This window comes from Callospermophilus lateralis, chromosome 7 (assembly GCF_048772815.1).
Source record: "Callospermophilus lateralis isolate mCalLat2 chromosome 7, mCalLat2.hap1, whole genome shotgun sequence".
NCBI classification, from domain to species: Eukaryota; Metazoa; Chordata; class Mammalia; order Rodentia; family Sciuridae; genus Callospermophilus; species Callospermophilus lateralis.
The window spans coordinates 11,908,960-11,969,907 of NC_135311.1; the positions used below are offsets into that span (position 1 = coordinate 11,908,960).

Below are 60,948 nucleotides of genomic sequence, written 5' to 3' on the forward strand. Positions count from 1 at the left end.
GCTGTTCCTGCCTCCTGTGCTGAGGGCCATCCCCTCTCCTGAACTTGGTGAGGACAGCCCATTGACCCTGAGATGTCAGACAAAGCCGCATCCCCAGAAGTCCACCTGGCAGCTCTTCTTCTCCTTCCATAAGAATGGCCACATCTTGCAGGAAAGGAGTCTCCACCCAGAGCTCTCCATCCCAGAAGTCAAGGAGAGAGACTCTGGGCTTTACTGGTGTAAGGTGGCCCTTGAGGGTCACAGGGTCCAGAAACAGAGTCCTCCGCTGGAGATCAAGGTGCAGGGTAAATGGGTGAGGGAAGGGGCCACAGTCCCCAGGGTTCCAGGCATCAGGCAACAGGACCCCTTGGGAGTAGGGGAGGGTCCCACGGGTGGAGGGGGCCCTGGAATCTGACAGTCAGGCTGACTTTTCTACCCCATGTGCTGTCCCAGCTCCTGTGTCTCGTCCTCTGCTCACTCTGCAACCCAGGGCTGCTGGCCTTGCTGTGGGGGACGTGGTGGAGCTCCTCTGTAAGGCTGAAAGGGGCTCCCCTCCCATCCTGTACTCGTTCTACCTCAATGGGGAGATCCTGGGGAACTACTCAGCTCTCCAGGGGGAAGCCGCCCCCCTTCGCTTCCTATTGAAGTCAGAGCAGGACGCTGGGAACCACACCTGTGAGGCTGAGAACATGATCTCCAGAGCCAGCAGTGGGCCTGTAAAGCTCTCTGTGAATGGTACGTTTTGTCCCCGAACCAGGCTCTGAGCCCCAGAAACCTGGCAAGAGTCTGATCACACTCCTCGGTGCACTTCCGATCACACCCAACACACTGATGGGCTCAGGGCAGGCTCTGCATGACTGAGACGGGCCCCAACAGAAGGAACTGTCCACTGAACCTGGCAGGGAGTGGGGGACCTTGTTTGGCGGGGGGTGGGGGAGGTTATATGGTCACCCATGACACTACCTGATTATACAGGTATCCTCTGAGCCATCCTTCATTCCCCTTTCAAGGCTCCCCGGGGCCATATGTTTCCCCTAAAGTCAATCATTCCGCCTCTTTCTGGGCCAGTCTGGGTTGCATCTCTGAAATTCATCCTCAGTGCTCATGGTCACCTCTCCTCCCTCCTCCCCCAGGTTCTCAAGACATGTCCACCTTTATCAGCAGCAACCAGCTGGTTGCCTGGCTCCTTGCATGTGTGCTTGGCCTGATGGTCATTGCTGCCATACTTCTAGCTTATTTCAGACCTTGGAGGAAAGCTGGTTAGTAACTCTTTGGGCTTTCTGCGTGGCTGAATCCCTAGGCCAGGCACTGCCCAGCCTTTGAGAAGCCAGCACTTGTCAAGATCAGACACTCTCTTCTCTTGAGTGTTGGGTGGGAGGAGGGATTTCTCTTCATATATCATACAAAAGAGCACATGGAGGGACACATAGAGCATCCAGAACATACGCACACACAGACAGACACTCTATCTCGCATGCCCACAGGCATACAGAGAGGCACAGTACACACAAGTTGAACATTAGCATGAACAGAAGCACAGATGAAAGATTCTTCCAAGCCAAATGTGATGTACATCCCTGTCCTTCGCATTAAAAAAAAAATTATTTGTGGTCATAAATATGACTGAAAAGAAACCAAGGCCTCCAACTCTCTCATTAAACTCAGCAGAGCTCTGGTGAGCTAATAGAGCAGAATGAAAAAATGAGACCTGCAGTGCATATGTGCTTTCTCTCTCTCTCTCTCTCTCTCTCTCTCTCTCTCTCTCTCTCCCTCCCTCCCTCCCTCTCTCTCTCTCTCTCTCTCACACACACACACACATACACTCACACACACACACACACCTTGAATAGTGTTGTTCATGAATATTGACTCATCTAAAATGAAACACGACAGAGAGGACTGAGCGATGGCCTGGTCCCAACACGGCTGTTTACTAGTTCCGTAGCCTTAGGCCAGTTCATTCTAAGACTCACTAAACCGCCTTCCTCTCAGGGATGTTGTAAAGATGTAAGTTAATGAGACAACGTGCATCTCCTGCCTCACGTGTTTGATTGGCAGGCAGCAGGTGCTTAGCAAGTTCTCGTTCCAGTCCTTGCAGTTGACCCCAGCAGGTTCCACAGGCTGCCCTTTCTCCTGCTGTTCGTTTTCTAGTTCTTCTAATCCAATTCACTAAAAATAAAAGGCTTGGTTAAAATTCTGACATTGAGGACTCTATAGAGAAGGAGTGGAAATAATCAGATGCGTAGAATTCAGAGGTCACCTGTTAATTTTGATATCCCAGATTCCTCTTCTTCCTGTCCTGGGGATGATACTGAAGCCTGGTGACCAGCATTGGCTTTCAGAGCAGTCACTTTGGGTGGCTGCATGTTTATCCCAACGCATCCACGTTCCCTTCAGGTCACATATAAAGGAATAGATATCAATGCCAGAGCTGTTTGGTGCCAGTGTGTTCCTAGGGCTTTACCTCTGCCTACAGGGGTTCGAATCAACCCTACTTTCTCCTCCACTGGGGCAATGTTCCTATTTTCTACTTGTCTAGGGCAAAAGCGAAAGCTCTCATAGACCTCCAAAGCGAGATTTACTTATTCAAGCGTTCAGCTCCCGCTGTTAAGATATGAGTGAGAAGTTGTCCCAGAGCAGAGCCACCCAAGGTGATCAAGGAAGACCACCCAGTCATTAATCCAAAGCTTTCCTTGACCGTCCACCAAGTTATCTGCAAGGTGCTCTCCCCAGCCCCAGCCCCAGTCTCTCGCCTCAGCAGTTAGGGTTTGAGCTATCCTTCAATTTCCTCTCTCCTTTTTAATGTTCTCAACAGTTCTCATCAGTTCACAGTTTTTACCCACCCAACAGCAGGAGAAAGGGCACTCCTTCCCACTAGTCTGAAGTCTGCAGGCTAGATTTGCTTTCAGGTATCTCTATAAGGTAGGAGACGGTGGAGACAGACCCAGAACTGGGCGGGGAGACTGCTGGACCAAGGGACCACAAACCAAAGATCTGTGAGTCCCACCATCCCTGCCTCTGTAATAAAGCCTCCCCAACGGCCCAGCCTGGCCCCAGTAACACAGGCATCTCTGTCCACTTATCTCCGGATCAGAGTACAAAAGGCAGGTAACATATACAGCCACCTCCCTCCCCAGCCCCAGACAAGACAGTGTGGGAGCAGACACGCTCCATTTTACAAAGGGGCCCATCCCTCAGGCAAACAGGACTCCTGGCGGTGCTCCTGATATCTCAGATTCTCGGGAGCACAAAATACACTTTAGAACATTACTCAAAAAGCCACTTTCAGCCCCAATTCCACAGCCACACAAGAAAAAAAAAAGCAGTCATTTTAACAGCTTTATTCTTCATACCCTCCTCTACAAGACTCTCAGCTATTTCCAGATAGCATATCCATTGCTCAACAACAAAAGCCACAAACAAAACATTCAAAGGACTGAATGTCTGAAGGCAGTTTTTCCAAAACATATTGACCAATGATGGTGTCATTGTCACGTACGAGTGCACTTCAAAGCAGCATTCACCCACATGTTCAAGTTTGGGGTGTTTGTTTAAAAGTGTTCATTTTACTGCTTGTCACACCTCCCATAAAACAGAGTTCCATCCAATTCATGGAACTCTTCATTGGAGGGAGACTCAGAATCACAGCCCTGGCAAATGAGCACTAAGGGAAGTTTAATAACCAGGGGCCCGTCTGAGTCGCCATAAATGCCCTCTTGGTTTTTACAGGAGGGACCTTTTCCACAGGTCCTACCTGGTGACTGTGGTGCCTTCTTGATGTTAGCGCTAATGAGCACGTCTCAGGCGCTAGGCATAAACCAGTGTTCTGGAATCCACAGGTGACATAGTTCCTGCCCTAGGAGTTAATTTTCCATTCTGGAAGCACCTACTCTCTAAAGGCAGAATGTTAGGGGAGAAAAAAAGCATACAGACCTAGCTTCTGATTCCCCCAATGACTGTGACCTTGAAGACGTCACCTGGGTCGGCCTCAGTCACCTCATCTATCAAATGGAGATAACAGTATCCACCTTTGCAAGATGATTATAAACAATACCAAGCATCAAAGAGTTAGTAAGGGAGACTTTTGGAAGTCCAACTATGTGCTGGTCACTGGGTGAAGTGCTTTAGTATGAAGGAGACATTTTACATGACATTCTCAGTCCAGGGTCTGGCATATAGTATGTGGTCAACGTTATTAGCTTTTCCTCCTTCCCAAAAGCAGCCTGGCTTGTGGGTCTGGGCCCTTTCTGTACAAGAGTGTGACCCATCCTTCCTGACCCTGCTTCCTCCAGCTGGTGATTCCCATGGAGCCATCCTACCCTCTAGGGTATTTTTCAAAAGAAACATCCCATAAAAATTAATCATGTCCAGACCTGTGAATTAAGCCTCATAAGCAAGCCAGCCGCAGGCCTCGGGCAGCTCCACCACCATCCTTCTCACAGACTTTCTGTCCCCACTCTTCCACCTGCTCTGTGAGGGAGGCTCAGGAAATTGTGCCTGTGTGTCTCCTAGGGACCCTTCGATCCCGGAATCTACCCTCAGCTCCAGGAGGAGAGCAGTGCCCGCTGTATGCAAATGGTAAGGACTTCTAGCAGGACCACCACCTGTCCAGGAAGTGAAGAAGGCCCTCTTGTTGACGTAGGAGGTCTCCCTGAGCCCAGAGTTTTCTAGAATCGGAGTCATCTGGGAAAGGAAGATGACAGCTTCAAGGGAGAGTTTGAGGAACGAGTGCTGTGGAGCTGGTGATGGGAGAGGGAGGCAGAAAGGGAGCCAGGACTCCAGGGAAGAAGGCAAGGAGGGTTTAGACCAAAGGTCAGCAAACCACGGCCCATGGACCCAACCTGGCCTGCTGCCTGTTTTTGTAAATATAAAGTTTTATTAGAACACAGCCACATTCATTTTTTTTCTTACATATTTTATAGAGCTACTATTACACTATAAAGTTGAATAATTGCAATAGAAAAGATACAACCTAGGCTGGGCTTGTAGCTCAATGGTTGAGCGCTTGCCTGGCATGCATGAGGCGTGGGGTTCGATCCTCAGCACCACATAAAAATAAATAAATAAATAAAAGATGTTTTTTTAAAAAAAAGAAAGAAAAGATACAACCCACAAAGCCTAAAACATTTACTGTTTTTTCATATAAATGTTTGTCAACCTTTGGTTTAAACAGGCTAGGAAAACTGCTAAAGTCTGTTGAGGGGGGCAGGCACCTGACAGGATGAATACCCCCACATTACTAATAGATCTCCACAGCTAGTTATCACCAGGACAAAGCCCCTGACTGGATTCCCTCTGTAAGTGTCTTCAAGACACTCACGGCTGGAGGTGGGAGAGTCAAGTAAATCCCGTTTAAACTTCCTTCCTTCTTCCAGTACATTACCAGAAAGACAAAGGTGAAAATGTTACCTACTCTCTGGCGCATACAAAGAGGAAAGAAGGTGAGTGAACTGTGGCCAAGCTTGGAAGTCCTGGGACTAGGATGCAAGTGTGTAATTATTCCCATTACCACCACCAGTACTACTGTTACCAACACCACCTCACTAACCACCACCATCCCCTTATTCATTACCACCATCACCAGGACCACCAGCACAATCATCATCACCACCAGTTTTGCTACCATCATCAACATTACCATAACCACCACCAGCCTGTCCTTCACTATCCCCATCACTACCACTTTCCATCAGGACTACCATCAATCCCTCCCTCACTACCACCAGCACCACTCTCATCACCATCGTGACCATCTTCACCACCATCACAACCACCACAAACTCCATCACTACAATCATCCCCTACAAACCACCACTCTAATAAGTCATGTAAACTCTCCGAGTCTAATCTATAAAATGAGGACAATGTCTAAAGACTACTAGAAGTTGTTAGGAATAGAACCTGGGTTGTAGAAGTCAATCTTAAAGATTGGCATGTAACAGATGTTCAAAAACAGGGAATTGTTTGTTGTTGTTGTTGTTGTTTTTAATTGCTCACCTGTTCTAATATTTCAATTCCTTGTCTATAAAAATGGTTGGACTCAGCCTCTCCTTCCCATGAAGGAGACTGGGGGAAATGGACAGCCAAGGTGTCTCAATTCAGGGGTAATTCTCCAGAATCTGGCTGGTTACTGCCCAAAGCATGGCCGAGGCATGGGAAGCAAACACAGACCCAGTTCTTTCCTAAGAGTTACAAGGAGCCAGGCATGGTGGTGCATGCCTGTAATCCCAGCAGCTCAGGAGGCTGAGGCAGAAGGATTGCAAGTTCAAAGCCAGCCTCAGCAAGGTGCTAAGAGGCACTTATCAATTCAGCAAGACCCTGTCTCTAAGTAAAATATAAAAATGGGCTGGGGATGTGGCTCAGTGGTCCAGCACCCTGGGTTCAACCCTCAGTACCAAAAAAAAAAAGAGTTACAATAAGGACCTAAACATAAGAAAGAAACAGGAACCCCCCAAATATATGGTTTTCATTGGCAAATTAAGGAAAATCTGACCACTTTTAACCCTAATAGGAAAACAAAGGGTGAAGGCGTGATTTGTGGGCTGAGGTGGGGTTGATGATCGGCTTCCAATTCATGCCTCCCCTAGATAGGCTTCCTTGATGTGTGGGATTTGAAACTTAAAATAAGGAGAGGATATTATATTCCAGGATGATTAGGAAATATGCCACAGGATCTCTTATCAATGAGAGAATCTTTGTAGTTTGTAAAGACTCACTATGGACCTACAGTTCCTAATTCAACCAAAAGTGACAGATTTCTCATCCTAATATGAAAATGAATTCATAATCCCCGCTTTGCAAGATTAACGTGAGATTCCATACGATAAATATAATCTTCATACTTCAAAGGTTGCCAGTTATACAGTAGGAGTCTAATATGGTGGCTATTTTAAAGGCATTTTAAAACTTTCATCTCTTTTGAGTCTCATTATAACCACTGGCCATCGTGAGGAAGTGATTATCAACTCTTGTCGGTGGTGGTGGTGTTGGCCTGGGGGCCACACAATTGGTGAGGGTCAAATTAGTACTAGAACCCACGTCTCCCAATCCCTACCTGGTCCTGGCTGTTTTCATATTGAGTATAAGTTAAAAATGGCATCTCCTGGGCTGGGTTGATGCTCTCTGGAGGAAGAGAGACGGCATGGAGGAGGTGGGGAGGAGATGTGTTGCTGAGCATGGGTGCCCTGACCCGAGTTCCTCTGTCCCCCACAGCCAGGCCTGTGGAAAAGTCCCCCTCACCGAGGTGAGGCAGGTGGATCCCTGCTCTTTCCCTGCCCTCGGTCTTACATCTGCTTCCTCATCCTGATCCAGCACTCCCGCAGGACAATTCTGTCTACACAGAGATGACACACTCTCGGCCCAATGAACGTTCTGCAAAGCATTGAATCCAAGAAGCAAGACACACCAAGATCTCTTCGGTGACTGCAAGGATGTTCTCTACCAGCGATGGCATCCCCTCCCCCCAGCCTGTACCCATACCCAGCCTCCACTGCTCCCCGGGCAGTCAGTGGTCTGTCGTAGGTCCTCCAGTTCCTGAGTCCAGCAGTGAGAGAGTCCCTGGGCCCTCATACTGGTCAGAAACTCCTGAATTGTGGGCTCCCCTCTCAACAGAAGGCCATCAATGGTGTGGGAAGGGACAGCCCCTCCAGTACACACATTTAGGCTGCAGAAGTGACACTGGACACAGCCACAGATGTCTTATTTCCACACAAGTGAAATAGTTTCCTGAAAGAGAGAAATAGTTTATACACACACACACATACACACTCAGAGAGAGAGAGAGAGAAACAGAGAGAGAGAGAGAATGCTCGAGCATGAATTCGTCTTGACCCTGAAAGGAAAAAGCATCAATCTCCACATCCCAGAAGACTGGTCCTAGGGCAGGCAGCTCTGTAATGAATTTTAAGCGGCTGCCAAGAACCATGAGTGACCACAAAGCTAAGGAGCCTCTCCGAGGTTCAGCAAGACCAAGGTCAGCCGGGAAAGTTTCTGGCCCAGATACATCACAGAATTCTTGACAACGGGGCCCAGAGCCCTCCAGGTACCAAGGACTCTGCCTTTACCTGCAGCCCCATTTCTGTTCCTAACCCTTCCAGTTCACCAAAGACAGAACTGAGGCTGGCCCAGAGCCCCTGTGTGAGCCCCTTACTGGTTTAAAAAGATATATGGTTGTAAAATGCATTCTGTTAATAGAAATACATCAATTCATTTTATATTGTTCATCACTATCCGTCGTTTGCAATGCCTGACAGTGTGGTTTGGTTTTATTCAAGGAGTTCGCACTTCTTGATTCCTGAGAGCGGTCAAGGGTTAGTTACACTTGTTCCTGCAAGGCCCTGGCCTGGCTTCATAGGCTCCTGCCGCTGGAATTGCAGAAAGCGAAGTTCATCTTACAGATGGAGACTACACCAGACCCCCACCTTCACTGTCTGTGAAGGAGGCATCAACTTTATCAGAGAGCTCTGGGCTCTTACATCGTGAGCTACTAACTTCGTGTCCCTGGGACAAGCAGCATTGACGTCACCTGGGAGCTAATTAGGAAGGGGACCTCATACATCCAGATCTCCTGAATGGGAATCTGCATTGCAACAAGATCTCCAGGTGATGTGCATGCAGGTTAACAAGATATATTCTGGAAGTACATCCACTCACTCATCTTTGGGTGCTAAATTACCTGTGGTTCTATTCTAAATGAAGACAGAGAGACTTAGAGCTAGTAAGACAACCCATGCTAGCGTTTGTTTTTTTTTTTACTTCTATCTCCTTTCCTCCTTCCCTCCTCCCACTCCATCCTCTCAACATCTTCATCTTCCTCTTCCTCATCCTCCTCCCTATCTCTCTCGTTGCCTGTCCAGAACACACTCCCCTTTTTGAACAATCAGAGATCCTGCTGGGAGGACAGAGGAGCACAAGCCAGATAATCTAGAAGCACAGGGTCTTCGTGGGTCAGCTGGGATGCACCCACAGAACCCCAAGCCCTCGCCACACCCTCTATGGAAGAATCAACCCCTTATAAAAAGCCCAAAAGGAACACAGGTCAGGTCATGAAGGGAGACACCGATGATGGGGAGCAGGAAGGAACCAGCCCTTCCAGTTGACCCATAGACCACAGAGCACCTCCGTTCCAAGTTGTCTTGCCTTTCCCCACCCTGCCCCCAAACAGCAGCACTACACAATATGTGACCCCCAAACTGATGCCAGTCTGTAAATTGCTTTTTTACTAGTCCAGGACAAGATAAGCAGAAAAATTACAGCAAGAATTTAGAAACTTTTATAGCAATCTGACAGAGTAATTTTATGTTTGTTTAACACAATCATAAAAAATTAGGGCTCGTCTTTTGTATGCATGTCTTTTTTTATTTCATTTTTCTAGTAATTTGCTTTTATTGTATTCTACAAAAAGTATAGGTCCACAATGGATTGGAAATATAAAAGAAAAACAGGTTCTTCAGCGCAGACGGGTCAGAAGCCCTATCTACACACCCACTCGCACGTCCTCTTATTCTCTCTCACACACACTCCCCTGACCTGGCTGCTCAGGCACTTGCTCTCTCTCTCTCCCTAGAATCTCTCCCCACCTCCAGCTCTACTTGCACAGCTGACAACATCATTTTCCCTTAGTTTAAAAAAGAATGAAATGGAATTTTTCAAAATGAACCATTACAAAGAAAACTGAAGGGGGGGGGGGGGAGAAAATAGAGTTTTCAGAGACGCACGCTTTTCCGCCCAGACTCTTGCTGGCTTGTGGGTTATCAGCCCACCAGCCCCCCCAAGCCCCATTTCCCAGCCTCAGCTGTGGGAATAGGAACCTGCTTTCTGATCCTGGAGGATGCTGGGGAGCAGGCCAGAAGGGCCCCGGGGAGAATGGGACATCCACAGTTCTCTAGGGACTGGACCCTGCTGATAGTGAGGAAGGGCAAAAAGGAGACCAGAAAGCGCTGCCTGCCACGGGCTCCAGACCACAGTGGTCAGGAAACTGTCCATCCTCCTCCCTGCCTTCTCCAGGCTGTGGCATATTCTTTTTTTCTCACCAAGTCAGAACTAAATGCAAACACTTTTCTGAGTGAGTTGGCTGTGACTTTTCTAGAGATCTGGGATATATGAGGTCACCTTACGTCATGGACAAGAGAAAGGAAAGCAGAACTCAGTAGCAGATTGAGGGTGGAGAGGCACCCTGGACATGCTCCTTATGGGAAAGACAAACGCGCAGCTGGGAACCTCGTATCGCCCTCTAGTGGCCCTCTCTGGTAGTCAGGGACTTACACACTAGGGTCCACCCAGGTCTGACCCACTCCTTGGACAACTTCATTGTTAGACACAAGCTGAAAACGGCCTCCTAAACCAAGAGTGGCACATGCATTTGAATTTCTTCAATTCCCGGTTTGTTAGTTTGGATCTGGCTAGGAACTAAGGTCCACGTTTTTTATTTAAATTAGCATCCACCAAACAGTTCTGAGTCTTTCCTCTTTGTATTAACTTTGGCAATGTTGACTACTGACAGACTACACAGCATGGAAACACCCAGATTTTTCATCCCTTGTGGGAGTATTTTATGTGCTGCCACAGAATATTCCATATTCTGGAATACCTGCAGCTGCCCAGACCCAGAGTCATTGACAAGTCGGCTCCTACAGCAGGCATTGCTCCCCGTGCCTATACTCAGAGGAATTCTTCTCTCAGTCCCTGAAAGAACAACCTTATGTTCTACTTGTTTCTGGGATTCCTTCCCACGCGGGGCGCAGATCAACAGAGATGGCTTCTTTATTCGTTGGTACATGCTCGCTGTCATCATCAGCATGAGTTCCTGACCTCACGGGGCTTACACAAGCTCCATGCTCTATAAATGTTTGATGCATTAGCCTGCACAAGACGGGAATCAAACAAGTGTTTGGTGAAGGAGCGAATGCATGAATGAGCCTCCAGTTTCCCCTCTCTACCTCAATAAAGCATGATGGTGGCTTCATTTCATCTTCATCAGCCTCCCTTCGCATCTCTGAGAAGGTGCATCATTGCCTCAAAAGCAGAGCAGACCGAGAGCTGCAGGGCCCTCATACCTCCATCCTGCAGTATTTCGTTCCACTCACTCTTTCTCCTCTCTCTTAGGTTTCTCCCACTCCAGCTGTGTACCATATGCCCCTAGTTCATTAAAGATCCATTAATTCTGCCTCATTTCAGGAGAGAAAGAATTGGAGTGAAGCAGAAAAGGTATATTTTAGGCAAAAAAAAAAATGAAGGAAGAACAGAGATTCAGGGCCACACCAGCCCTGTCTCTCAGGAGCCAAGGCACATCCATTGCACATCTGCAGAAATTCAGCAACAGTAAGTCTTCCTAAGAAAAGGCAGAGGCACGGCTCCTGCCAGGGTGTTCTTCCCCAAACCCAGCTTTCTCCCCACAGCTGCCTAAACTGGCCATCTGGGAGAGGCTGCAAGGTTCTGGTTGCTTGTTTGAATACAGATCATGCAGGTGGGCTTAGGTGGTATTAAAAGACAATACTTCAAGCTGGGCAAGGTGGGTGCATGCCTGTAATCCCAGATACTTGGGAGGCTGGGGCAGAAGAAATCCAAATTTGAGGACAGCCTGGACAATTTAGTGAGACCCTGTCTCAAAAAAAAAAAAAAAAAAAAAAAAAACAGGGAGGGTTGGAAATGTAGCCACTGGGTTCAATCCCAGGTACCACAAAAATCAAAACAAAATACTTCAACAAAGGAGGTTAAATGATCTAATTGGCTGTGATTAGCAATCCACGAATTGGGGCAGCAATCCATCTAAATGCACTCTGAGGAGTAGGGGAGCTGGGCTTTACAGGCAGAAAGAAAGGGCTGAAGAAAACAGAAACAGGGAACAAGATGGAGAATTGGTCATCTCAAAGTTCCTCTCCTGATAGGGCTAAAACTGAGGCAACTTCCTTAGATGCAAGTAACGGGTCCCCTCCTGATTGGCCGCTGTGAATTTCTTGGTTTTTGAAAAGTCGCCTATTTAAAGTCCAGCGTGATTACACGGCACCTGGCGTGACGGCCTCCATTCTGGTTTGGGTGGTCAGTTGGGCCTGATGCTGGAGTTCAGTCCAAAACACTGACTCCCTTTAGGATCCACCCAGCAGTGGCGTTTTACCTGTTCCCTCAGTCCTCAGCCCACCCATCTCCTCAAAACTGCACCCACTCCCCATAAAGCCCTGTGTCCTTCCCTCTGTGTCCCCAGCACCTGGCACCTAAACAGATGCTCAACCTCCTCCCTGACTCTTAGCTCCCAGGCAAGCCTGCTGGATGTCTCTCCTTCTTCAACAACTGTTCTGACTCCTTTCCAGCCTTCCTCCCCTTTCTCTCAACTCCGTAAGCACCCCTTCTTCTTTTTCCTTCTCTACCTCCCCCACATGGAGAAGCATGGCCCCAGTCTGCCCTCAGAGACAGAGGAGGGAATATGTGCAGCTTGGTGCACTCTCCTCCAAATTCTACAGGCCTGAATCTCTGCACCAAGTGGCTCCAGGTTGATGGTCAAGTTCAGGCACTGCACAGTTGTTTGGTCATGGTTAATACCTGCTCCATCCCACCCCACCCCTTGCCTTTTCCCAGCCAGCAGTGGAGGTGGGCTACTACTGGTGGGGTGCAGGCTCCTCCACAAGGCAGATGGAGCTATTCCTCTGGCCTCTGCAAGTGCAGACTCCACCTGACTCTGGCTTCCCAGAAAGGCCCCAGGGAGGTGGAGTAGCAGCTCTGACTGCCAGCTGCTCTCTTAATTAAGGAATGCGGGGAGTGGCCCCTTTGAACTTACTAGCTAATTTGCTCCAGCGGACTCCCCCCTGTGGCTGGGTAATTAATGTAGTGTGAACTAGTGATTAGCAGTAGTAGGAGAACCAGCCTGCCGCAGACTTAACCCTTCCCTGCATCTGGGCAGCAGCATCGCCTCTCTTGAGCTGTGGCACTGCTGGCTCAGGCTTTCCCTTTGGATGGGATATTTTAAAGACCTCACTCATCCTCCTCCCCCTCTGCTTCTGCAAAACACCTGTTAAGGAAAGGGGCTCTGGGTGAGGGGAGAAGGGAGGGGACAGGTTAGGGGACCACAATGGACAAACAATTCTGCTAAGAGGGACAATGATTGCCTGCTGTCTCCTTGGAAGGAATTCAGGATCTTGCTCCAAGCTTGCCCCACTCTTGCATCCCTCCCAGTCTCTCCAGAATAATTCCATCCAGTTTGACAGATGCTTGGAAGGCATCCCCTCTTGGAAAGCCTGTCCTTGGCAATAGACAGGCTGCAGAAATAAAGTAACTCAGTCCTGCTTTCATGGAGCTCCCAGTCTGGAAGCAGAGACTCAGAGCAGGGTGCTACCCAGCCTCAAACACACCTTTATCCCATCTGGACAGTTTTCACCTCTCCCATCTCTACCCATTTTGTAACAATGATCAATGTTTGAGTGCTCACTGTGTATATGCAAGAAGCATTAGAAACCCTTACAGGTGTCCACTGGCAGCACTAAGAAGTACATGCTATGATCAGCCTCCATTCAGCAGATGAGCACCTGGAAGCCAAGAGGTTACTTTGTGTGTGATTTCAGAGCCAAGATTTGATCCCAAGTCTGAATCTAGAGCTTGCGCTCTTACTCCCACCCTCCCTCATCCATTTGTACCCTTAAGACACCTGGGACACCAGCCCCTCCACTAAGCCTTCCCAAGCCTCCCACCCAGGCGGGGGCAGGCCTGTGCCCTCTGGCTCCCAGAGCATCCCGGGCACACTTCTAGCATTATTCTTGCCACATTGATTGTAATTATTGGGTTACATATTCCGTCTCCTCCTCTAAACTCTGAACTCCTTACGGGCAGGGACTAAGCCTTTCATCTCTGTGTCCCCAGCACCTGGCACCTAAGTAGATGCTCAATAAATGCCAGATGAATGAATGATAGAATTGACAATAGAGTCATAAATGATTCCTCTCCTTCGGCCTCTATCCTACAGGCAGGCAGCTTCCACTTCTGCCGGGACTCTCCCTCTGCCTCAGACCCAGCTTTCTTTCCACTGCAGACATTTCCTTCCTACTTCAGGCCCTTCTCCTTTAGCAGGACCATCATGACAGGCTGTTCCTCAGGCTTCCCTGTCTCTTCTTTCTCTCCCAGCCTGCCCTGTACTCTGGGAAGTTGCCCCAGCCCAAGACAGACAGTCCCCTGCCTCTAATCAGTGCTTCTCAGAGCATCCCCTCAGTCCACTGGCCACACAGTCCCCTAGAGAAGAATGCTTGTCAGAACCATAGGTCCCTGGGCCCATCCCCGCCCACTGAGCCAGTATCCCTGAGAACCCAAGTATTGAACAAAAGGGAGAACCACTACCTCCAGAATAACTTAGCCCACTATTCGAGGCCTCTTTAATCGAATCCCTCCCTTTCCATCCTTCCCACTACTGCTGATCACTAGTTCACACCATCCTAAAGTATTCCTCCTGCTGTCCCTTGGTGTCCTTGGAGCCTACTTGGTACAATCCCACGGCCACGTCTTTGCACGCTCTACTCTCCATGCTCATGGCCGGCGCCCAACCTTTGGCCTTCCCCTTTTCCTCTTTCTATCTAAATGATGCCCGTTTTCAAGGTGTCGTTCGAATTCTGCCTGTTCGGGAAGCCTACCCTGGGCCCTTCCCGCTCCCTTCTGCAGCGCTGGCTTTGTGAATGGCCCATTGGCACAGAGCAGTGCCCCTCTGCCAGCAGGCCTTGGCTTTTCCTGGCATTTCTGTTGCTGCATTTTGATTGTGAGAATCTGAAGGGCAGGAATTCTATCCCACACACTGTATGCCTCGTTTCTGGCTGACTTCAAAGTGTGGTCACAGCCAATGTGAGTGACAGGTCACAGACTAGACAGGACCAGACTACCCAAGGAGCCTCATTCGGGACAATCAGGACCCTTCCCCAGTGGTAGCAGCTTGGAAAGCCTTCCTTGAGCTGGGTGCAGTGGTGCACACCTGTAATGCCAGCAACTCGAGAAGCCAAGGCATGAGGATCACAAGTTCCAGGCTGACCCGGGCAAGTTAGTGAGACCTTGTCTCAAAACAAAAAAAAAAAAAGACTGGAAATGTAGCTCCATGATGAGGCACCCCTGGATTCAATCCCCAGTAGCAAAAACATAAATAAAAATAAAAATTCCCACCTCGACCAGGGTCATCAGAACGCCCTTTGTGAGAATTAAAGGGCTTACATAAAACCAAATGAGGACCTGTGTCTAGAATTCATTTGCCCATTGGTCAGATTATAGCCTCCCCTTTCCAGTGCTAGAGATAGAACCCAGGGTGCTCTACCACTGAGCTGCATCTCCAGTTGTTCTTATTTTTTATTTCAAGACAGGATGTCACTAAGCTGCCCAGGCTTGCTTTGTGCTTGTGATCCTCCTGCCTCAGTCTCCCAAGTACCCTGGACTTACAGGCATGCACCGCAGCATCCAGCTTCATTAGACCTTAAACATCTAGAACGCGCCAGGCACTGAGGGGAGTAAAGAAGTGAATCCAAGATCTTGCTGGCCAAACAGCTCATGAAAACCGGAAAACTGATACAACCCACATGCTAAGGGAAGAGTGGGGTACACATAAGGGCAACGGAGAAGGGGTTCTCCCTGGCCTTGGAGCGTGGCTGGCCTCAGAATCATGCCTGGCCTGCAAGGGTAAGTGGAACAGCAATCTTGGTAGAGGAAAAAACTAAGACACATGGAAGTGTGAAAGGAGTGGTTCTGAAAAGAGGTAGTTCTAGCTGGGGTGGCCAGAGAGCAGAGGGGATGTGGGCGGCCAGACTGGAGAAGACAAACAGCCTCTCCATCTAAGCCAACAATTCAGTCTTTATCCTGAGGGGGGCAGAAGTCTAGGAAAGAGAAGAGAAGCAACTTGGTAGAAATTGCCGTTTTGAGGGCTCTCCGTGGATAGGTTTGGAGGCAGGAAATTCTGGTAACAGCAAGGAACACATGAGCTTGTGCAGGGGTGTTTGCCACCGCGCACTAGCCAACCATGTGCACAGGAAAGAGCCTGGTTTACAAGAATCGGCTCCTGAAGACCCAGCGAGGCCGGCAGCCAACTTCCACTTTACTTGGGATGTTTTCACTTTCAGGGCATCTTGTTCTGAGTCAAGATTCCTCCTTCTGAATGCGGGACTTTCCAGAAGGACCGCAGCTCCTTCCATGCATCCACTTGGCCTGGGATGTTCTGGATTTGGGTTGTCGAAGGAGTTTGCCTGCTTCTCCGGAGAAGGATGGCCACGTGCTTCCTGTGGAATCTGCTTCTCTGGGAAGGTGAGTGGGACAGGTGGATGGCTTGTCCCCAGAGAGCTGAAGGCTCCTGCCCAGCTGTGCTGGCCAGTCCAGGCCCCAAGCCAAATGTGAACCTAGGAACCGGGGAGAGCTAGAGAAGAGCAAGCACAGCAAGTTCTTGAGCGACATCAAATGCTAGGCAGAGACAAAGAGATCTGGGTGGGAAGAGGTGGCAGCACTCGGACCATCAAAATCCTGGAGACGTGAGCTATTTGTGGCCCAGGACAGTTAGAACTGAGCCAGTTGCACTTCTGGTTTGGAGAGAAAGTTGAATGTGGGAATCTTGAGGCTCTGGCAATGTTAACACATGGGAATTATATATACCATCTGGAGAGAGATGAAGGCCGGGCAGAACAGGGCTCCTTACAAACTGAGAAGTGTATTTCCAGCTCCATGTGGGAAAACTGGGGTCCCCGAAGGCCTGGGGAAGGGGAGGTGGATACTGAGTAGGAAGAAAGGCAAGAGTCAGTTAAATGTGGTTCGTGTGAACTTGAGGGCGGCCGGCAGTGGTGTGGTGTTGGACTGGCTGAGATATGGGTCTCGTGGGGGAGCAATCCCTCCATCAGTCTGATGCCCAAGTTCCCCTCCTTGGTCAACAGGTAGCCAACATGACATTGGTCAGATCCTGCAGGACCGGGGATGGGAGTCATGGGGTGTGGAAGAGATCAAGTCTCACTGTTAACATCAGAGACTCAGGGACATTGAGATTGTTTTGTCCAGTATCCCCACCTAAGTTCCTGGCCACAAGGGTTCCAAAGGCCCTGCAGATTCCTTCAACACTTCTAAGTATATGAGGGAAATCATATCTTAACCCTCAGAAGAGCCTAACTCTTCAAGGATTCACAAAATTTTCAAGTCAAATGAACATGTGAGGACATTGTCCTAGACTTTGGACATGTGGATATTTTAAGAATGATTTTTGTTTATTTTTGCACATGTCCAGCAGATGCTCTACCACTGAGCTACATCCCCAGACCTTAAATGAATTTTTAAAGGGCTCTCCGTGACAAAAGAGATCAACCCAAACGATCTGGTTCAGCCCCCTTGTTTTATAGGCAAGACCACTAACACTTAGGAAAGATGATGTTCTCAGGTCACACAGCTGATTTATGGCAGAGCAGGACTGGATAGAACCTAGGTCTTGATTGACATCCAGTGAAATTCTATCTGTAGGTAAAGTCATCTCCAGTAGGGACAGAGGTGATTGGGGCCAGTAGGCCAGTGAGATGGTTGAAGGACAAGATTTATTGTAGCCAGCAAAGTGAACATCCATAATACATCTCCTTAACCCAATTCCCAGCACTTGGGTACATTACACATGTGTCCTGATTCTGCTCTGTACCCCAGGGGCCACAGCTGTGCCACCTACAAGATCAGTCTCCAGCAAATTCAGTACAGTTTAACAAGCTTCTGCTATAACCTGGACCAGGTGGGCATCTCAGGTACAAAGATGAAAAAAAATGATGTTGTCCCAGCCCAGTGGTGCATGCCTCTAAGACCAGCTGGCGATGCTGAAGCACCTGGGTCACAAGTTCAAGCCCAGCTGGGGCAAATTAGCAAGACGCTGTCTCAAAATAAAATAACATAAAAATGGCTAGGTATACGGCTCAATGGTGGGGTACCCCTGGGTTAAATCCCCAGTACTCCAAAAAAGGTGTTGTTGCCCTTGGAGAACGCATGGTCTGGTGGGCGATGTTGTTCAGAAACAGAAAATAATAATAGAAGGACAAGGTCAGTCAGAGTGCTGATCCCTGACCACTGTGCGAAAGGGCAAGTAGCCTGCAGTGAAGTACGGGGAAGGCTGGGAGAGGCCAGGACCTTTCGAGAATGAGCAGAAATAAGCCCGAGGAGACAGGATCGAATCCTACTGCTGTGCCAGGCACGGGTCAGTTTACAGCAAATTCAGTACGACGTACTGAGCTTCTCCACAGCCTGGTCCTAAACAGGGAGGGCATTGCAAGCACAAAGATGAAATAATAATAATAATAATTACTTTAATTTGTCCCGCATCTCTCCATCCCCATGGCTCTATCTCTCAGTTCAAGTTTCCATCACCACCTTGAATGAATGTCAACAGTCTCAGTCTCACCCCACTGCCAGTGTTGGAGTGACTTCCTAACCATGTCACTCTGCTGCTTAGAACCTGAGATCCTTGCCCACCCCCGTTGCTCTACAGATAACACCCCCCCCCCCATTCTAATGCTGCTTTCAGCTTGCTCAGGCTGCCCTGACAACTCTGCTGTGTCATTTCCTGCTCCCCTGCAGAGAGCCACTTTCAGTTCCCCAGGACACTTGCTCTCTGCCTCCAGCCCCAGGAGCACATTCTTCCTATAGCACTTCCCCTTCTTTCCAGACAGCCCTCTTCTTGACCTGGCTGGTTCAGGTTCCTCCTTCAGGTCTCAGTTTACCTATTTCTTCTCTAAGCCCCTCAAGGCTGGGCGAGGGTCCCCGTCACCCTACCAGTGTTTCCCAGGGACACCCATTCTTCCCACCATGGCACTTAGCACAGTTTATTTTAATTACTTGCTTGTCTGTCTTCTCTGTGAGCCCCGGGAACACAGGGCTCAGCTTCTCTTCCTGTTCAGGGATACCCGATCCCTGCAGAGTGCACTCTCAATGGAAGAGAAGGGAATGTGGGTGGGGGATGCTAATTGGCTCCAGAGCAGCCCAGCTGCATGCGGGAGTGGGATGAAGAGGATTTGCCAGCAGACTGACCAGGGTCTCTTGTTTTCCAGCTCTTATGCCCATTGCAATTATTGGTGCTCAAGTGCTGAGCAAGGTGGGGGACTCCGTGCTGCTGGTGGCCGAGCATCCTCCAGGCTTCCAAGTCCGCGAGGCCATCTGGAGATCTCTCTGGCCTTCGGAGGAGCTCCTGGCCACGTTTTTCCGGGGCTCCCTGGAGACTCTGTACCACTCCCGCTTCCTGGGCAGAGCCCAGCTGCACAGCAACCTCAGCCTGGAGCTCGGGCCCCTGCAGTCTAGAGACAGTGGCAATTTCTCCGTGCTGATGGTGGACACAGGAGGTCGGGCCTGGACCCAGACCCTGCAGCTCAAGGTGTATGGTGAGTGTATCTGACACTGACTCCCCAACACCCTTCCTCCCACAAAGCACCAGACAGGCATCCTGAGCTGCAGGAGCTGGGGAGAGCTGGGTTCCAGAAACCCTGTTGCTATCTCAGAGAACCGCTGATCCCCAGCTGTCATATCTAAGAGAACTCTCCAGGACTCCCAGATGAGGTCCTACCTGGAACGGCTGGGCTTTGCCATCCCACCACCCTGGTCTCAGCTCCACCTTTGCTTGGCTCGGCAGGCTTGGACACAACGCTTAGCCTCCCTAACCTGCACCTTCCTTGTTCATAAAGTGAGCATTTTGTGATATCACCATGTATAACGCCCAAAGGGTGAAATGCAACGGCACTTACAAAAGTATCTAGGACACAGCCTGACCTATCAATCTAAGAGGTCATCCTAGATTACAAAATAGGCCATTATTTTATGTACCACTAGGAAGGAAAAGAAAGATGTTCTATACTAAACTATGACACAGCGGGGTTTTTATTTGTAAATTAAATTCAAATTTGACTAAATACAAAGTGTGGAACAATTTTCTTTTCCTTGTTTTTTTGTTTTGAGACAGAGTCTTATCAAGTTTCCCAGACTAACTTCTGCCTCAGTCTCTCAAGTCACTGGAATTAAAAGTGTGCACTCCTGTGCCAAGTCAGCCCTACATTCATTTATATATGTATAAATATAAATATAAATAAATATATATATACATTCCCCCCCTCCCCAGTACTGGGGATTGAGCCCACAGGTGCTTAACCACTGAACCACATTCCCAGAGACCTTATTTTTCTTTTCTCTCTCTCTCTTTTTTTTTTTTTTTTTTTTTTGTAATCTTGAGACAGGGTCTTGCTAACTTGCTGAGGCTGGTCTTGAATTTGTAATCTTCCTTCCTCAGTCTCCCAAATTGCTGGGATTACAGGCATGTGCCACTGCACCCAGCTGCATTTCTTAAAAGAGGTCTTTTAGTCTCAGTCATACATCATTGTAAAACAAATTATTTCAAAATTTAAGGGCTAGCCAGGTACTGGGATACACACCTGTAATCCCAGCCACTCTAGAGGCTGAAGCAGGAGGAGAACCACTCACAAGTTCCAGGCCAGCCTGAGTAACTGAGCAAGACCCCATGTCAAGATTTAAAAAAAAAAAAAAAAAAAAAATTAAAAGATACAGTGACTTGAAAGACTGAGGGAAGAGGATTGCAAGTTCAAGACTAGCCTTGGCAAGTTAGTGAGTCCCTAAGCAACTCAGTAAGACTGTGTCTCAAAATCAAAAATAAAAAATGTGCTGGGGATACGATTCAGTGGTTAAGTGTCCCTGGGTTCAATCCCCAGGACTGGAAATAAAATAAGAAGAAAAGAAATTGGGATGTGGGGAGGGGTTTGAGATTTAAGAATCGAAAATAAGAACAGAAGCTGGGAAGAGGGAAACAGAGAGGGAAAGGCCATAAGCAAATTGGGGAGGTGTCTCAAACTGCAGTGATGGCTGTCCAGTGGTCCTCTGGCGACCCATTCGGGGTACTGATGTGAAACTGGAGTGATTTTCTGGATACGCAAAGTTCTGAACCAGGTTGCACATCTTGGGAAGAAGAATACTGGGTGTATTTCAGCGCCCTGGTGACCCCGTTAGCCCAGTGCCTTCGTGCAGTGAATAACTTAGACAACCACGCAGGCCTCCCTGGGACCTCTCCCCCATTCCGAGTCTCAGCTGCCACACGTGTGAAATGAGGACATTGAATGCCATAATACATGCAGCACCCACACCACTAAGCTCTCAACTGCCTTGTTCTCAGCATCTGAATTACAGATTTTAAGGAAATTGCTGTTTTATTGCTTCCAAATACATAGCGTGATTAGAACTAATTGCAGGAAGCTGCCAAGCCGCCATCCTCGGGAGCTCTGCTTTGACAATAGATAAGAACGATTTGAATTAGCAGATCAGTTACTAGAAATGTCAATGGGTGTTTCTACTGTGCCTGATCGTGTTTGGAAGCAGCTTGTCCTCTTAAGTGGTGTAAATATCCCCCCTGTAATCTTTGTTTATACTATTAGTGTGCCTAGCAAATCATTTCTTTTTTCATATCACAAATCCCACCAGATTGAGTTGGCATTAATGAGGTTTTACTCGGCTTGACTCTGGAATGCTGTCAGAGACTGAGCCCTCCTGTTGTTTCCAGAGTGCTCTCCCACTGGCCCCACTGCCACAGAGATTCAGGATTTACGCGTCGATCTATATAGGAATGGAGAGCCTCCGCTTGGGACATGGGGACACTGATCTGTTCCATGGCCCAGGTATCAAGCATCTATTTGACAGCACTGGAGAGAGGTTATCGAGATAACAAGACGGAGCCCCTGCCTCTGGGCAACTCCTTCACAGCATTTTGCACCCTTGTGATTATTTGCTTAGTTATTCATAATCACTTGTCAGACACTGTCTTCCTCACCAAACTATCTATGATCTAGGCATGGGCTCACTTTCTGGCCTGACTTAAAGGCTTGTCATCTCCTGTTGGCAGACCGACACATTGTAAGACAGCTGCTACAAAAAAAGGGTGGGGGGAGTTATACAACGTGCTTGGAGATGCCTAGCACCGAATCTAAAATATCAGGGGTGGCTTCACAGTCAAGGCATTCAGCAATGCGTCCAAGCTGGGCTTTGAAGGATGTGTAGGAGTTTTCTGGGAGGACAAGAACAAAAAGCATATATATGCACAGATGATCCATGCTTCAGCTTCAAGATATCCATGCTTCAAGATAACGTGGCCTGTTTGGGAGAACTGCAGATTAAATAGTGTGGGCAGAGAGGGGCAGCAGGAGGTACAGCAAAAAGGTTGACATGAATCATTTCATGAAGAGTTTTGGTGACTAAGGAACCAGCTTCTGTTCTGTGGGCAGTGAAATGCCAAACAAGAACGAGAGAGGCCTAGCGAGAGGAGCCACCCAACCCCGCTGGAGCCCAGACCTGGAGCCCCGCCCGGCCTCCCTGTAACCTACTCTTCTGTCCTTGCCCAGATGCGGTACCCAGGCCCACGGTTCAGGTGTTCATTGCTGTAGCAGGGGATGCTCAGCCCCTCAAGACCTGCCAGGCCTTCTTGTCCTGCTGGGCCCCTAACATCAGTGACATCACCTATAGCTGGCGACGGGAGGGGACAGTGGGCTTTGGTGTTGAGCCACAGAACCTCTTCCCAGACGGACAGGTGCTGAGTGTTTCTCTGGGACTCGGAGACAAGGACGTGGCCTATTCCTGCATCGTCTCCAACCCTGTGAGCTGGGACTTGGCCACTGTCACCCCCTGGGAGAGCTGCCATCATGAAGCAGGTAAGCCATGGGCCTGTGGTCAGTGGGGAGGGAATTATAAAGCATAGAGCCCACCTCTGACCCTACCCCTCCGTGTCCAGCACCAGGGAATGCCTTCTACAAGGATATGTTACTGGTGGTGGTGCCCATCTCGCTGCTTCTGTTCCTGGTTGGTCTCTTCTTCGCGTGGCACTGTGGCCTCTGCTCAGGTAGGGGTCCTGCTGGTGCAGGAGATGGGTGGAGGAGGTGGACCCACTAGGGAGGAGGGTGAAGGCTGGACCTCCCTCTACTTAGGCTTCAGATGACCTGTCCCCCCGCCCCTCCTGCCTTATTTCTTGGTCCTCTCTACTTCATACTTTGGTTTCCAACCACACTGAGCTACTCAAAGTGTCTTCTTGATTTTGTTTTTGGTACCAGGGATTGAACCCAGGGGTCCTCAACCGCTGAGCCACCTCCCTAGCCTTTTATTTCCTGTGTTGAGACAGGGTCTGGCTCATTTCCTTAGGGTTTTACTAAGTTGCTGAGGCTGGCATTGAACTTGCAACCCTCTGGCCTCAGCCTCCCCGAACTGCTGGGATTAACAGGCACGTGCCACTCCCCTTGTCCATTTGTCTAATTCCCACTCAGTCTTCAAGGTAAGGATGTCCAGGAGGACTTCCCTGACCACAACCCTTCAGCTCCACCATCAGGTTGGCTAATGTCCTTTCTTTAATCTCCAGCGATTACCCCAATTACATTACTAATTATACTTGTGCCCCCAACACACTGAATTCTGAGCCCTTTAAAGGCCAAGGCTGGGGTCACCGATGAGGCCTGTCCGGTGCTTCCTGGAACACGAGCAGTATTGGTAAATATTTGTCAAGGGAAAGTATGAATGAATCTCAACCCCCTTCTGAAAGAAGACTCTCCCTGACCAGGAGCTGATAAGGCCACCTTCTTCAGAAAAAGAAGGAATAGAAAACTCTGAGATCAGAACAGTTTCTGGGCTCCATATCCAACTTGGCCTCTGCCTCTGGCCCGGTTGCCCTCTCCTTGAAAGAACTAGCAAGACTGACGTGGCTTCCTGGCCATTTCCACGCCACGTGGCCTGAGCTTCCTGGTCACAGGGTGAGCAAAGAAGGAGCCCAGAGACCTCATTATGGTGGGTGTGTTCTGGAGCGCCAGAGCGATGGCCCAAGCACTGAGAGCCGGAGCAGAGCGGGTGTATGTGACTGATTCCTGCTTGTCCTTCCCCTGGGGACAGGGAAGGCAGGGGAGCAGCTGTGGCTGCACTCTGCCTGCAGGCCCTGTCTCCTCGGGGGAGGGTCTAGCCCTGACCCTTTGCCCCCAAGAGGCCTAAGGATTTATGGAAAGATGATTGAAACCAAGAGAAGAGCAACTTCTTCTCACCCCATATTGAGAATTGAACTGGGGAGCACTCTACCACTCTGCTGCACACCCCCGGCCATTGGAAATTCTACTTTGAAATAGGGTCTCACTAAGTTGCTGAGACAGGCCTTGAATTTGCAATCGTCCTGCCTCAGCTTCCTGAGCTGCTGGGATTACAGGATATACCACCACACCTAGCAAGAACAGTTTTCTAAAAACAGCTTTATTGAGATAGGATTCACACAGCGCACAACTCACTGGCTTTTAGTCTATCCACAGAGTTGTACAGTTATCACTACACCAACATTAGAACATTTCCACTACCCCAAAAAGAAACCCATAACCCCAATTCCCCCATTCCTCCCACAGCCCCAAGCAACCACTAATCTGCTTTCTGTTTCTCTGTATTTTTCTATTCTGGACATTTCATATAAATGGAATCTCACTGTGTGGTCCTCTGTGACTGGTTTCTTCACCTAGCCTGATCTTTCAAGGTTCAGAAAAGAGCAACTTTGGCTATTGACAAGGGATAAAGAGGACCCCACCACCTGGGATAGTGGAGAGACTCCACACAGGGAGTTCAGAGGCTGGTCCCAAGTCTGCCATGTGGCCTCTGGTCATTTAACCAGGTCCATCCCTCACAGCCCTAACTTCCCATAGCTTCTACAGCTAAATACATGGCACAGGTGCACATCAAGATTAGACATTAAGAAGAACGTCCTGTACCTTAAGAGCTTCCTTTTCCATGATTATGGTAGCTAAGGAGAGATGTCCCTTTGCCCAAGGTGACCTTGTGACAGAAAACAGAATTCGGAGCCCTGGGGCCAGACCAAGTATGCCAGATTCTAAACACGAGAGGGGTAACTTTCTTTCTGATCTCCTCACCAGGGAAAAAGAAGAGGGACGCCTGTACTGACCGAGTGGCTGCAGAGACAGAGAACCCCCTTGTATAGAAAGTGCCATGAGAGACAATAAAATCTGACCACTGGGTCATGAGGAAACCCCCTGTCTAAGCACATGATGCTCCCGGGACACAGCCGGTACCTGGAAACCTTCAGGGACCTTCTACCTCCTATGACATTTCTGGAACAGCCTGGGCAGCTGTCACACTGGCAGGACAGAAAGTATTGGCATAAACTTCGACACCTCTCCCTTCTTTCTCCTCACTGTTCACGTCCTGGCTGTCACTGCTGGACAAGACGGGGCTAACAGGACGTTCCCTCAAGAACACCAGGAGGCTGGGAATGGTGACACACACCAGTAATCCAACCACCACTCTGGAGGCTCAGGAGGATTGCAATGTGAAGCCAGCCTGGGCAGCTTAGCAAGACCCCGACTCAAAAAGAACGATAATGAAAAAGGCTGAGGATGTGGCTCAGTGGTAGAGCACCCGTGGGTTTAAACCCAATACTCCCAGAAAACAACAACAACGACATGAGACGCTCTCCAAGTCACATGGACACAGATTATTCAAGACACTCACCATTCCCCAAAGAACTGCCTCCAGCTCTGGTCCTGGGCTCTAAAAGACGTTCAATGGGGGCTGGGCTTGTGGCTCAGTGGTAGAGCGCTCGCCTCGCACGTGCAAGGCCCTGGGTTCGATCTTCAGCACCACACACAAATAAATAAATGTATAAAGTATATATATAAATGTTTTTTTTTTTTAAAAAAAGGCATTCAGCACTTGAACAGAGAAAATTAATCACACACTACCAGTTCCAGTCTAGCCTCCAGCCCCCATGGTTTGAGGTTCCAATACTTATTATTATTAAAAGAACAGAGTCTCAAATAAGTGAAGGTGAGAGGTGGGGGACAGGGATTTCTCTTTCTGGCCTGAAGAACTTTTAGGTCATCTGAGTTCACGGCCCCTCAAAAATATTTTGCAGTTGAGGTTGACTAAGAATGGTTGACATGCCATATGATTGGAATGAAAGCCATTTGGCTGGTAACATTAATAGGCATCCTCACCTTCTCCATTGACCTTCATCCCTCTTTCAGGATCTAGGGGAGGAGGGGTAGAGTGTGACATTAAGGTTCTCTCCTCACTCTCTCGCACAGTGAGTGAAAATATGTACTGAAACACTGAAAAGGTATGCTGAATTTGCCTCAACCAATAGGAAGTTCTTGCTCAACTTCCACAAAAGCAGCTCAGCTCAGGATAAGTCTTTCTGCCTGAGACTTGGCTTGAAGATCCAGGAAAAGCTACAGAGAAGGAAAATTATGGAGCGGAGGGGTGCTGAGGCATTTTAGGCTCTACCATTTTCCTTTTCAGATGCAAGTGTAGAAAAGCTACCCAAGTTCAAGGAGAGAGATAAAGATCCCACCATTCAATGGGAGACTGTCAAGGTCACATTGACATAGGGAATAGAAGATGTTATTGTGGCCATCTTTGGAAAATACATTCTGCTACTGAGTGGATCTGTCTGGAAAAGCTCTGGGCTGTTTATTGCCACCAGAGAGTGGAGGGTAAGCTAATAAAATTCACAGTCAGCTCCCACCCAAATGTAACTGGATTTTATTCTGAGGTCTCAAGTCTTGATAATAGAAAGAAAGGAGGTGTTGAAAAAATAGAGGAGGATTTTGAATATTTACCCAGAATGGCTTTGATCTCTCCACTAGGATGTCAGTCCTGTCCTAGGACCTTCTCTCTTCTCCCTGATGCCTGGAAAGCACTTTACTTTGCACAAATGATCAGTAAAACGGACTCCCTCCTCCACTCAGCTGTTACTGGATTTCCTCTTCGTGGATCCTTTTAGAGTCCCCCTGATTTTCACCTGGATTTACCTAATTCCCATCCATTTCCTGCACCTACTTCTCTCCTATTACCTTCCACCTAAGCCCACTGCACAATGCACATGCCCCTCCACCTGGCCGTTGGTGCTGCCCTGGCTTGCCACTCAGAGGCATCGCTCATGCCTGATCACTGAATTGCGCAAAACTGGCCTGCCCCTAAAAATGATGTAAGAAAAAAAAAAAAGCCCAAGATCTAGCAATGAGCCAAGGTAGGTCCGTGGAGAAAAAACACACACCACTCCCCACCTTCCCTCCCTTCATCCCTAGAGTCTCAACTCAGATCAGAGCACTTGTGAATGGGGTGGGGCCCACGGTTCTTCCTCACAAAGTGACTCTTTGCAACCTTGCCTACACAGTGATTTTGTAGTGAGCTGCACCAGGGCCTCTTTGAACAGATCCACGCTGCTCGAATAAACTAGTGTTCCCATCCCCAGTGACTCACTTGTCAACCAGTAGACTTACTAACCTTCTATTGAAAAAAAAAAAAACACACACACACAAAGGGTTTCCATGAGACCAATTTTTGCGCTCATAAGCATTGAGATTGATGCTTTAAAAGTGACAGCATCACAAATAGGAATTGAGGGTTCCACACATGCTGGGTGCACTTTAGCACTGGGGGGAGTCACACTTGGGAACAAAGAAAAGCCTTTGCCTACAAGGAGTTTATTTTCTATACCACATAAATAAATGAGCAAGTCTGTGTTAGAGGTTGGCTTGTTCTGTGAAGAAGAATAAGGCAGAGTAAAAGGCGAGGGAATGATATGCTGGGGACAAAGGTCCCTCTCAGATAAGGTGTCACTTTCTGAAAAGGTGACACCAGAACAGAGAGACCAGGGAAGTGAAGGAGAGGGCAGAAAGTGCTCCAGACACAACAGAAAATGCAAAGGCCCTAAGTAAGAAAGCTCAGAGTGGCTGGGTTCAAACAAAGCAAAGAGAAGGGACGGGCAGAGGGTCCAGAGAGAGTCGGAGGTCACACCCCACGGAACCTTGCGGTCTTCAGAACACCCCTTCCTTCGGGTTTGGGTGGCAGAGAGTCCCACCCCCATCAGTTCAGATGTCAGGCTGCTTCCAGAATGACCTCTTACCTCCTTATTTCCAAGAGCTGTGTTCAGGGGCACAGGCCTGTAATCCCAGCCGCTCAGAAGGAGGCTGAGGCAGGAGGACCACAAATTCAAGGCCAGCCTGGGCCCCTGAGTGAGAAACTGTCTCAAAATAAATAAATAAACAAACAAACCACAAACAAAAAAAAAAACTGGCTGAGGGAATAGCTCAGTGGTAAAGCACTCCTGGGTTTTATCCCCATTACAATATATATATATATATATATATATATATATCTCCATGTTTCAAGTAGGCTCATGATCAGACCAGAGCCCTCTCCAAATCTGCTTTTCCAGTGTGTGTGTGTTGGGGGGGGGGTGTATTACTGAAGATTGGACCTTGGGGCCCTAAGCTATATTCCCAACCTTTTTCACTTTTTATTTTCAAACAGATTCTTGCTAAATTGTTCAGTCTGGCCTCAAACTTGCAATCCTCCTAGCTCAGCCTCGAAAATCTCTAGGATTACAGGCCAGTGAACTGCGCCTGGCTTCTTATTTTTATTTCACTTTATGTTGTCAGCCTTTGCACCTGTTCTTCTGTGCCAAGGACAAACACAAGCGCTGATAGGGCAAAAGGGTCATGTGACTTGATAATGTCGAGGAGGGGGAAGGAGTTGCAGAGAACATTTTTTTTTTTTTTCATTAATGAAGATATGAACACCCAGTGCTTTTTTTAAAAAAAAAGGAGAGTGGGGAGAGAGAAGGACAACAGCTGCAAACATTAATGCCGTCTCTGGTGAATCTTCCTTCCGTGTTTATGAAGAAGTAGAAATACCTGTTCTGTCAACTGGTTCTTGGTTACTTTCTGATCTCTCAGAGAAGCACCACCCACTTCCAGATTTGACTCCATGGCTCCCTGCACCTGCTCTGCATGCAGCCTGAAGGAACAGCCCATAAAACCACCAAATATGACTATCCCTAGATCCAGGAAGCACGACCAACCTGGGTCCTGCTCTGGGGAGCACCCTTTCAGGGAACACTGGAAAACTTAAGTGTGCGTTACAGGGTGATCGTAATGGCGACAAATTCAGAAGTTTTATCATATGAGAAATTATTGAAGAAACTGGTCATGTTTAACCTGGAGCAAAAAATTCAGAGGGGCATGCGCGCTCAAATATTTGAAGAGCTATCACATAAGCCCAGGCTGTGTAACTGAGTCCAATGGAGCGTATCACTAAGAGGCAGATATTGACTCATATAAATAATAGGATATTAAAACTGGAAAGAATCTGTGGTTGTTCAATTCAAGTGGGATTTTTTTGGTTTTTTGTTGTTTTTGGTTTGGGGTCTGGGTTTTTTTTTTTGTTGTTGTTGTTGTTTTTTTTTTAAGTATTTGGCACTGAAGGTGCTACACCACTAAGCCACTTCTCCAGCCCTTTTTATTTTATTTATTTATTTATTTATTTATTTATTTTTGAGACAGGGTCTTGCTAACTTTCCCAATACAATGGTCTTGAACTTGTGATCTTCCTGCCTCAACCTCCCAAATCTCTGGGATTATAGGTATGTGCCACCAAAAAAAAGCTAAGTTGTTTGTTTGTTTGCTTTCATTTCTTAGGTGGAAAACTGAGGCCCAAAGAGATTGCCACATCCCTAAAACTACATAATCAGTCAGTGGGAAAAGTCAGAATTAGCTTTAGTTTATCTAAATCAATCCAGCCTCTCACACTGTACCACACTACCAGAGAAGAACTTTCTAGCAAGTGAAGTCAACCAAATATACAATTTCAATGGATGTTATACAATTTCAATGAATGTACCTAATTCATTCAGCTGTTTCATAAACATGCTTAAGGAAAAAAACATCTCAGAGCAAGATCCTAGACTGGAGACTTTTCAAATTAGGTAGGAAGTTGCATTAGGAATGACAAATACACAGCACATATATCCAGGCTTTGGCTTTTCCAGGGCGATGTCAGATGCAGCTAATTAATTATGACACACTTTTCCCACCGAGCCCAGATGTAACCCTCAAGTTACCCCTACAAACCAATTAAAGTTAGGAATCGAGATGAAAGCTATTAGCCATTCCTGCCCCAGACAATTCTTGAGATCCTTCCTTTATTAAGAATGAATTATAAATTAAAGAATGAATGAGCAGCCAGGCACTCGGGTACACACCTTTAATCCCAGCCACTCAGGAGACGGAGGCAAGAGGATCACAAGTTCAAGGCCAGCCTGGGAACTTTAGGGAGATCCTCTTTCAAAATAGAATAATGAAAACGGTTGGAGACGTAGCTCAGTGGTCAAGCGCCCCTTGGTTTCAACCCCCAGTACCAGAAGAAGGAGAAGGAGAATAAGAGTGGGGAAACATTTGTGTCAGTCAAGCTTCTTCAACAGAAATCAACTCTAGTCTTAACTAAAGTAAATAAAGAATTCACTAGAAAGTGGTGGGTAACTCAGAGACCCAAAGAAAATGCTGACCAATCAGGTCACAGAAAGGACAAAGCCAGAGACCGTGGGGATGCAGACCCTGGGGCCTGAGTGGAAGTATTCTTTTCAGTTTTCTGTTCCCTGGTTACTCAGAGAAGATTCAGTTGCCAACAGTGAAGCTCGACTGGTCTAGCTGGGACCACGGACTCTTTTTTTGGTGGGGGGGAAGGGGGTGGGAATAGGGTAGAATTGTAGAACATCTTGTCAGAGGCAGCAGTTGGTTCAATAAAATAAAATACCAAGCCTAGCAGGTGGTGTGTGCCTGAGATCCCAGCTACTTGGGAGGCTGAATGAAGCAGGAGGACTGTAAGTTCAAGGCCAGCCTGGGCAACTTCGGGGGACCCTGCATCAAAATAAAATTTAAAATGGTTGGGGGTTGTAGCATAGTGGTAGAGGCCCTCTGGATTTAATTCCAGTACCCTCCAAAACTAAAATAATGAAATACCAAAAAAAAAAAAAAAAAGTTTAAACAGAAATCTGTAGAACAGGAAAGGCATCCACCTGTTCATTTAGTAAGCATTTGCTTACTAGGTAAGCACCTGCTAATTATCAGCATCAATGGAGTTTCCGAGATGACTAAATAGTAGCATCACTGTCCCTGTCCTCAAAGGGCTCACAGTCACATCAACAAATGATGCCAATGAGCAATCAGCCCCCAGCAGGAGCGCGCAGGCATATACTGTCCTGGGAGACCTCTGCCCCAGGGAGGGCCAACTATTTTTCACTATTTTTCCCCGGGGAAAATAGTGAAAGGGCAGAAGCTTTGGATTAGGAACAAAAGTTTCATTGACAGAAATTGAAAACGTAGGTGTGGCCTGGTAGTTTCCCGGGGCAGGTCTTGCCAGAGCAGCAGAGATTTCTTTTATCGGAGGTTGTCTTCAGCATCTCCGATAGAAAGATACGGTCTGCTCACAAGGGCTGGGGCTGGAGCCTGCTCCCAGGGTGAAGTCTAGCCTGCCTGCCTGCCTGCACGTTAGTGTGCTCGGTCCTGCCTGCCAGACCCTCCTGTTGGCCTTCAAGCTGCACCCCCTGGCTGGGAAGGGTCCTCAGGAGTCTTCCAAGGTTGGATAAGTCACTGAAACTCTGCCTAGCTGGACAGAAAATGAGGAGGTCTGAGCTCCACCGGCTGCTCCCCACCTGCCCACTGGTCAGTCCACTCACCAGGTGCCCACCTTTGGTCACCTTCACTGCAGGAGCTCAGAGCTCCAGGGTTGTCACCATGGTTCTCCTGACCAGGTCCGAGAACCATCACCCCACCCCCTAGTCCTTCTAGCCACAATCCCTGGTAATCTGGCCTTCTTCCTTCCTTGCTCAGAAAGACCATGGGATTCCCTTGCCCCTTATCAATAACAATAACCCTACAGCCTAACCTCTCCAGAAAATTCCTAACAATCCCTGCACATACTCAGAGCCTTGATTTCTGCCAGCCCTGAACACCCATGTGCAGCATGTCTCTGAATGAGAACATGAGAGATGCAGGTGGTGGAAGGACTGAACACGGGTTTGGCCACTCCAGGAAAAAGGACAAGAAAGACAGGGGAGGACTGAGGCTCTCAGCTCACCTGCTGACCGGAAGCTTGGACAGTCAGCAGACGATGGAGTTATCCATTACCCGCCTGAGAGGGAATTCAAAACTGAAGGCCAAAATTAGCAGCCAGGGCCTCGGCCAATCCAGACAACAGCTAATGCAGAGCCTCTTCTCCGGGAGGCTGTGCCCCAGAGGACAAGCACCACAGGATGCCTGTCAGTCCTCGCCCTGTGCAGCTGTCTCTGAAGGCCATAAGACAGAGAGCATCACCCTCACACCAAAGCAAGAAGGCGGCTGCTCTGGCTCGGGCTTCAGAGGCCTGCTCTGGCTTTGCTCCACAGGCAGCACACCAAGGGGACACCCACTCGGTGCTCCATCTCGGCATGATCACACTCCAGGAATCCAGGATCCTAGGATTTTCTCTCCAAATGGTAATTTGGGGACTCCTTGCCTGGATTCATCCTGCCAAAGATGGGCCAAACCACCTATTACCCTAAGGTCTGAGGATAGCTTTGAAGAGGGACCTGGATGAAGTCCAGAGTAGCCACATGAGTGAGCCCAAGGCCCTTCATGGTACGGGATGGAGATGTGGCTGGAAAGAGAAGAGGTCTATTCTAGAGCCTGGAGCGAGGGACTCGTTTTTCCTACACCATCAAGTTTTGGTATGAAACCCCAAAGAGTCCAAGATTTCTGAATCTAAACTTGACCTTGCAGTTTATTTGAAAAAAAAAAAAAAGAACATAATAATTTTATGTAACAATTTGTTAGCTTGATTTATAATTATAAATGTTAAGGGCGGGCCTGAATATAAGGACTCCTCCCCTGACTTTTTTTTTTTATATACTGAGGATTGAACCCAGGGACACTCTACCACCAAGCTACACTCCCAGCCCTTTTTAGTGTTTGTTTATTTGTTTGTTTGTTCATTTGTTTTGGATGCCAGGGATTGAACCCAGGAGTGCTTAACCACTGAGACACATCCCCAGCCCTTTTTATCTTTTATTTAGGGACAGAGTCTCACTAAGTTCTCACTAAGTTCCCCAGACTGGCCTTGAACTGATTATCCCTCCTGCCCCAGCCCTCAGAGCAGCTGGGATCACAGGTGTGCATCCCCATGTCCAGCTTAATCGTGAACTTTATTCTATCGTAATTCCCATCTATCTCCTAAATCTGAGAACCCTCCAACCCCACCAATAACTAACAGCAACCTCCCAGTTCTCACTGCAGCTCAGGAGTAACACAGCAAAACAGGGCTGAAGTCAAACTTGGGACAGTAGACCCCGATTTCCCGAAAGACTGAGCTGTCTGTCTCTCAGGGTTCATTCTCTCAGCCCACCTTTAATGAGCACCTACTAGGTGCCAGAGACATTGGGAATGCAGCTGTCCATTAGACAAACATCTCTGCACGCAGGAAGCTTGCAATCAAGTAGGGAGAGACAGACACTGAGTGAATAAGCACAAATGTTTGGTTTAAATTGTGCTAAGCTCTGTAGAAGAAAATAACTGAAATCCTTGAGCAAGAATAGCAAGGGGCGCTGCAGGTGGTGATGCACACCTGTACTCCCAGCTGCTCGGGAGGCTGAGGCAAGAGGATTGCAAGTTCAAGGCCAAGCTGGGCAACTTAGCAAGGTCTTGTCACAAAATAAAAAATCGAAAGGGCTGAGGCTGTAGCTCAGTGTAGAAAGGACATTCAAGCTGCATCCAGCAGGGAGAGTGAGAATTAATAAAACAAAGAGTCTGAAGTGCCTGCACTCTGAGGAGCCAGCAGTGTGGAGCCCTTCTGGAAAGACCTTGGCATCTGTGAATGCACCAGGGAAGTCCCCATGGCCAGAGGGTAATAAGCAGGAGGGACCCTGGGAAGAGACAACAGCAGAGGTCAAGGAGGGCCTCGTTGGACACGGTAAGATTTAAATTTTAATTACAAATGTAAAAGGAGGCCACTAAAGAGCTTTAAGAAGGGAAAAGACGTGATCAGACTTCTGAAAAAAAAAAATCACTCTGGTGCTGTGTGGAGAATAGATTAAAGTGGGGAGACGGGAAGCAGGAAGATGAAGTAATTGCAGCCAACCTAGCAGAAAATGACAGTAGCTTGAAATCAAGATGGACACAGGGAGAAGAAAGAAGTGGATGGGTGCAGGAAGATATAGGGGAGCTAGAATAGGCAGGGCTCGGTAGCCTCCGTTCAAGGAGGGTCAAGAATGTCACTGGGTGTCTGACCTGAGCAACCAGGCAGATGGTGGTGCCACGCACACCAACCGGATATATACCCACAGAAGAGTGCATTGGGGGTGAAGTTGAGAGCTCATTCATTGTTTTATTTATATTTATATTATTTATGTATTTGTTTTTATGGTCCTGGGGGTAGAACTCAGGGGTGCTCTACCCCTGAGCCCCATCCCCATATCCTCTTTTTAAATTTTATGTTGAAACAGGGTCTCACCAAGTTGTCAAGGCTCCTCCTGCCTCTGGCTCCCAGGTTGCCGGAATTACAGACGTGCGCCACCCAGCCCAGCTCATTCATCCCTAATTGTCATGGAGCAGGGGCTTGAAAAAGAGCAAACATTTGGAGGCTTAACAATCTGTTGGGATGAATCCTGAAAATTGTCATTCTTGCAAGTTTAAAAATGAGTCACATATAGGTGATTTTATATGCGTCAACCTAATCATTTCAATGGACGTTTACTTGTGGGGAAAAAAAAAAAAAGAATCCTCCTGTGCCCTGACTCCCCTCCCAGCTAGGACAATGAATGGGGACGTGCTTATAATCAGGTAGGTTTTCACACTGCAGATCTGCCAGGCTCCTTCAACATGAACCTGAGGACAGAGGGCCTGCAAGATATCTTTGGGTGAACAGAACCTCCCACAGCACCTTCAACCCCAACTGGTCCGGGGTCATGGTGTCCTGGTCAACTCCTTTGTCATCTGGCCAGAATTCTGCATACCAATTTTTAGAAAGTTCTGGAACATCCAGAACCCAAGATTCATAATGGTGGGGAGTGCTCGAGCTGCCTCAGTAGCCATGTGGAACTGTCCCTGATCCCAACCCTTCCCCGGAACCCATTCCACCTCAAGCCTACCCCTACAGCATTCAGGATCCCACATGGAGTGTCCAAGTGGAGCCCCTGATGCTATTTAAGGGGGGGGGGGGGGTTCCCAAGCAATGACAGTGACTTGGTCAGGTGGGTACAGTCAGAAACAGAAGCCACAGTGTATTACTCATGGCAAAAGGAGCTGGTTTTCTAGATGCCACGACTGTTCTCCAGGGGTAAGTGGAGAGGAGCTGCCCCAGAGTTAGGAGGCTGGAGAGAGTCACCATTGCTGGACAGTGAGGAGGGTGCTTCTTATTATAGACCAGTACCTGCTAGCAAGGGGCTAACAAGCACAGGGCTGGAGCAGGGCTGAAACAGGCAATGTTTCTGGCTATTCAGCCACTCTGGGCTGCAGATGTCCTGTATCCTTCCCGGGGTGAATGGGTTCCATGCAGGAGGAGAAAGCAGAGAGTCTGGGCCATGGGGCAGGACTGTTCCTAGGACTGCAGAGAAGGATTCTATGATCTGTCATGTCCTATTCCTAGAAGCTGTGTCCATCTGGCCATCATTGTCCCCAGTGATTGTACTCCCCCCTCACTGCCCAGCCCCCTAGGAGATTGTCCAACCATCAGTTTGAGGGGTGCACAAACATCCATCACTACCATGTCTCTTTGCCTCTGGGGCCAGCACATCCTCAGTGCTACCATCAGAGTGGCCTCATTCCTGCAGGGCTAAATCAACCATGCTCTGTACACTGAAGAGAAGAGCAGTTCTCTTGCACTGTCTGCTTTGGGGAATCCTGGGGAAGATGGAGAGAAAGCTGGAGTGTTGGAGGGATGAGGCTTCAGTGGGCAGTGAGCAGCAGAAGTAAGGGCGTTTGGTCAGGAGCCAGATGGCCTGCTGGGAGCATATTGGTGGGCAGGCACACCTGACTCCTCACTCCATCCCTAGCTCTCAGGGGCCTTAAGATGGAGGTGACAGCTATCAGCAGTGCCCACTCACTGTCTGCATTCCAGCCTGGGTTCCTGTCTGTCCCCTGAACGTGACTTACTCATGCACTTTATCTCTTTATCCAGGATCTTCTCCCTAACTCCCAGCCCTGGCATGTACTCGCGGATCTATCTTGCTTTCTAAGCAAATGATTACAGGCACAACCCCAGGCACTCCTACTTGCAGAAGCCTTCCGCCCCCCCCCCCCACCGGAATGATCTCATAGCATGCACACTTTCCAGGGAGCTGAGTCAACAATTGTATGTATCATTTTTAAAATTTCTCCAAATGCATTTAAAGATATCTCTTGGGAGACTGGTTGCTTCTGGAAGGATCGGGTTTAATACCCCAGTCCTACCACTCACATGTGTAAATACATCACCAAAACATACGTCTAACTAAGTGAATGCAGAGGGTGAGGAACGTGCAGGTGGACAATACATGGCCACTGTTCAGACGTCCCCTCCAATGAGGAAGCTAGGAATCTCAGGTTAGGCAATTCCAGGGCTACACCTCCCCTTTCCAGGCAGGATAACCAATAGGCTGGACTTCGACGACCCTCTGAACATCTCAGGAAATTCTCACCATCCATGAAGAGATTGGGCTGCTTCTCACTAATGTCTTACCTTCTCAGGTAAGGCCATGGCCTGGGGATTAACTCCTGTTGCAGGTGGTCCAACTCCCCCATCCCTTTTCTCTCTTTAACACAACATTTATTCTCCTTGGGAGGCTGAGGCAGAGGATCACAAGTACAAGCCCAGCCTGAGAAACTTAGTGAGACCCTGTCTCAATTTTTTTTAAAAAAAGAGCTGGGGTTCTAACTCAGTGGTAGAGTGCTCCTGGGGTTCAATCCCCAGTACCGCAGGAGAGGAAGGGGATTAAAAAATATTCATTGAGTGCCTCCTACATGCCTGGCATTTTTTAGGAGCTTAAATACAATAGAGAATAAAGCAGACCAAGATTCTTTCCTTGTGCTACCTCCTTGTAGAACTGGTAGGAGAGGGGAAGAAGGGATGAGTCCATTAGCAAAGATCACAACAAATGAATTGTAGACCATGTTAGAAGGGAATGAGTGCTGCAAATTAAAGAAAAAAGTGGGGCATAAGGGCAGTGGGTCTCCTTGTACCATTATTTAAGATCGTTTTAAATAAGGTGGCTGTAATAGGCCTCACTGAGAGGAAGACAGGCAAGCCAAGATCTGAAGAATTTAGTCACTGGGGAGTCTGGACTAGAGCCGTTCTGGGCAAAGAGGACAGCCAAGGCAAAGGCCCTAAGGTGCTGGAGAGACGATCCAGTAGCTGGAGTGGAGAACGCTAGAGAGAGACAACTGGTAAATCAGGTCAGAGAGGTGACAGAGAAGGCCTGGGGACCAGTGTAAGTTACTTGACATTGAGAAGTCATTTTTGAGGCTTGAGCAGGAAAAAAAAAAAAAAAATGATTTAACCATCACCCTGGCTTCTCTTTTGAGAATAAACCGCAGGCAGAAAGGAAGCATAGAGATCAGCCTGGACATCCTTGCTGTAACCCACACAAGAGATGAGGGGCGACTGGGAGCTCCAAGGTAATAGGAGAGAAGGTTGGATTCTGGCCCTGCTCTGAAGGCTGAGTCAGTAAGGCCTCCTGACTGGTTGCATGTGGTCGGGGAATGGTAAGAGAAAGAAAGGAGGTAAAGGACCGAGGCACCATGATCTGAGAGAGGGGGAGACAGTGGAATAATTTACGGTTGATCCAAGGTGGTTTTGGGGATGTGTTAAATTTCAGCTGTCTGTTAAATATGGAAGCAGAGCTGGACAATTGCCTATAATCCCAATGACTTGGGAGGCTGAGACAAGAGGATCCCAAGTTTGAGGTCACCATAGGCAATTTAGTAAGACCCCCATCTTTAAAATAAAATGAAAAGGCTGGGGATGTAAATCAAAAGATAAGAGTATGGGGCTCGGGTTGTGGCTCAGCGGTAGAGCGCTCGCCTAGCACGTGAGAAGCCCTGGGCTCAATCCTCAGCACCACATAAAAATAAAATAAAGATATTGTGTGTATGTACAACTAAAAATATATATATTTTTTTAAAAAAAAAAAAGATAGAGTATCACTGTGTTCCATCCTTTGGACCAATCAATCAATATATATCCAAGCAGACAAGCATGAAATGTAAGAGAGAGCCCTAGCTTGGGTGCCTAAATATGGGTGTTATCGGCACATAGATTTTAGGTGGCTAAGTAGGAAGATGAGGCAGCTGGGTGGGATATGATCCCTAGCCCCTCACTGTCTCAGGCTGAGTGCTCCATTCCTGGAAAGGCTCACGTTTACTGAGAGGAAGGAATCAGATTTCTCCCCAGGAACAATGTTATAATAGCAGGTGAGGCTCCTGACCAAGGATCTGTTGCTCAATTTTTTAATAGCACTGCTCAGAAACATGGCATATCCTCAAGTTCTTAACAAACCATTAGCGAGAAACCTGTATTCTGTACAGGAAAGAGCTTTGACAGAGTCAACTAGTCAGAGGAACAGGGACACCATGACCCAGCCGTAGACATGGCAGCTTGCCCTCACCTGAAGAGCCGGAGCACTAGGGACTGATTCACAGGCCCGCCTGGCTCTGACTGCCCACTGTCCTGGAAAGCAAGCTGCACACGCACCTTTGAGATGAGTTTGGGCTGGGCATGGTGGTGCACTCCCATGACCCCAGTCACTCTGGAGGCTGAGACAGGAGGATTGCAAGTCTGAGGCCAAGCCTGAACAATCTAGACCATGTCTCAAAATAAAAAATAAAAAGTTCTGGGGATGTAGCTCAGTGGCAAAGTGCCTCTGGATTCAATCCTCAGTACACACAAAAAAAAAAAAAAAGAGAGAGAGAGAGAGAGAGAGAGAGAGATTTGGAAGGATATGTTTGGCTCATTCCATACTATCTCAAGCAGTGATAAAATATTTTATTTTATATATATATATGTATATATTTATTTATTTAATATTTATTTTTTATTCACCCCATAATGAAATAAGAGGCTCTAGTACATATTCTATCTATCACTCCAATTTTTATCTACCAATTCAAATAGGTGTTGGTGTTTCAGCACTGGGGATTGAACACAGGGACACTCTATACCGAACTGAATCCCCAGTATTCTCTATTTGTTTTTTTTGAGACAGTATTTCACTAAATTGCCAAAGCTGGCCTCCAACTTTTGATCCTCCTGTCTTAGCCTTCTGCATAGCTGGTATTACAGGCGTGCGCCACCACACCCCACTCAGAAAGAAATTCTGAGCTTAAAAGGGAGTCGATGTTCAGAATGGAAGAGACAGGGCCCTCCTCTCAGGGGAAGTCCAGGCTGAGGGAGAGGAGAGAAGGAAGGGACACTCCCAAGAAAGGACATAGATAATAAAGGCCACACCCTTTCCCTTGTCTGGAAGCAGGGAGAGACTGAGATAATGGGACTGGGCAAGGCCAAGTGGGCTTCCTCTGGAGGCGGGCCAGGAAAGAGGAGGAGAAGGAGGTAGGGGAGCTCCCTCTGCAAGGAAAACTGACTTGGTCAAGGAGCTGAGGCAGATGAGGGCTGAGGCTAGAGCAGGCACTGGGAGCCCAAATCCCAGCCTTTGGAGATAAAGGGCCAAAATGCTGGAAGCAGACAGGCAGAAGACAGGCCAGAGGATGACAGGAGGAGAGTCCCCAGATAGGGTGTAGGTCTGCAGAGGGCTGGAGGAACCCATTTTCGATGCCGAGTTGATTTCCATAAAGTTAAAGAAAAGCTCTGTGCACCCCGTGGGGAAGGTCTTTCTTCAGCTTTGGGAAAGTTGTGTGGATGTTACAAGAGTCCTAGACCAGAGGCCTGATTCTGGGGTCCAACAAATCAGGTTCAGCCACTTGTCCCCCCTCCAGAAACAAAACCAAACAGAGAAAACGTAATGGCGAAAAGCAGGAAGGATTTTTAATCAGTGTATTATGCTGGGAAGAAAAGTGGACCCACATCCTCAGCCCTGTCTTCAAGGGTCTAACAGTAAGTTTGATGTTTTGTAGAAAGGGGTATGAGGGTAAGGGTTGGGGGTTTGCCTAGTTGGAGGATTCCCACAGCTGCCAAAGCAGTTGATCTTGATCACGTAAGGTTTGGTACATCATTATTTTAGGGCTGACCAGGTGGGCCCTTATCAGAATAACAAAGTTGCTATTACCTAGAGGTATGGCTTGTCACAGGATGTTTGCCAATGAGACTTATTGTCCCTGGAATCCAAGGTGACTCAGAGCAGAGGAGACAGATGCAAATAGAGGCAGAGACACCAAATCTTTTAATCCTGCTTTTAGCTACCCATTGAACATTCCTGGACAAAGCGAAGACACTAAGACTTTAGGAATGACCCATCAGGCCTCCCTGGTGTCACAACCCACGCTTCAGAGGGCACCCCAGGTGGATACTAGGCCCAGAGGGCAGCAGGTATCTCCTGAGTTCCAGGAACTGAGAGCAGGTCGAAGGGGAATGGCATAGGAGGACACACCCTGGTCCAGGAAGGTGGCCCCAAGGACTCTGGAAGCTCATCCAGGACCCTGCCAAGCTTGTGTTTCAGGCACTCCCTGTTATTATTAGTATCACTATTACTAATGAGAATTCTTGTCAATATTAATACCTGCATGTGACTCCAGGCTTCCTCAGGAGTGTCTCCAGGAGCCAGAAGGGCGGCTTACTAGTTCTCCTACTTCAACACCTGCTGTTTCCTACATCCCAGGCTCCTTCGTCCATGCTCAATCCCAAGGCTTCATTCTTCCTGCTCCATCCCCCACCCTTTGGACCTCCCACTGCCTCCAACTCCCACCTCTGTGTGGCTAGCTCTGTGCCTCCAGGCCTGTCCTCTTATGGGAGATGAAATTATAGATTAGGGATGTGGACCAACCATTTGCTGGGCACCCGCTATGCACCAGGCTGTGTGATATGCACATCACACAAAATAATCCCATCCTCTTCCGTTTCACAGAATGGAGATTCTGGGAGTCAAGTAATTATGAACTCAGGTCTGTCTGACTCCAGAACTGAGGCTCCTCTGCACATCTGGGGAGGGGAACATGGCTCACTCACAAATATTTCTTATAATTTTCCTTTCTTCTTCCTTCTTTTCTATCCCCCAAAAGCCCATTCAGGACCCACCGTCATCTATCTCACTTAGGGGTTCCGCCCCATCCTCCTCGGCCTAATTTCTGGCCTTTGTCAAGGGCTTCCGTCTCCTTCCTCCTGCACAGTGTCCCATGCTATTTGTCTTTTCCAGAGTATCCATACGGTTACCAAGGACCATGGTCACAGAGGGGTGGCCGATGACCATCTTGTTCACTCTCCTGAACAGGCACAGTGACCACACCTAAGTTCGTCAAGATTTCCCAAAACAGCCTCTCCTGCCCCCCCCCCCCCCCCCGCCACCACTTCCCTTCAGCACACCCTTCCTGGCCCAAGCAGCAGCAAGGGAATGCAATCAGGTTTGTTTCCACGCTCCAGGAATAAACGAGATGATTATTCCAGATGGGCTGGACAGATGAAGAATGGGAACTCCAGAGCAGGGTTTCCCAGGCTCTCACCAAATCAGGGTGACAATCCAGGAGAAGGCTCCTCCAGGAAACTTGGAACCAGACTTAAAGTTTTCATCCAGTCCCCTGCCTACAGCAGCCCACAGCCTGTGCACATCGACGTTAGCAGTTTTCTAACTCTGGAAGGATAATAGGTAATTACCCCAACTCTCTTGTTCCAGTGAGTCTGAAGATAAAATTAAGTTCCCTCTCCAGTTTGGGGCTGGAATAACTGAAATGAAATGGACATCATGACATTTATTATCTCTATGTAGCTACGTCTAGGTAAGCACTACTCAAAAAGGACTGCCTAGACAATTCACCGGAATTCCAACGGCTTTGAGAATTTGGAGATTAAGAAAAGATGCCTAGAAGATGACTTTCTAAATCTGGGGAGGAGAATCAGAAAATGAACCGAGGCAGCAAGGACTCAGAAGTGTCTCCAGGAGCCAGAGTGGTGGCACTCACTTGTAATCCCAGTGACTTGGCAGGCTGAGGCAAGAGGATCTCAAGTTCAAAGCAAGCCTGGGCAACTTAGCAAGACCCTGTCAAAATAAAAACTAAAAAGGGCTGTGGATGTAGTTCAGTAGTGGAACACCCCTGGGTTCAATTCCCAGTATGGGGGAAAAAAATAGAGTCTCTAGAATGAAATTCCCAAGGATGGATACCCTGGGAGGCAAATTCATAGAAATTCTACGGATGATAAATTAGGTTTCTGATGACTATCCAAGAGTGGCCTTGGTTCCCAAGGAGATGTAAATCACCTCCATAATGTGTCAGTGGCCAAAGGAATTATAATTAGCCCTGGCAATTCTGAGGAGAGATGCAAAAGGCAGAACTAGGAAGAGGAATGGAGACAAGACACTTCAGGCTGTTTGTGTCTCTCCGGAAATACAGACAAAAATCAGAACTATCTTGAGATCCCCACACTTGAGGCAGCACTTGTATACCCAGTCTTCCACTTGACTGTTGCTAGGGTCTGGATAAGTGTCTCTCAAAGGCTAAGTGGTGAATAGCCTATGGTGCTATTGGGAAAGGGTGAAAACTTTCCTTCCTTTCTTCCTTCTTTCTTCCCCCTCCCCCACGCACCCCTTCCTTTCCTTTCCTTTTTGTGGTACTAGGAATTGAACCCAAGGGTGCTCTCCCACGGAGCCACATTCCACAGCCCTTTATATATATATATATACACACACACATATATATATATATATTTTTCTTTTTTTTTGAGACAAGTTCTCACTAAAGTTGCTGAGGATGGTTTCAAACTTGGGGTCCTCTTGCCCCGGACTGCAAAGGCACTGGGATTATAAGTGGGTGCCACTGTACTCAGCACGTGAAAATTTTAGAAAGTACAGCTACGGGGAGGAAGTCAGATCACGAGAGGTGCCCTAGAAGGGGACGCTGGGACCTTGGCTCCTTCTCTTCCCTTTTTTCCTCTCTGCTTCCTACCTGCTATGAGGTGAGCATCTTCACAGCCATGATGTGCCGCTCTGCCACAGGCCCAAAGGCAACTGGACCAGGCAACCATGGACCGAAACCTCTGAAACCATGAGCCAACAAAACTCTTTCCTCTTCTGAAGTTAATTATCTCAGGGATTTTGTTGCAGTGACGCAAAGCTGACTAACGCCTGTTGACGGTGACCTGGTCCTAAGTTTTGCAAGTCAATTGTTAAGTGCAGTCACTGATTAAAAGTAAAGCATTTAAGCTTACAATTAAATAAGTTATAGTAAAACAAAGGTGGTAAGTACTGAAAACTCATCCTGATTTGATTATCTTACTACAGTTCTCTATTATTTAAGCTCTTGAGGCTATTCACTTTTATTCTATCTGAATTGTGGAAATACTATAACGGTGTGCTACTGAACCTTTCTCCTACTTCCATGCCACTAATATCAGGTTAACAGCTGAAAAAAGCCACAGTAGGAGTATTTATATCATAGAGCTTCAGCGATGCTACCAACCACAGCATCCCTGCTCACCTCCCCACCCCAAGCCCAAAGCCACTGGTGAATATTTATCACAAGTGCCCTACTCCAGCATTAAACAAGGTTTCAGACAAGAGACATGAACAAAAAAGAACAAAGTGTCCCTGCAGCAAAATCCTGGGATCAGAAAGCTCCCTTCCTCTCGCCCTGGGACTTTGAGCAGGGTACTGGCTACAATCTTGGCTTTGGATTTAAGTACTCCCCTGGCTTCCTGCCTGAGCCACCCTAATCAGAAGTTGTTTCCAGATTCTCTCTGAAATCTCAGCTGCTTTTGAATGGGCTGAGCCATTGCCAGAGCCTCACTGTTTTCACCTCTCTGGTGAAGGCTAAGTCTAAGCATGGCTTCCTGGCTCCCAGAATAGGGCAGATAATATCACTCAACACAGTCCCTACAGCCAACTGGTTGCCTCTGTCCCTTTGCATCTTGCAAGAAGCTGAGCTAAAGGAGCGCCAGGCTGGGAGCACCCTTTCTGGGTCAACCTCATCAGCCCCCTGCCTTAGGGCAAAGTGTGCCAGGCTCAGTGCCCTGCTGAAGATCTAAATCTATCTGTAAACAAGACATCTGATACATGCTCAGAAGTATGACCAAGTATGTGAAAGGATAAATGGTTCCCGAATTTTTCTGCTCCCTATCTGTGCAGTTCCCCTTCCTGCAAACCCCTGCCCATTCCCCAATCACCCCATCTCCAAGCTGCCAGGCCAGTTGTCTCTGGTTCTCTTTGTCTCCCCACTGTCTCATCTCTCCTCCCAAGTTCTGTCAAGGCAGATCCAGCAATGCCATTGCCCCTTTGCAAATACCCAAGCCATCTCCAGCAATTCCTGCTTATGTATTACCAGGCAGGGTTTAGGGATCCCTCAACCCAGTTACTCTAGAACCCACGCATACCCCATTTCAAGTTGCCCTAGGGTAGAATCAGAAAGAATTCAAAAGGCTGCCTTCTTTCCAAAAAATAAGAGAGACAGAAAAGTATCAAGGCTCTCAGCAAGCAGGTGGCTGGGGAAAGACTAAATGTCCCTGAAGTACTATTCACTTCTGAAAATCCCCTACCTCTAGACCAGACAGGTGTCCAGTTCTATGTCTCCTGAGCTCGGCTGTATGGAGGACAACCGCTTGGTTCACAAGAGGCAGCTGAATCGGAAATATGATGCTGTGGACTCCCTGAGAGTGGAACTTGGACCAAGAGATAAAGGCTATATGGTTCAATAGAAGAAATGTTCTATTAAACATTGGCAATCAGAGGCTGAATGGTCTGCTGTGAGAGATAGTAAGCTGCCATAGGAGGGACATAAGAAGTTGGAATATCCTTTGTCAGGGATGCCACTGAAGGAATTCAGATTCAGAGGAACAGCCTGATGTTCTGGAGTTAAATATTTCTAGACCAAATTCTGAATTACTACATTTATTGCCTTGATTGAGATAGCTAATACTCCTGAGCTTCAGTTTCTTCAAAGTAAAAGATGAATAAAGATAAGATATTTAAAAGCACCTGGCACTTAGTGGGTGCTCAATAAATCTAATTTTCCTTCCTATAAATGGAAGTTTGGGTTAGGCGGCCTTGAGGTCTTTCTACCTCCACAGACTCTGAACCTGTTCCTGGCTGCTGAGAAGGAAAGTATCCCTCTGGGAGAGAGAGAAGTCAGGGTTAGGTAAATGAGGGGAGAAGACAGGAGGATGCTGAGAATGACCCGGGAAAATCTGGAGGTCATCTCTGACAGTCCTGTCTCCTCTTCTGACTTCTGACCTAGTTTTAAAGCCCACCACTCTGAGGGACCTCAGAAGGCGTAGGTTTAGATGACCCCTTCCAGAAATGACTCCCCCGATAAGAAGGGGAAGAGAGGACGGTATGGTACAGGTATGGGGCAGGGCAGCAGAGCACATCGCCCCGTCCCTCCACCCCGTGCCCGCCCCTCCGTGTGACACGACAGCCACCGCAGTCTCAAAGCTTCTTTATTGTGCTAACACTGTTGCCTCAGAGCCAGGATTCCACACAAAAACAATTCAGTCCAGACTCCCACCCACCCGGGGCCGGGGCCCTCTGCTTTGGCTGGGAACACCCAACCTGCGCCTCTTCGGCTCTCGGATACTGACTCCGCCAGCTCTTTCCTCCCTCGGCCCACGAACCCCGGCTCTGCAGCCTCCGGAGTGCCGGGGGGGTCCGGACGGCGTTCCCCTGACCTTCCCGCCCCCTCCCACTTTGGGGGAGGAGGCTCTGTCCCCCTCTTTTCCGGAGTGAAATTCCTCAGCACCCCAGCGCCAGGCCGGGGAGGAGCGAGGTCTGCGCCGGCCCGAACGTGTCCCCAGCAGCAGGCAGAGAGCCCCACCCCCGCCTCCCGGCCGCGGGAGCCACCCGGCGCGGGGCGCGCGCTCACACTAAAAGTCCGTCCTTGCCCAGCTGCGGCCCCTCGGAGCACTCGGCCTGCTCGGCGCTCTTGACCTTGACGTAGACCGGGGAAGGGCCTGCTTCGCAGGCAGCAGCGACGGTGCGGGGGGCTAGGGCCACGTCCTCGGGGCCGCCGCAGGGTGGAGGCGCGTACTTGCGGCGCAGGGAGCGGCTGACGTTCTGCGTCGGGTACCCCAGGAGGTGGGTGACGCGGTTGCCGCGCCCGCTGGCCTTGCACCCTGGCGCTACGGCGTCCTCTCTGTGGAAAACAACAGGCGGGCGGGTGAGCAGGCTCCTCCGCGGCACGGCGTGGGCACGGCCTGGGCAGAGCTGGGGGCTCTCGGCAACCTCTCGTCTCCCGCACCTCCCCCCACCTGCCCCTCGCCTCTTTCCCTGGGCCTCAACCTACTCTCCTTTCTGCACCTTCCTGGGCCGGCGACCCTGCAAGCGATCCCAGGTGCCACCGTCCCATCTTCCAGACGGGACTTGTCCACACGTGTTCGAGCAACCCATCCAGGCGCCCTCCGTCTCTTTAGTGAAGTTGCGCAGAACTATCACGTCTAATAGGGAGGGAGCCTTACAGTTCTGGGAGCTGCACTCCCTAACCTTCTCAACTAACCCTGACCTTGCGCACTTTCTTCTCACCTCCTACCCCGTCAGTCTTCTCCATCTTTCCCTCCATTCCCCAAGGCATTGCAATCATTAGCACTGCTAGTCTGGTTCTAGTTTTATTTCTAGTTTGCTTCTAATATAAGTTATTAGCACTATTCTTAACTCTTCTTCCATAAGCAGGTCAGAGTTCTCACCGGCGCCACACAAGGGAAAACGAGAAAAACCGTAGGCCCTGCCCTCCAGGAGCTTACAGTCTAGACAAGACAGACAGAAGGGTGCCTAGGCTGGAGAGAAATGGAGGGCAGGGGAGCAGAGGTGGAGACTGGGAGGGGAAAGGGGGGAGGCAGAAAGCCATGCGACGAGGTGCAGGTCGACATGCTGCAGTCCCAGCACTCCGTGGTGATGGGTGGTGGTGGCGGGCAGGTTTGGGGTGGGGTTCCCAGCCGGCCGGTGGCAGGCAGGCAGGGGTGAAGAGGGCAGGGCGCCGGTCCCCTGCGGCACAGCAGCATGCAGCATGCATCAGGTTTTACCTGATCTCACTAGCCAAGTCGCCGCCGCAGGCCCCTCCGCCGACCCCGCCGCCGTAGCCGAAGGCACCCCGGGCGCCACCAGACCCGGAGCCTCCGCAGCAGCAGCAGACGAGCCCCCAGATGCCCAACGCCAGGCAGGCCAGCATGAGCAAAGTGCCCAGTATGGCCCCGATGATCATTCCCACGCGCCGCGAGTCTGTGGAGAGAAACGGAGGGGCGGGGTGGGGGGGGTCAGTTTTCTGGCAGCCTGACCGATGCCTAACTAACCAGGAGGTGCCGGGGCAGGGATCTGTGGGAAAGACGACTGGAGCCCCAGGAATTTCCAGGCCCTGGGACACCCAATGAGGAAGGTATGGGGGGATACAAGTTAACCCCTTCTGTCTGCATGTTTATCCCAGGGTTTGCAGTTACTCTAGCAGTAGAAAGACAGCTCAGACTCCAAAATAGAGCCAAGGGTCTGGGGATGTAGCTCAGTGGTAGAGTATTTGCCTAGCATGTGCCAGGCCCTGGGTTCCAGCCCCTGTGCCTAGGGCGGTGGTGGGACACACACAGAGAAAAGAAAACTCAGTTCCCTCCCTCCAGTTCTACTCTCCCAGCCAAGGACCCTCAGACCTGATGCACCTACCTGAGACCTTCACCTCCACCACACAAACACTGTAGCCCACATGGTTGGCCACTGTGCACTGATAGAGTCCATCATCCTCTTTGGAAACACTTTTCAACACCAGCTCCCCATTGTTCAGGCCTGGAATTGGGGAGCATCAGAGGGAGATAGTAAGGCAGAGAATCTGGCATCTTACTAAAGTTCCCACAGCATCCTCAGCCCCTGTCGGGTAGGGGATGAGATGCCTCTTTGAAAAGTCTGCAGGAGTACCCCCCCACACACAGATCCACTCCACTCTCCAGGTGAGCCACCTTCGCCCTCCTGAGACAGAGGTGAGGAAGGACCACTCTCCCAGCAACACCATTAATTCACTCTGTGACACTGGGGGAAATCCCCTGCCTCTCCTCATTTGTACAGTGCAGACAGGATTAGGCCAGAGGAACACTAAGGTCCTTTCTAACTCTGTTATTTTTTAATCATTGATGTTGTTCACTTTTTCTATATGCAGAAATTTTATATACCTCATCCCCTTTAATCCTCATAGATCTCTGAAAGGTAGATATTACTATTCCCTTTCCATGTGGCACAGAGAGGTTAAGCCATTTGTTTAAGACTATCAGCCAGTCGGTGTCCCAGCCAGGATTCAAGCCCAGCTCCTTCCATGGAAGCCCATGTTCCTTCCAAATTATCCATACTGTTTTTGACTGACTCCTCCACTTTTGCCTTCTCTTTTTCCTTCAATAGCCGCTGGTGAGACAGTCCTAGAGGAGCAATCTCCCACATAATTCCAGGTTTGACTTGGTGCCACTGATGAGCCAGTGAAAGGCCCAGCTGGTCCCAGAGTCCCTGATCATGCATGCATTCCCTCTCCGCCCTCTCCAAGGCCCGCTCACCTTGATTTATGGAGCTGTGGAATGACTCCTGATAGGACAGCTCAGAGTAGAAGCTGTGCTGGGAGTGGTAGGACCCAGCTCGGTAGGGGTGAGTGTGCCCGCTGATCTTGGCCCACCTGTAGGAAAGGGGCTGGGAGCCCCCGTTGGCAAAGCACTTCAGCACCACATCATTGCCCTTTGACATGTGGCCTTCAGCCCAGCACATGGGTACTGCAGGACGAGCTGCAAGAAGGCAGGCAATTGTGAGCCAGGACCCAGGCTGGAGGCACAGCAGGCTCAGAATGGCCAAGCTGCCTTAGCTCTAAAGCCTGGGGAAGGGGACCCCATGGGAATCTGGCCATACCTTGGACAGTAACAATGACCTTCCGGGTGGCCATGGTGGTCTTCTTCACCCGGCACTCGTAAGTGGCTGTGTCGGATACTTGCAGGTTCATGAGGTTGATGGAGGCATCATACTGGCTGGGGTCTGAGGCTGCAAAGCGAACCCTCTGCTGCAGATGGGGGAGGTTGCCATGGTTGATCCTTTTATCCTGGTAACTAAGGAACTGGGAAGAAGAGAGGAAAACAAAGGTGGTGAGACAGGCAGAGCCACAGACGTGCCAACTGCTCTGGGCAATTGACTGAACTCTGAGACTCAGTTTTCCCAGCTGAAAATGGTAAATGATGATGCCCGACCCACTGACCTCTTAACAGAATGGGTGAGATCCCTCAAAGAAGTATAAGGTCAGGCTGGGAATTTCTTGAGGACAGAGACCACACCTCATCTTCCCTTTGGAATAGGGTGGGAGGAGGGAGAATGCCTGGCGAGCTTGATTCCCAGCTGCACAGTTTTTATGAGCCATTCCCTGAGAAGCCTTGGGGTTCTTGGAGAAGTACAGGGTCTTGGTTTCTTAAATTATTCTCCTTCTCCCCTCAGGATATTGGCTGCCCGACAGGTAGACATCACAAAGCACAGAGTAAGAAGAGCCCTGCACCCGGCACTCACCACATTCTCCCTATGCGAGGGGTCTGAGTTGACTTGCATCCACTCAATGTCCAGCCCATTGGGACCATAGTCCTCTGGGTCCAGGATGTAGGGACAGCCCAGCCTCACATTGTCACCTTCCGCAAGGTACAGGACCTCCTGGCCATCCCCGTTGATCCGCACAGCAGACAGCAGTGCTAGGGTAAGGGCAGAGCAGACGGGGTGAAGGAAAGCAGAGCCAGAGTTTGAGCAGTCAGCTTCAGCCTCTCCTTCCACCGTTTTCTGTCACCTGTCACCCAGGGCTCAGTGGGGCTTCGCTAGGGTAATCCTGCCCTAGTGAGAGAGTGTGTGTGTGTGTGTGTGTGCGTGTGTGCACGCACACATGCGCATGCACATGAACTGGAATAGGCATATCTGTGCATACTTATGTGTCTTATTTATTCATGCAGCAGTGTCTATGGGTGCTTGTTGGTCCATATATATGTATTTTTTTCTATGATTGTGTAGGTTTGTATATGAATACTGTTTGTAAATGCATAGCTGAAATATATGCTTGTGTGTGTACATTATTGTGTGAATATGTGTATTTATGTATCAATATATGTACATATGTACATTGTATATTGTATGCTTATGAGTATTTGTAGCTGCAAAGATATTCATGCACATTACCATGCAGGATATCCACTTACATATTTACATGATAGTGTGGATGCTCGTGTGTGTGTCTGTGTGTGTGTGCGTGTGTGTGTGTGTGTGTGTATAGGCATGTGGAGCACCAAGAGTGGCTATTTGCTCCAATGGAAGAATCTGACTCGTTAAAAGTCAAATGTGCTGGGTCATACGAGGTGCTTCTGCTCAAAAGCACAAGGATGGACACAATGACTTCTGGGGTCCCTTTCTAGCCTGAGAGGCAGATTGAGTGTGTCTGTGTGTCAGTATGTGTGCACATGTATGGGTATGTCTGTGTGTGTCTGCAGCTCTATGCCTCTGTATGGTATGTGACAATGTGTGCCTGACTCTGTAAGTGCTCTAAGTGATAGTGTGTACCCTGGGGTGACACTGGGCACTGTCAGACAGTGACCCGGCTACATTCATATTGATGGGAAGTGATGGCATCTGCCTAGAACTAAGGCAGCATGAGATGAGCCTTGCATGACTATGTATGGCGTTATAGCTCATGTGTCCTTCCCCTTGTATGACTGTCACTCCCATATTCTCACTCCCACTGGGGCCCCTCCTGCCCCTGAGTCAGAGGCAGGTGGGCAGAGTTAGGAGCCAGGACCTGGAAGCTTAGAACTGAGCTCCTCTCCCTCCCTTCTCTGAAGCCCCAAGGCAAGCACTAGCCCCAACCGGTTAGACCAATAGAGGGATGAGAGGGAGGTTGGACCCAGGGCCCCACCCTGGGCGCTCAGCACCCTGCCTCCCAGCCTCCAGCAGCACTCCCTCCCCAGGCCCCTCATCCAGCTTGTCCACTCTCCATCTACAGCTTTTTCTGAGTCAGCACATACTCTGGAGTTCCTGCCCCAAGTCTCAGCAATCATGTCCTTCCCTGGCTCAGGACACTTGCACTCTTAGTATCACAAACACACAATTATACAGTGTCAGTGTTTACTTACATATTGACACATACCCCAGCCTTCAAAATGCAGCCACATACCCATGCAATCCCCTATTCCTGCACACACAGACACTGTCAGATCTATACAAACACGGGCGCATATTTGCAGGCAAACACAGTAATCCAGAAGACACGCCCACGGCCTGCTCATACGATTTCGACTGCATTCATTCAAGACCATACATATCTGAGAAGCCCTGCTTGCCAGGTGAAGCCAGAGAGGCCAAGGAGAGCCCTGGGAACCCCGGCTGGGCCATCAGCCATGCCCTAATGCAGTTAGATTCCAGGGTGGCCCAGAGCAGGCAGGCTGGCTGCTGGGGCTCTAACGGGACAGGAGGATGCCTCTTCCAGCCCCAGGCCAAGGGAACACCAGCTCATTCCTGAGATAAGGATCCTAATGTCATCTGCCAGATCTTGGGGTGGCCCAAGGCAATTTCGGGATGAGCCAGAAGTCAGGTGCAAGAAGAGACTCCACCCTGGGAAAGAGCCACTGGAAGCAACGCTCCCAACAGGAAGGATTCTCTTCGCCCACACCATGGAGTCCATTCAGGCAGGAGGGTAAGTATTCAGGAATAGGGGCTCGGGATGGAGGGATAGGCTGGAAGGAAAGTGTCTCCACCCTGCATTAAGCTGAGAGTCTTTCTTCAATTGTCCCAGGCCAGGAAGCCTCACCCCAGCTTCTCAATCTCCTTAGAAGCTTTCTCAGACTCCTCCCAAAGCTTCCAGCCTTTTCTGTACCTCCTCCCTCTTCTTTGGAAGTTGTTCCTGGAGTCTCACCACGATTCCTCTTGCTGTGACACTGAGGAAGTATTTCCAAGGAATGTGTGAGGAAAGGGAGGCTGGGGAGAGGGAAGAAAGCCAGAGGGGATGAGAAATCTGGTTGGGAAGACTTGGGGAGAGGAAGGATCCTGAAGGAGTCAGTGGTGATTGTCCCCCCACAAAATTGACAGGGGCTGGCTACCCTCACTCCTAGTGACTACTCTCAGCTGGTAAATCCTTTCTGAATTTCCCAGCTGTTTCCAGACAGGAAAGTGAGGGAGGGGAACAGAGGGAGGAGAGAAAAGTCACCTCCACAAGAAGACACTGGTGCATAAAGGCACAGGGCAATCTGTGCTCACACACCCCCAGACACACACTGCAAACATGGAGCTGTCCCAGCGCTCCGAGCACAGCCGGAGCTTCCCGAGTGGGCTCTGCCAACCTCTTCAGACCCAGAGGACGTCACAGACATCCTGCCGTACATGCCAGAATCACACACGCACACACGCACACAGCAGAGGACGTACTGTGCGTTTACTTGGTCGTAAATCCAGACCCCAGCTCAGTGGCTCTTGCTAGAGCTTGCCCAACCTGGGCAGGCAGCCACCACATCCACACCGGATCCCTGCCCTCCAGCAGCACCCCAGCATGCTGAGGAGGCTCTGGAAAGAGCCATCTATCACCACTACTCTCATCTTGGAGAGGCCCCAGACCTGGAACTCTCACAACACACGACGGAAGAAAGAAACTTATCCATCCAGATTTAGCCCTTTCAAGGGAAGCAACTCCCCGGCCCCATGCTCTGGCCTAGGGAGGGCAGGCCCTCCCATGACAGAATATCCGGTGAAAACTGAGCCTTCCCAGGCTCCTCCTCAACCCCCACCCAGAGCTGCGGCTCACCTGACTCCTACCCCACCCCCACCTCCCGAAGGTTACTCCAAGCCAGCCCCATCCTCCAGTTCACAGCGCGGAACGCTGCACGTGGAGCGGCTGCACATGTGTGAGCCCCACAGGCCTCAGACACCGTGAAGAGCCACGCAGAGACCTCTGCACACGGGCACTGCCCCCAAACCTTCAGGTACAGGTTCTCCTGGGGAGAGGCCCCCCCTCTTGGCCGTATCCAAACCAGGACGGTAGCAGGGTGAGGGTGGGTGGTCCCCTACCAGAACCTTGCAGGCCACCTTTGAGGCTCCTCTGGGAGTCCTTGCTGCCCTTTTCCCGGCCCATGTGGCCTCACGCTGGGCATCCCTGCCCACTGCCATGCCCCATACCTGGGCTCAGGCACAGGAATAGAAGTTGAAAAGCTCCTGGAACTCCCATGTCTCTAGGTTCGGTATTTTTCCTGTGGCCGGTGGTGGTGGATGGAAGGGGCAGGTGGAGGGAGGGGGAGCCGAGGGCCCAGACACTGCCCGGGGTGGCAGGAAGGTGCAGTGAGTGCCCAGCTGGGGAGCAGCCAGAGTTATTTCTATGGGAGGGAGGGGGCCTGGTCCCCGCCTTGGGGAGGAGCCCCAATAACCCTAATTAGCGGGGTGACAGGATGGCCTACCCAGGCATTACCCAGCCCTCACCCAAGCTCTTCCCTGCCTTGAGAGTGGCACAAGGCGGCCAGCGGGACTTGTAATTAGGCACCTGTTAAACGTCCACTTCCTCCTGGCCAAGTCCTCGGGGTGACAACAGTCGCCCCATTTGACAGCGTCCACAGAGCTCCCCTCACCACTCATTTGCTGCCTCCTTCCCTAGGGGAAGTGGGAAAGAGGAAGGAGAAGCCAGGCTTGGGGGGAAAGAGAGGCCAGGCCAGCCTTGAAGAGTTAACACTAACAGGGGAGGGGCGGGGTGTTCTGACACAGCCTCCCAGTTGCAGCCCAAGGGACTCTCCAAGTCCCGCCCCCACCAAGCATCCCTGACCCTCCCGGAGGGACCCCCTGTAGGAGGAGGTCTGTGAGAAGGTACTCCAGGGAAGGAGACCCTTCCCCCAGGCTGGGACCAGGACTGGAAGGAAGGCCTGGCAGATGAAAGGGATCCAGGAATGTCCAGCCTCGGATCTTTCAAGGGGAGTAGGGCCCCCTGAGCTGAAAGAGGGAGAGGAGGGGTATGTGAAGGGACAAAGTCATCCCCTGCAACTGCACCCCTCACCCATGCCTGACTCAAGGACTCTACGGGCGTTGGGACCCCTGGGAACCAAAGGTGTCATGGAGGACCCAGGCCCAGGCTCACACAGATCTAGAGTGGTTCACTGAGGGTTATAAAGATGGACCAGGGCATGTGGAGGGAGGGAGGTACGGGGATGGGGTAAGGGAAGGAGCGGCCCTGGTGAGGGAGGACTGTGTGAATGTGTGCACCCTCACACCTAACAGCGCATAGGTGGGAGGGAGCCAGGGTGTCAGTGCCACTGAGTGAGGCTGGGCCCCTCTGTATGTGCTTCCCGTGAAGGATGCCTTGGTAGCCTGGCTCCTATGCCCAGGAAGAGCCACCAGGCCTGAAGAGTTAATGAAGACCTGGTAGGAACTGAGCCCTTGAGACCAAGGACCCCCGGGACCTTGACTGGTCATCAGGGTGACTAAGATGGCGTAGTCCTAGGAAGGCTGGAATAATTGGGGTGGGTAGGGTCTCAACCAGCCCGAGAAAAGAGAAGGCTGGCTCTTGCTTTTGGTCCCCTCATTGCCTCCCCTGGACTCCAGGACTGCTCCACAGGAGGAAGGTCACAGAGGGGCCCCATGGAACTGCTGGACTTCCTTCAAGGAGCCAGGAGCCCTCCCTTAGCCCTGACATGGGTCTCAGTAAGGACAGAGGGGGAAGAGTCTTGGGGAGAGTTATGGGGCTCTGGGATGCTGTTGGGATCCACCCCTCTGGGGAAAAACAGGAACATTAAGGAAGCCAAGGAGTCCATGCGTCTCGAAGTTCCAAACCCCTCTACCTGAACTCCCAACAAAAACAGGGTGCTCTGGGGGCTTCCCAGACGTACACAGTGAATATCCTCATTTCCTTATTTATTTTGAGTTTTATGGGATTGTCCTGTGCCCTCTGGAGAACAGGGATCATTATTTCCATTTTACAGATGGGGAAACAGAGGCCTGGAGAAACATGAGGATTTGGCTTAGTTGATACCGCTGGGGCCCAAGTAGGAGGCAGCCAGACAACCTGACTCTTGGCCCAGCGTAGCCCAAAAACAAAATGGCTCCGTGAGAAGAAAGCGTAGAAGGTCAGTGGTAGGGGAAGGGGACAAAAGGTGGGATGAGGAAATGAGAGACTGAAAGGAAAGGAGTGAAGGGAGGGGTTTAATTGGGTTCTGAATTTGAGCTGATGTTGGAGTTGGGGTGAAAGCTGGAAGTGGGTTTAAGTGTGGGGTCAGTTGAAATTATAAATGAGGTTGAAGTCAGGTTTGAGGTTGGGATTGAAGCTTAACTTGGCATTAGGTTAAATTATAGATAGAACTGAGGCTAGAGTTAGTGGCTGGGATTTGTGTTATGATAAGGAATAGGACTTTTAGCTTCATTTACAGATGTGCTTAGGAAGACGTCTAGGGCTAACCTGAAGACTCAGTTGACATTGACCTAGGATTAGTTACAACTGGGTTAGAACTGAGTTTAGGATTTGAGTTGGAATAGGCTATGGTTGGGGTTAAAACGTGCATTAAAGAGATACGAACGGAGGATTCCCAGTAATCAAAAATGATATTTTATTTATGATACAGAAAGACATCAGCTTCCATCTGCTAAATTCAGGTTTGGCTGGAATGTTCAACCCTTAAGTCTGGGAGAATTCCAGTGGTACATGTTGACTGGGATCCCAAGATTTGGGGGAGGGATCCCAATGTTCATGAGTCCATCTGTGGGTATGAAGTAACTTAATCCCACAACAAATGTAACCTCTGAAGACCTGTTCCACCACCCAAGCTCATGGTTTGGTCAAACTCCAATAAAGGCACCGGGAAGAGGATGCAAGAAGCTATTGGTAATGGAGAGAGCTCAGACACCAAGTTGAACCAGAAGACAGGGCCATCAGAGGGAGTCTTACCAGAGAGGAGCTCTGGTTTTGAAGCAGGAGATGGGGGTTGGGGAAGAATAAGGACCTAGGTGCTTCCAGAAGAACAGCCACTTTTCAGGAGACCATAAAGGGGGTTCTCAAAGCCTAAAAAGACATCATTGGTCCGCTTGACCTACTGATGGCTAATTGCCTCCTCCTTGCAATTTGGAGCCTATAAAAGAAGCTGCCAGCCTTCTTGCCTTGTGCCTTGAGCCCTGCAGGGTTTGGGGGGAGTGGTGATAGAGGGAGGGTACCCGGGATAGGTCCAACCCACAGTCCTCTCCCTGGGAGACCAGCCTACAGCCCATGCCTCTCTCTCTGGGCCATCCTCAGTAGGCTGGGCCCCAATCCTGGGAGGCACCCTACTCCAACTCCTCCTTTTCCTTTCCCCCCATCCAGTCCCCACCCCAAACATTCCATTTCCCTGCCCACTTCTTTTTCAGGTCCCATAAAAGTCCAGGCAGATCTGAGAGTATTGGATTTCTCTCTCTCTGGAAGGGGGGAGTGGCGGGAAGAGGAAGAAAAAGGAGGAGGAGGAGGAGGAAGAGGAGAGGAACTTGGGAGGAAATAATGATTAGTTAAGGGGCAAACACTGAGACCATCAGAATTACATGTGGCATGAGAGAGAGTCATAGGAGGCAGAAGACTCCTGCGAAATCTAGCTTTTCGGGGGCAAAGGGCTCCAGTTTGAATGGCATTTGCTTCTATTCTAAGACATAAATAGAAAGTCTGAGACAGAGACCTGGAAAAGAGTGAACAGAGACCCAGACGAGGAGGAAATAGGCAGGATAGGGACCTAAAGACCTGAAGCCAACTTCTGAAATGAGGTGCAGCCCAGCCCCAGGGCCTTTGGGGAAGGACGGGCAGAGGTCTCAGTCTACCTACTCTTCCTCTGAAGTTCCCTTTGCAGCAACTCATATGACCCTATAAGCCCTCCCCACTCCCTGCCTGGACTCTGCCCCAGGCCCCCTCCCTAGGCTCTGTAGGCATGGGCTCAAGCTCTCCATCTCCCCTGCCCCGGGACTATAGCTTGACCCTTTCTAAACCCCTCCCCATTTCTGTCAGCAGGTCCGACAGCCTCTTGTCCCTAGTCCCCATGTAGAACTGGGCTCACCTCCACAATACCTGAGGAGGAGCTACCTCCTGAGAACACCTTTGAGGAAAGAGCCCAGGAGCAGAAGTTATGACCATCGTGGAGAGACAGGGTCTCCTTAGCCTTGGAGGCAGGTGGTGACAGAGTCTCTAAGAAGCCGCTGCAGCTATTGTCTTTCAGCTTTCAGTGAAGGTTTGTGGGGGGAGAACTGCCCTGCTGGGTAGGGCCATGGTTGGATGAGAAGGGCAGGGGTTTCAGAGATAGGACAGGTGGCATGACAGAAGCTGGATGATATCCAACAAGAAAAGCTTAGTTAGCTGGAGAAAGAGGGATGAGATCTATGTGTGGGGTGAAGTTTGAGGATGTGGGTTCAGGTTGGGGACTGAGGCTCAAATCGGGGCTGGCAGGTAAGAGCTTCAGACACCGGCGACCAAAGAGCCCTTGAGCGCCTGCTCAGACTTCCATCACAGAAGAAGAGGGATACTAAGAGGGAGCCTAGATATACCCAAATCTCTCCCATCAAGCAGCAACTTAGAACCGTCCCAGATTTATAAAAGAAAGCAGAGCAATCATAGTCACCACCTCTGGAGGAGCGGCCTAACCCACCCTCCATCAGTAAAGAACAGTAACAAAGGGTGGTTGATTGAAGGCCATCCACTGAACTGTTATCAAGCAATTAAAGGAACAGAGACAAGAAGAAATCCCTTTTAAAGAGTGTGTGAAATCCTAATGACCAGAGGAATAAAAGACCCTGATGATTAAAAAGTATCTTCACCTCCGAGAGAGCAACCGCATGCCGCAGGACCTTCATGCACTCTACAGCTGGCTGGGCTCTGTGTTAGTCCCTGGAGACAGGGATGGGGGACACAGACAAGTGAAGGGGCACCTAGCTCACAGTGTGATAAGCTATGCTGATGTGCTCAAAGTCCAACTCAGTGGAAATGATGTTTAACCCGAAATTCGAAAGGTTGCCCATTGAGGTACCAGGAGGAAGACGAAGGGTGACCAGAGGAATATTTCAGTGTTTGGGAAATAAGCCGGGCACCAAATGAAGTGAGGAAGTGAGGTGAAACCACTGGTGATGATTTTTGGACTGAGGAGGGGAGATCCTTGAGAACTGAACTTCTTGGAACCTTCTGCCCAACCCCCACAGAGCACCTCACTGGGATCAGCACCAGGCCCTCGGATTGAATTAGGTAACTAAGATCCATTGGCCTGATCCACATGTCTGTGTGTGTGTGGAGAGGGAGACTTTATGATGTATTAACCCATATGTCCAGGGAAAGCCTGGCTTTTGAATTTGTAGAAATAAAATTCACCTTTGCTTTGCTACCTAGATTCAGTGGCTACCTATCTGCAGAGGGGAACAGAGGTCCCCTTCAAGCGTTAGGGTGGCCCTGGGACTGCCTTGCCCAGGAAAAGGTGTGGGAGCTGACAGGCATCAGAGGGAAGTCGCTCCTGTCAGCCCGACCTGACCAGCCCTCACTCTGCCTTCCCTGTTTGTTTCCCGTTGCCTGGATACCAGAATAAGGGACTGAGAAGGGGAGGTGGCGCCAGAGGGATTGGGCCTTGGAGAGAACACCAACCACTCTGCCAGGGCTGGCCGGGGATGGAAGTATTAACCTGCAGGAAAGCAACAGGCCCAGCCCAAGGAAGAGAGAGCCAAAGTTCCCCTCCAGTTCCCTCCCCTAATTTCCTCCCTCTAGAACCTCTTACCTGAATTGCTGGAGAGCCCTATGTTTCCAGAACTACATGCACTTCCCCACATAGGGTCAAACTGCACAGCTGCTATGGTAGGAGATAGTTGAAGGGGTTTTAATTATGAAAAAAGAGCCTGGACTTGTTTTGTGTGTTCCTAAAGAGCAGAAATAAGTCTATGCATTAGATGCACAGGAAGACATATATTGACTCGACACTGAACTTTCTGAGCTCCAGGGCCGATCTAAGATGATTGGGTTGCGTTATCAGATAGTGAGTGTCACGTCTGTCAGAAAGTGCAAGCTCAGACTGCCCAGCCGTGGGAGATTAAAACACCAGAAGGTCTTTGAGGTCCCTTTTGGCCTTGACATTCTATAATTCCATGCTCACCCCCACCCCCAGCGCAGAGATAATCTTTCTCCAGGGATCATGCAAAAAAAAATCACTAGCTCTAGCAATTTCTTCCAAGCCCCACGACCTTCTGCTCCCTACTCCCACCCAACGCTTTGGCTCCACTTTCTCTGAGTCTTTTGAGAAAGCCACCAAAACCTCAATGCTATTTCTGTCTCAGCCTCCAAGTTGCCAAAGGACACTAAGAAAACTGGTCATCCTTTTCCAAAGTGAGGGTGGGGATGCAAAAAGAAATGTGGAGCTTATAACTCATGGGGCGTATCCCAAGCTAGGAGAGGCCAGAGTGTGTGAGCGAAGACAGCTATTGGATAGCTATTAAAGCTATCCAATCAAAAAAGATATGTGATGTTGGAAATGAGGATCTTCCAGGAATTCTTGGCATGAGTTCCCTGATAAATCTCAGAGTGCAGAAGGAGAGATGGGTCACCTCGGAAAGCAGCCTTGGATGAGAGAGGGCCTCTCGTTGACCTTTAGGGAGCCATGTCCCAGGCTCCCACTCTTTGCATAATAGAGAATGACCTCTGCACCCAGACTTTTTGTCTGAGACTCCTGCGTCTCCCCTCTGCCATCACCTGAACACCTGCCACCCTTTCTCACCCCAAAAGCCCTGCCTGGCTTTGAACTCTCACAGACCCTTTCATCCAAGTCTAATCAAAGTGCTTTTACTGAAACCAATTAATGCCCAGCTGTGACCCAAGTCACAGACGGGGATGCTGAGGCCTTCAAGGGCACTGGAGGTCATCCCAGCACTCCACTGAGTCAGGGCCTGCCTGGTTGGGCCACTGGGACAGGCTGCTGAATCATGCAGCCTTGAGCTGCTTCTGCTGCAGGTGCAAAGGTTCTGAGACCGCCCCCAAGCCACAGCAGAGCATGGTGCCAGGAAGGCAGATAGTACAGTGAGCCCAGCCAAAAGCTGAGGGAGACAGGCATACCTGCAGACAGCTGCCTGCAGATCCGACTCAGTGCTCCATGGCTGGAAAATTCAACTCTGGAGTTTTTAGGCTGAATCAGACCATTCTGATACTGTAAGGACTGTAAGACCCCCCAAGGGCACAAGACAGGAAGCTAGCGCACACCTTGGTTTCTGTTTTTTTGTGTTTTTGTTGTTGTTACTTTTGTTTTTACCGGGGATTGAATCCAGGGTTGCCTTACCACTGAGCTACATCCCCAACCCTTTTTTTTCAAAAATTTTGAGACAGGGTCTCTCTCAATTGTGCAGGCTGGCCTTGAACTTGTGATCCTCCTGACCCAGCCTCTCAAATTGCTGTAATGACAGATGTGTGTCACTGCACCCAGCACAGTATGTACCTTTACACATGAAATAATGTAAACGCAATATATAAAGAAAGCAGATACCCATACCACAAAGTCAATAATAGCTGGGGCACTTTAAAAACAGAATCTTTACATCAGCAAAGACAGTGCACCAGCGGCACTTCTTCCTCAACATCACTCTGCTTCCTCATCTCTCTCAGTGTGGAAGGAGAGGGGGTCACCGCAGGCAACAGCCGTGGATGGGAAAGGGCCTCTGGTTGATCTTTAGGGAACCATGCCCTTTTCTACAGTTTTCCTCCAGGATCCCACTCTTTGTAAGAGTAATAGCAGCTGCCTCCCAGGTACCCCAAGACTGACGCAGTGGTTCAGAGGGATGCATAGAGCACATTTCCACCTCTGAGCATAAGCTGGGGAAAGCTGAATCCTCTTCAGCAGCCCCACCAAAGGTCTGACCTCTAGCAGAGAGACCGAGACTGGTTATTCCTGATTCTGAGCCTGGGGGGTCCATTAGAGTCCTCAACATCACACTCACTCCCTCTTTCCCTTGTCCCCGGCCCCACCCCCACTCTGCAAGTTGGGCTCACACAGCCCCCTGCTGGTTCTGCCACTACTGTCACAATCCTGATCCACCAATCACCACTCAGGCCAGGAGACTTGCTCTGTAACTATTCCCAGGGCTGTTCCCAAGCCAGTGGGTAGAGGGTTTATTAA

At 49.4% G+C, this 60,948-nt stretch overlaps 3 protein-coding genes across 3 annotated transcripts in view; 2 read left to right on the top strand and 1 right to left on the bottom strand.

Moving 5' to 3' along the window:
- Fcrl6 (Fc receptor like 6) overlaps positions 1–5,428 on the top strand; it is a 6,211-nt gene extending 783 nt beyond the window's left edge. Inside the window, exons 2-6 of the mRNA XM_076861609.1 lie at positions 1–284; positions 433–714; positions 1,113–1,238; positions 4,492–4,557; positions 5,355–5,428. The exon at positions 1–284 is cut by the window's left edge and continues 1 nt beyond it. Coding sequence (XP_076717724.1) covers positions 1–284; positions 433–714; positions 1,113–1,238; positions 4,492–4,557; positions 5,355–5,428 — 832 coding nt within the window. The remainder of the gene's footprint in view (positions 285–432; positions 715–1,112; positions 1,239–4,491; positions 4,558–5,354) is intronic.
- A 10,759-nt stretch (positions 5,429–16,187) lies between these two features.
- Positions 16,188–25,107, top strand: Slamf8 (SLAM family member 8). Its single transcript, XM_076862398.1, has 5 exons — positions 16,188–16,227; positions 18,981–19,307; positions 22,320–22,625; positions 22,706–22,813; positions 24,861–25,107. Exons 1-5 carry the CDS (start codon positions 16,188–16,190, stop codon positions 24,923–24,925), a joined length of 846 nt encoding a protein of 281 aa, XP_076718513.1. The 3' UTR covers positions 24,926–25,107.
- A 20,490-nt stretch (positions 25,108–45,597) lies between these two features.
- Positions 45,598–53,057, bottom strand: Vsig8 (V-set and immunoglobulin domain containing 8). Its single transcript, XM_076862396.1, has 7 exons — positions 53,009–53,057; positions 49,379–49,554; positions 48,737–48,938; positions 48,394–48,615; positions 47,522–47,641; positions 46,897–47,092; positions 45,598–46,013 (listed from the first exon to the last, which is right to left on the bottom strand). Exons 1-7 carry the CDS (start codon positions 53,055–53,057, stop codon positions 45,740–45,742), a joined length of 1,239 nt encoding a protein of 412 aa, XP_076718511.1. The 3' UTR covers positions 45,598–45,739.
- Between the last annotated feature and the right edge of the window lie 7,891 nt (positions 53,058–60,948).

Excerpts from the sequence above, each read along its gene's own strand:
- Vsig8 (XM_076862396.1), bottom strand. The coding sequence starts at position 53,057 with ATGGGAGTTCCAGGAGCTTTTCAACTTCTATTCCTGTGCCTGAGCCCA. Across the intron at positions 48,616-48,736 it reads GGTCATTGTTACTGTCCAAG|CTCGTCCTGCAGTACCCATG; the intron begins GTATGGCCAGAT and ends GCCTTCTTGCAG. Across the intron at positions 46,014-46,896 it reads GACTTGGCTAGTGAGATCAG|AGAGGACGCCGTAGCGCCAG; the intron begins GTAAAACCTGAT and ends TGTTTTCCACAG.
- Slamf8 (XM_076862398.1), top strand. The coding sequence starts at position 16,188 with ATGGCCACGTGCTTCCTGTGGAATCTGCTTCTCTGGGAAG. Across the intron at positions 22,626-22,705 it reads GAGCTGCCATCATGAAGCAG|CACCAGGGAATGCCTTCTAC; the intron begins GTAAGCCATGGG and ends CTCCGTGTCCAG. Across the intron at positions 22,814-24,860 it reads GCACTGTGGCCTCTGCTCAG|GGAAAAAGAAGAGGGACGCC; the intron begins GTAGGGGTCCTG and ends TCTCCTCACCAG.